This window comes from Vitis riparia, chromosome 3 (assembly GCF_004353265.1).
Source record: "Vitis riparia cultivar Riparia Gloire de Montpellier isolate 1030 chromosome 3, EGFV_Vit.rip_1.0, whole genome shotgun sequence".
NCBI classification, from domain to species: domain Eukaryota; kingdom Viridiplantae; phylum Streptophyta; class Magnoliopsida; order Vitales; family Vitaceae; genus Vitis; species Vitis riparia.
This window is the reverse complement of record NC_048433.1, coordinates 19,852,552-19,908,719: the sequence shown is the minus strand read 5'-3', so window position 1 is coordinate 19,908,719 and position 56,168 is coordinate 19,852,552. Positions and strand designations below refer to the sequence as shown.

Genomic DNA, 56,168 nt, shown 5'->3' with positions numbered 1-56,168 from the left:
TCCATTTTTTCAAGTGGTTATAATTATTATATACACTTTGTTAATGCCTTTTCAAATTTTACTTGGATTGATATTCTTAGAAATAAATTTGAGGCACTTCAAACTTTCATCAACTTCAAAAATCAAATAGAACTACTACTTGGTCATAAAATAAGGTTCATTCAAATAGACTGGGATGGAAAGTATAGTGCATTCACTAATTTTCTTCTTTCTCATGTCATCATTAATCACAATAACTCTTACTCTTATACTCATAAAACATAATGGTGTAGCTAAAAGAAAACATCATCACATAACAGAAAATGGTCTTACTCTTCTTGCACATGCATCAATGCCTTTAAAATATTAGGATGAGGCTTTTCAAACATTTATCCTTCTTATAAATAAATTACCTATACATGTTATTTATAATTAGTTTCCACTTGTAGTTCTATTTCACATCTCACCAGATTATTCACAACTCAAAGTTTTTGGTTGTGCTTGCTTTCCAAATATGAGAACTTATAATCAACATAAGTTGTAGTTTAATTTCACTCTTGTACATTCCTTGCCTATAGCTTGAATCATAAAGGTTACAAGTGTCTTGACACCAATGGTTTAATTTTCATATCCCAAGATGTTATTTTTAATGAGCATTTTCCCATTTTGTACAACAATGTTTGCCTGAGTTAAACCTTTAGAAATCCAATATGACAGTAATTTTCTCCCTCACAACCTTGTACCTCCACTAATACTCCTACCCCTAGTTAAATACTAATAGTAATCCGGTTTCAAATAGTGATTCAATTCCAATCTTCCCACATTATGCCTATATTAATTTAGACTCTAAATAGGTTTCATGGACTATCTATTTTTTTTTTTAAGAAAACACCATTGACCAACATGCTAAATTATTAAACTCTAAAATTGTCTCAATGTCGACAACCAAGTCACATATTGCAAATAGACATCTAATGACAACTAGATCAAAGAAGGAAAATTTTAAGCCTAAAGTGTTTGTTACTACTAAAGAACCTAATTCTGTTGAAGAAGTTTGCAACTTGATCATTGGAAGTGATTAGAGCCAAAATATGTGCTCTAATGGTACATATTCAATATGATTTGTGCACCAAAGGACATGCAAGTTGAATCACTTTAGATTTTGAAAGATCAAGAAAGGGTTAAATGAGGAAATAAGTGAGTCAGGACTCATGGACCATGAGGAAAGGCAAAACGAGGATATCATGAGTTTGGAACATGAGAAATGACCATTATGGAGTAAGAAAGAAGACAATAAAACATGAGAAATGAGGCATGAAGCAAGATTCAACTGCATGGAAATTTAGAACTCAAAAATCTAATGGTAATATATGCTCTGAATTTGGGGACAAATTTGGAGCACTTTCTTAAGTTTATTTTATACATACTATATTTCATTTTGAAGCTTGGAAAGTCAGGAGTCCAACGCTTCAAACGACATGCAAATCAGAGCTGAAATGAAGAAGTTGTGACCATTTGAAAACAACTGCACAAAGTTGAAGGGTAATTTCGAAATAATTTCGAAATTCAACTTATGAATTTGAAATCCACTTCAAAATGACACCAATTTCGAATTCACCCACTACCACTTCAATGTTTTGCCTCCTCTACATCGAGAATTGTATCTAGGGCACTCCATTTGCCTTAAGTGGACACCACACAACTAGAAATCACCATTTTATTAATTTTTAATCATTTTTAGGTAATTATTTTTGTAATAAGTGGCCAATGAGAGTGTGCCACATGTTAGGTAATTGATGATATTATATAAACTCTCTTAGTTCTAGGTTTTAGGAATCTTGGATCTTTTTCCGGAGAGTTTGACATTGAAGGTGGAAGAAGACGAGAACTTTGGTTTGTTTTCTTTTTCTTCTTTATTAAATATATTGTTTTAGGTTATTTTGATTCAAATAATGGATTTTTACCCTAATATGGATTGTGATTGTGACATCACCCCCATGAGAGGCTAAGAGCCAATTTGGGGCTTCATGAAAACCTAAGAGCTAGGAAACCTATAGGGACAATGGGTAAATTATTATAACAATGAGATTAATTATTGGTTGGGTGACAATTTATCATTTTTTTTATCCTATCATTGTGAGTTAGTTTAGGGAATGATACGGTAGGTTATTACCCAATACTAGTGATTCTTGGTAATTCTTGATCACTAGTTATCCTTGTCTTCTCTATCGTTATTTGCCCCAAAACAAAACTATAAAGAGTAGGAAGGGTTAAAAATCAAATCTTAAATTAGTAATCAATCTCATTCATTTGATGGTTTTAGGAATCTGTTTTAAAAAGAAAAAATTAGGTTTGGGATGAAATTTTGAGTTATAGAACTCAACTTGATCGTGAGCAGCCAAGGATCCCAAAACCCTAAGATCTTACTACTTAAAAGACCCTTGTTTTCTTTTATTCCTATACCCTAGGTTGGATTGTGGAAAGCCCCAAACTTGAATCAATTAAATTTAAAATCAATATTCATTTTGTTATCAATATAATTTCTTCTACTTAGTTTCACATTATTCACATATTGTTTTTCACTTTAGAATTTAAACAAAAGCAATTCATTTATTTTAGTATTGACAATTTCCATAAGCCAGTCCTTGAGGATGATACCCGGAGTACTACAAAAGCCGTAGTGACTCTTTCTCTAGTTTTTTTTTTACCAGAATTGCTACGCAAAGACTAAGTATCTTGGTACAACAGAGAATTTTGGTCAGGAAGCAAGCTATGACAGATGAATTTCTAGCATTATTAAGAAACAACACCTAATCTCTTGTATCTTTATAAGAAGAAAGGAAGGAAGGAAGGAAGGAAGGAAGGAAGGACATAGGTTGCAAATGAGTTTTCTAAGTTAAGGAAAAACCCTAATGGAATGATGAACAAGTATAAAGCAAGACTCGTTGCCAAGGGATTTCATCAAGTAGTTGGTTTTGATTTTAATGAGACTTTCAACCCTATTGCGAAACCTATAACCATTTGAGTGGTTCTCATAACGACATTGATTAGAGGGTGGACAATTCGGAAACTAAACATCAATAATGCCTTCCTTGATGGTGACTTGTAAGAGGAGGTTTATGTGGAACAACTAACTAGTTTTAAAGATCAAAAAACACCTTAATTAGTAGGTAAGTTTCGTAGATCTCTTTATGGTCTTAAACAAGCCTCAAAGGCTAGGTTTGAGAAATTGCACAATGCTCTTATTATTTTTGGTTTCCAATCAACCAAGTCAAATCAATCACTCTTCATTAGGATAACTTCTCAACATTCTACATTCATTTCGGTGTATGTAGATGATATTCTCATTTTTAGAAGCAATTCTAAAGTAGTGCAAGAATTGATAACTAGCCTAAATCATAAGTTTGCCTTAAAGGATCTTGGTATCATGGATTACTTCTTGGGAGTGGGATGGATTTAATTTGAATGATCGAACTCTCACCATGTTTATAAAGGTAGCTTTCTTGATCCAAACAATTAATCATGTAAATTATGCAACTTTTGATTAGATTCATAAAGATCTTATCTCATTTAACTACATGTCAGTTCTAGACTCTAAAGTGCTTAAAGTAGAAATTCATTCAACTACAAATTATCTTTCCTCATCAAGTATAGGGCTACAAAATGAGCTGAATCTAATTTCATATGGTTTGTAAATATCCCACACCGTTAAATAGATGGATGCAGGGAAGGTAAACTATGAAGAATGTCAAGTTCAAAGTTTATGACTTGCATCTAAATTCAAGGGTTTTTGCAAGAGTAATTTTAAAATAAAATGTGTGTTGTGATACCTAGCCAAAAAAAAAAAAACAATATGCATCCAAATTCAAGGGATTGTTTAAAAAAAACATGCTTCGTCCAACCATGAAGGACTACTATCATGTTGTATTAATATGTCTAAAACACAAGGGAAGAAATGTAACTTTAAAATGAAATATGCAATACCTAGAAAAAAAAACAAAAAAAAAAAAAAAAACAATATCCATAATTTTGGAGTACATATGTGGCAGTGTTTTCACTTACTACATATGGAAGTGGCACTGTAGAAAGTTCATAGATATACAGAAGTGTAATTGAGGCCTTGCAGTATGTTATGCTTTCAAGACTTGAAATTGCTTTCAGTGTTAATAACGTATGTCAATTCATTCAAAACCCTTTAGAAGCTCATTGGAAAATAGTTAAAAGAATCTTAAGATATCTAAGTAGAACATTGAAATTTGGCTTGATACTAAGAAAGGCATCTACTGCTGCTACTCTAGACCTAGTTAGCTTTTGTGATGTAGATTCGGCATCAAATCAAGATGATAGAAAGCCTATCTTTGGCTATTGTGTCTATTTGAGATCAAACTTAATAACTTGGTAGTGTAAGAAACAACATACAATTTCTAGATCCTCCATTAAAGCTAAGTATAGAAGCTTAGCAAACATAGTTGTAGAAATGTCTTAGCTACAATCATTGCTTGGTGAATTACAAGTCAAATGTACCAAAGTACCAATTATATAGTGTGATAATTTAAGCACAATGATGCTTGTTGCAAATCATATTCTTCATGCAATGACTAATCATATATAGTTTGATTTATAATTTGTGCAAGAACAAACAGATAAATATGAGTCATGCGCCTTCTATGGATCAAATTGTTGATATCTTAACCAAGGCAATTTCAAGTTCTAAGTTTCCAACTTTGAGATACAAACTCAGAGTAGACAACTTAACTACTCTAAGTTTGACCAAGCCTGTGAACACTAGTAGTTAACTTGTATTAAGTTGTTAAAATAGTTAGGGCACTTGTTGCTTCTATGTTGGAGATGTTATGAATTTATTAGAAGATTGATTAGTATTATGTTAGAAGATTAGTAATTAATTGGTCCTATTTAAGTCATCTAAAATACAACTATTGAAAATTACTTCTTTAGAGAAGAAGCTTCCTCATTTTCTTTAGATTCTTGAGAATGACCAAATTGATCCATATAAATAGCTTATGATACACCCAAGGGTGCCTTTGACATCAAAAGGCCACAGATGGACCTTAGAATCTTGTTAAATATATGAAATGTATCAGTTGTTTAGTTTTATATTTGGCAATAAGGGTTAAAGAAGGGTTATCACTTATTCTTAAGATCAAAGAGTTAAACAACAAAGGGAGTGGATACTTTCAAGCACATATTACTATAGTCTGATGAAACAATGAGTCTGGTAGGTGTTGCAAAATCCAGATTTATTTGCCAAAATGGTGTGTTGGACCTTTGAGTTGGGGGAATTAGATGCTTGATTTAAACATAAACGAGCTACTAAAAAACAAGTGTTGGTAGACTTCACATTAAAAATTAGAGAATCGCCCAATGTAGATTTGGAAGAATAGTTTTGGCAGCTCTCGTTTGAAAGATCGATCTTCTAGCTAAGAAAGGAGCTGGAGTAGGGATAGTGTTGACTAATCTAGAGGGAGTTAATTTAGAACAAGTCATCAAGATCAATTTTTGGCTTCTCATAATGAAGTCGAGTAAGCAACCTTTTACCTTTAGGATTAGAGATGGCAATTGGCTTACTTATAAAGAAGAAATTGATGAACACAAATAATCTAAACATGCTCATAACAATCCTTAAATATCAATTAGATCATAAGCGGAATTGTAAACAGATCGAAACCATACCTCCCGTCATTGCCATTCTTATAGGTTAAAACAGTGTTTTCAATTTTGCAGGTCTCAGGTGCTTCTAAACCTTTCTCAACCTTCACTTAGATAGTGTTTTTTTTTTTTTTAAGACTAAAAGAGATTGAAGGCTTAGGGAACCCTACCCTTTAGTTCTCTGCCCCTTTTTAAAGACTCTCTCCATCACCGAGCTTGCTTCAAGGGTGCACATAACATGGGGTAGTGATGCAAATGTGGTTCTGAGCATTAATCCTCATTCTTAAATTGATGGAATGATGTGGACCACATTCCGAATCACATCTTCGGTTTGTTACCCAAGATCCAGGAGAAACAAAATCCCAATATTCTCCTACTTGGTCCATATATTCCATCATTCACCATAGTAAGAAACAAAACACATGAATGATGGAGATAAGTCCTCTAAAACTGAGTATTATCTTCCATGTATCACAATGCATCATGTCTCTTAAACACTAGCCCATATAACTCAATGAATAAACCCTATGTTTATTCTAGGTCCAAACATTAGTGATATTTCTCAATAAATGAATAAAAATGTACACAAAGAAAATCAAATATGAGAAAACAACACAAGTAGAGTTTCATTGAAAATAACATTTGTTCTTACAACGAAAATCACACAAAGGAACCAAGTCCCAATCTATATACATAATCCTTAAATTTCAACGGTGGCATGTCTTTAGTCAAAGGATCAACAATTCAGTGCTAACGTGTTCAATAACCACTATTTTCTTTTTAACACATTCTCTTATGGTTAAATACTTGATGTCAATGTGCTTGTTTTGACTGCTGCTTTTGTTGTTCTTAGCCATAAAAACTATAGCTGAATTGTCACAATATATCTGCAATGGCCTAAAACTTGAATCCACAACTCTAAGCCCAGAAATGAAACTCTTTAACCATACACCATGCAACGTATCCTCAAAACAAAACACAAACTCAACCTCTATAGTGGAAGTTGCAGTCAAAGTTTGCTTTGCGTTTCTCCAAGAAACAACTCCATCGGCTAGCATAAAGACTGATCCTGAAGTTGATTTTCGTGAATCAATGCAACCAGCGTAATCTAAATAAGAGTAGCTAATCACTTCCAAATTATTAGTCTGTCTATACATAAGCATGTAGTCTTTGGTCCCCCGAAGGTACCTTATCACCTTCTTTGCAACTTTCTAGTGGTATATACATGGATTACTCTTATATCTTCCTAACATCCCAATAGCAAATGCAATGTCAGGTCTTGTACAGACCTGAGCATACATCAAACTTCCAACAGTAGAAGCATAAGGAATGTTCTTCATTTGTTCCCGCTCAAGATCATTCTTCAGGCACTGGTCCAAATTAAACCTATCGCCATTCACAATGGGAGCTATACTTGGTGAACAATCCTTCATCTGAAATCTCTTTAAAACCTTGTTGATATAGGTCTCTTGAGACAGACCCAAAAGGCCTCAAAATCTGTCTCTATGTATCTTAATGCCAATGACATAAGTCACATAACCCTTATCCTTCATGTCAAAGTTTTTAGATAGAAACTGTTTCACCTCATGTAGCAAACCTTTATCATTGGTTGCAAGTAAAATGTCATCCACATACAGAACAAGGAAACAAATCTTACTCCCACTAACTTTCTGATATATACATTGATCCATAATGTTCTTCACGAAACCAAATGAAGAGATAACATCATGAAACTTCAAATACCACTAGCGGGATGCTTGTTTCAACCATATATGGATTTCTTAAACTTGCATACCAAATGCTCACCACCACTAGAGGAAAATCCTTCTGGTTGTTTCATGTAAACCTCTTACTCTAGATTTCCATTGAGAAATGCCATTTTCACATCTATTTGTTGTAACTCTAAGTCAAAATGTGCAACTAATGTCATAATGATACGAAGAGAATCTTTCTTAGATACAGGAGAAAAATTCTCCTTGTAGTCAATTCCTTCATTTTGAGTGAATTCTTTAGCAACGAGTCTTGCTTTATATCTTTCAATGTTGCCCAATGAATCATTCTTTGTCTTGAAGACCCAATTACATCCATTGGCAATAAGATTCCAAACTCCATTATATGCCATAGAATTCATCTCATCTTTCATAGCATCATACCATAAATTTGATTCTTTGCAACTTATGGCTTGTGAAAACGTTTCAGGATCATTTCCGGTTCCAATGTCATAGTTTGATTCTTGAAGATACACAACATAATCACTAGGTATTGCTGTTTTTCTTGCTTTGGTAGATATTCTTAATGTTGTATCAACATTTTCCTGAGGATCACGTTGCTCAACATGTTGTTCAACAATTTCTTGTGAATCTTGAACAACTTGATCTATTGGATTGTCATCAACAATTTGTGGAACTTCAATGATTGGTTGTCTATCACCTGGTTGAACTTGAGGGACGTTGTGAATGACAATCAATCTATCACTTGAAATGGATGGTTGAGCATCAATATGATTTTTTTTTTCCAAAAACAATGTCCTGAAATTGATCGCTCCCACTAATCAAGTCATTCTCAAGAAACTTAGCATTTCTTGACTCCACAATTCTAGTGTTGTGAGATAGACAGTAGAATCTATACCCTTTAGACATTTCAATATATCCAATGAAATACGCGCTAATGGTCCTTGGGTCTAGTTTCTTCTCTTGTGGGTTGTAAACTCTTACTTCAGACGGGCATTCCCAAACGCGTATATGTCACAAACTCGGTTTCCAACATTTCCATAATTCAAATGGTGTCTTGGGGACAATCTTTGTTGGAAATCAGTTCAATATATACACTGTCGTTTTAAGAGCTTCAGTCTACAAGGATTCAAGAAGCTTGGAGTTGCTACACATACTCCTAACCATGTCCATTAATGTTCGGTTTCTTCTTTCAGCCACACCATTCTGGTATGAGGAACCAGACATGGTGTATTGAGCAACTATCCCATGCTCTTCAAGAAACTTCACAAAGGGACCGGGTGCTTGTCCATCATCGGTGTATCTACCATGATATTCTCCACCCCTATCTATTCTCACAATCTTTATTTATTTTCCTCATTGTTTCTCTACTTCAGCCTTAAAAACTTTAAAGGCACCCAATGCTTCATTCTTGTTATGAAGCAAATAGATATACATGTATCATGAGTAATCATCTATTAAGGAGATAAAGTATTTCAGACCATACGCGTCCATGTCTGGACAACAAATATATGAATGTATGATCTCTAATATGTCTGTGCTTCTCTTGACCTTAGACTTGTTGGCCTGCTTTCCCTTAATGCAGTCCACACAAGTGTGAAAGTCAGTAAAATCTAAAGTACTGAGTACTCCATCATTTACTAATCTCTTAATTCTCTGTATGGAGATATGTCCCAATCTCCGGTGCCACAACATAGAGGAATCTTCATTCATAATACATCATTTTGTACCAGTGTGAACATGCATAGTGTTATTAGTGGTATCATTTTTCAAATTGATAAAGAAAAGACCATTAGACAATGTACCATTTCCAACAAATTAGATTTATAAAACAAACTAAAAGATGTCTTCAATTGTGCCGTAGTATCCCTTATATGCATTATGTGCTCTCGCACACCACTCACATCGGTGAGCCTTAAGGATGAAAACTTCATTATTAGGGTGTTGGCAAGTGCCTTATCTGAAGTCACAAATTGTTCATCAATAGCCTTCAGCAATGCCTTGACATTGTCATGCTGATCGACAAAACCACGAATACCATAAGTGATTTTGGTCTTTATGAACATCAGACTAAGCCAATTTGATTGCTCACATTGTCCATAAAGAGCCTTTTCTGCTGTAGTGCTAGTGTTAGTAATGGTTGGCTTGTCTTTCTTGATAGCAAAATCAATGTTCATGCACCCCAAATGAAGGAGAATTCTCTCATTCCAAACCTTATAGTTATCACCTTTCAATTCGGGAGTGTCACATTTTATATTAGAGAAATTCGCAAGTTGCATGACTACACAAAAATTAAACATACATGCTTATAATTCAAAATTGAGACTAATAACCATATATCATGTTTTACCAATGTAACTTATGTTCCAAAATTATGAATCTAGTGACATAAAACTTGCATATGGGCTAAAGTTCTAATTCAATTAGATCCATGTAAAACCTTATGATAAAACTATCAAATTATGTTTCCTTTCCTAATTCTTGTGGGTAATTAAGAAATATAATTTGATATTCCATCCTAATTAATCATATAAATATAATAAAAAATTCATGTGGGCCGGGATAAAATTTCATTATATCAAATATAATTAATTACCCGTAATGTCATTTTCCTATATGTGATCCTAAAACACTTAATATATATAATTTTGCATAATTAAAGATGTTGTGGCTACTCCTTAATTAATTAAAATTATATGGATTACTTGATATTTAATTAATTCACAAGAAAAACTTATATAAATTGCATGAAAACATAAGCAATATATACACAAAACTCAGTATCAATTTACTAATATTGTTCAACTCAATATTGCATGTATAATAAAACAATATATCATACACACAAAATTATGAAATAAACATTATAAGCATATAAATATCTAAAATTAAATCCATAAAGAGCCTTTAAGAATAAATTTAACGTGCAGAATTATTTAATTTAATGTTGTATGCATAATAAACCATAAAAATATACATTCAACTAACAAAAATAAATAATATAGCACCTAAAATATCCATAAAGAAACCCATAAATTAACATATCTTAAAACACTAAATTTTATGAATTTTTAAAAAAAATTTAAAGATTGCTAAAATGAGTCAAATCTGGGCAATGGTTAAGTAAAAATCAAGGCTAAGACCAACTAGGCTATTGCCCTTTTCTTATTTCTTTTTTACTTATTTACAGTCAAAACGACAAGCCCATCTCATCATCTTCAACCTCCAACCGGGTCTATTTAACCCATTTGCGATTCGAAATGAAACCCGACGATTTCCATGTATTCCAAACAACAATTGGATGATTTAAAACACTAAAATGTTATAAATCTCATCTCATAATGATTTCTAACCATATTTTTCATCAAAAACTTCTAAAACCAAAAACTTCAAAATATCAAAACTCACAGTATTTTTGATTGATAAACGTAGATTGTTAAAATGAACAAGACAAAGACATACAAGGCTCTGATACCAACTGATGGACATAAATAATCTAAACATGCTCATAACAATCCTTAAATATCAATTAGATCATAAGCGGAATTGTAAACAGATCGAAAACATACCTTTCGCCATTGCCATTCTTATAGGTTAAAACAGTCTCTTCAAATTTTCAGGTTTCAAGTGCTTCCAAACATTTCTCAACCTCCACTTAGCTGGTGTTTTTTTTTAAGACTGAAAGAGATTGAAGGCTTAGGGAACCCTACCCTTTAGTGCTCTGCCCCTTTTTAAAGACTTTCTCCATCACCGAGTCTGCTTCGAGCGTGCACAAAGCATGGGGTAGTGATGTGAACGTGGTTCCGAGCGTTAATACTCGTTCCTAAATTGATGGAATGATGTGGACCACTAATTACTACTCAAAAAGTGCTATTTCATAGCTTGTAATAAACTCTTTTAAACACTTTTGAGTAGTAGTTATCACATTTTAACCCAATTAACATATTAAAGACCTTTACAATAAATTCTAATCAAATTGTGTTAAATTTTGGTGTTTTGATAGCTTTTTGATCACCAAAGCAATCCGAGATTGAGGAGAGTTCTTTGGAATCCATAGCAAAGGTGGACACACCATTGGAGAGCGGCGGAAAGTGGGCTGTAGTAAGGCTTGCTCACTGTAGTCAATGTTTTCCATCCGAACAACATATCCGGATAGGATATGCTATCGTCTGGATGGAGTTGCTCCGGATAGCATGGCGACGCATGTCTTCTTGGGGAATCCGGATGGAATTGATCCGGATAGCCTAGCGTGCTCCGTGTCATCAGGGAGAAGGGTCCTTACACCTTGCACACGGGGGGAAGAATTCTATCCAGCTGGCATTCCACCTCGTCTAGATATCTTACATCCGGATGTGAGCCGTGCGCCGACATTTTACATCCGGATATCTCACAGTCGGATGAGAGAGGAGGACGTTTCAACTTCTTCGGTCAGGCATATCCGGATCCTCAGACAGCGCTTACCTGGAGAGTTTTTCTCTCAGTATACAATGCCGCGGTGTTCTCCTGAAGCTTCCTAATATTTCCGACCGACATCTTGGGATATTTTGCTTTAGATATTTGCCACCGACTAAGTTAGATTTTTCTCTCAAGATATTTTGTGTAAATTTTTATTTTCTCCTTGTAATCAGTCAAAGATATTATTAGGATATTTCTTAGAAAATATCTTCTCTATATATATCTTTGAACCAATGTAAAATGGGAGGTCGATCATATATCCATCATATATGTAATCAACGAACAGAGCACTTGCTCTGTTCTTCCTTCATATTTTTGTTTTCTCGTTAGTTTTCTTTCTAGCCAATCAAACTCTGAGGATTTTTCCTCAGAGGATGAGAGGTTAGGCTCTTTGTCTCTTAGAGTGAAGAAAGCCGGGTAAGTTTCTTCATGCATAAATTGGAAGTTTTGTTGTTTTAGTTTTTAATGAAGAGAAAGTGTGACCCGTTAATGGTTTTTATCTTTTTAGTTAACTTAAAACGCCTTTAACTCACCTAGGCCAACACTTGGTAAGGCACGTGATCTCCGTCCATGGAGATGCACTTGTTTATCTCTTGCGAGCCTCTGTGAGGTGGTTTGAAGGTAGGATTTTCTAGAATAGCCAACACTTGGTAAGCTTTTGGACTCCAAGGAGACATCCATTAGTTATCTCTTGCGAGCTTGTGAAGGGAAATCCAAGGTTAAAGATCACCTTGAATGACAAATGCTAGGTGAGAGGCACGAGCCATTGCAAGGTGCATCAGTGAGAGAGATTTAGTGTTTGAACCCATTAAGGGGAAGCATCTGTACCACACCGGTTAGAGAATTCACTATATGTTAATTCTCTAACGTGAGGAAAAGAAACAAGTGACCGGAACTCTCTTTTTGTATGAGAAATCTGAGCCTAGTGATCTAAACTCCAAGAAACACTTTTCTTTGTAAGTAAAATCAGTTACTATTTTTGGTTAGTTTAAAACCGAACTTTTTTCATTTAAACATCTTTATGTTTTCTTTTAAAGTTAACCTTCAATGAAAAGACACCAATTCATCTTTGAATTAATATCAATTGTGAAGTGAAAACCCATCCCAGTGAACGATCCTAGAGCCACTATGCTATGCTAGCTAAGGCTATCCTAGTACATGGTGTAATAGGTTATAAATTTTGTTGATTGCTCCCGTCTAAGGACTGAAATCAAGACACCAGCTGGACACGAATCAAATGACACCATTGTCAGGGACAATTGAAAGGACACGAATTAGCTGAGACACCAATTGGGAACGAATCAACCACATTCCGACTCATGTCTTTGGTTTGTTACCAAAGATCCAGGAGAAAGAAAATCCCAACATAAACAGGGTTCAAAGTATCGGCCAAGTCCGGTACAACTCGGCCAAGTTGTATCCGCCTCGATACTTGCCGCGACGAGACCGATACCAGATACAGTATAATACATGAACTCGGCTGGGAATCAGTAAAACTCGGCTGACTCGTCTGAGTTTCCGAGTTAACTTGGTTAGGTTACAGAGAATTTTCAAATTTTATTTCCAATCACAATAAAACATCAGGACATTTTCATAAAAAAAAAAAAAAAAAAATCAAACATTGCCCTTTCAAAAGCAAGCACATATTCTGAAATTTTAAACCATCAATGAGAAGATCAAAGAAGACGAAGAAGAAATAATCCAACTCGTGACCCGTTCGGAAATAAGTGGAGAAACCACCGAAGGATGAGGGCATGATTTAGGATTTACTTACCTGATTTTCCTCAAAATCGAGCATTACCAGAGGGTGGAGCTTTGGTGTTGACGGTGGTGACTCCTCAAGTGGACTGGATCTTTCACCGGCGACGTCGACGAGACAACCCCTTCACAGTCAGATTGCTTCCCCTCCCATGTTGGGTCTTGCACGGTTGCAATTGCAGGTGGTGTTGTGGGTCTTGACGACAATTTCTGGGGACGAGATGATTGAATGCGTTTGTCCAGGAAAATATTAGGGCTACGCTCATTTGGCTAATTATGGGCTGAGCATGGGCCAACCCATTTTTTAACTATTAGCTGTAACTGGGCCGTTCTCTGATTTATGTCATAAATCTCTTCATCTTCATCAAATTTTATAACTCGGAGATTTTTATTTCACACTCCATTTAATAAAGTTTAAGTAAGTTTCAAGTTTCACAAATTTAATTTTTAAAAATTATATATATATATATATCTTCTTCCCTTTTCTTTTTTTTAAGTACAAATTATTTATCCTTTTTATTTTCATTTTCATTTTCATTTTTCATCATCTTTCTTTTTACAAATTAAGTAAAATGTGTCTCAATTATATATTAAAAATGTTAAACTTTATTTTTTAAAAATTTATTCTAAATAAAATATTATTAACAATTATTTTTGTAAAGTGTTATTATTTATTTTTAACAAAAGAATTAATTACACTTTCATAAAGATATCATTATCCATACAATGTATAATAATCAAATTAATCGTATGTCATTTAATAAAGTTTAAGTCGGTTTCAAGTTTCACAAATTTAATTTTAAAAAATTAAATTAGAAGTTATTGAAAATGACAGATAATTTTGAGCTAAATGTGAAAAAAAAATTGTTTTATTAATTTTTTCAACTTATTCAATTATGTCTATTTTTTTTTTAATTTATATAACATTTTTTTTTATAACTTTTTGAAATTTCTAATTATTTTATTTTGCGTATCGCCCGATATCGAACCGAGATGCCGAGACCGATATGCCTCGTGGCCCTCCGAGTCAATGACCGATACCGCGACTTTGAACCATGAACATAAGTGAGTTAAAAGTGATTCTCAACTACTTGTGTAGTAGGTTTTGGGCCATTATAAAGCTAAGGATGAAAGAATGCCTAGACATCAACTCATTACTCGGCAACTAAGTAGATTTTCCACCATGGAACTAGAACATGCTCAATTGGGATCTACTTGCAACCAGAATGTCGATTCTTTAGCCCAGTTTACTTCTTCCATGTAGCTCCATTTCAATCCACGTTTACTTGTGGATTAGAGGGGATGACAAATTTGGTGAAGTCCAATACTGCGGAGTTGGCTGAAATCCATGATGAGATCTAGATTAGAGGCAGTTCATTTTTGCAGTATTTTATGGAATGGTGCATCTCCTTCTAATAGTCAGGGCTACACGGTATTTGATTGTCAATGATAATCCCATCGATGATCATTCTTGGGCCTATCTCTGAAATTGTTTTCTCATAGTCAAAACCTCAAGAAATGATGCATAAAACCCACGGGAGAGTTTATGGCAGCTATGCTGGAGGAAGGAGTATAGCTCGTAAGGATATGTCACAAGGGAATTTTTGGTCATATGCAGAAAGATGCTCTCCAATATAGTCACAATTCTGATGCATTCCAAGGGAATGCACCCATAATTTACCCGCCTAAGGAAAACTTAAGAACTCTGACTAGCCCATGGCCATTTAGACATATAGTTGGGCCACTTCCTTTGGTGCTGGGGCAAAGGAGGTACTTAGTGGTTGGTATTGATTACTTCACAAAGTGGATTGAAGCGGAGCCTTTTGCTAGGATCCGACAAAAGGGACTCACAATTTTATTTTATTTTTTTCTTTTTAAAGAAAAATATGACATAATGATTTGGCAGCCTTAAAGTGATGGTGTCTGATAATGGCTCACAGTTCAACAACGAAGAATTCAAATCTTTTTTTAGCAAATTATACATGGTACCGAAAGTAGGTTTTCTTCCCCTCGAGATCCTCAAAATAACTGGCAGGCATAAATCCCAAATTGAAGGCTTTTGAATTGTTTGAAAAAATGGTTGACCCAATCTAAAGGAAGATAGTTACAAGACTTCCTTGGGAATTTCGGCTTTTAGTATTGAAGTGGTTATCCTAATTGAAGCCCATGTTCCCACTTTGAGAACAGATATGGCTAGTTCAACCAAAGCCCTCTAACCTAGTGACTTTTAAGTTTTGTTTGGTAAAGTTAACCATATATAGAGATCACGTTTCCATTATTATATAATTTCAAAACCTCAATCGAACTCAATAAATATATCAGGATTTATAGTTACAAAAATCGATAGTTTTAAATCTCTTCAAAAACTAATTATTGTAGGGGAGTTATTAAAATTATTGAATTTGGAATACGGTAAAATAGCTCTTGGATGGGGAACTACTGTAACGAGTGTCGCAGTGACTCTATTTACAGGTAATTATTTTTATAAATGATTTTTAAAAACAGTTTTTTAAAAAACAGCTACCAATCAATATAATACCGCATGAACAACTCTCTTATTTTCAGAATGACTTCTTTTGTTTTCCTTTTCAAACTTGACCAACATATCTACCCTCAATTTCTTGTAACATACATGTATTAATAGATTTCTCTTGCATGTCTTGATATTCCTTTTTCAAAATTCCCCATCTTGTCATAAAGCACCTTATCATGGTCAAATTAAACCTAAGCATAACAAGTCTTTTTTATGCACGCAGGCACCCAGTCTAAAAGAAAAAGGAAATAGAAAGGTAGAAACCATACCTTTTTTTATGTCTCTCCTACAATTGTGTTTGGATGATTTATTAAAATAAAATTATTTAAATTAAGATTTTGATTCCCCCTTTTCAGGTGATATTATGTTCACTTTTATTTCCACTTGGCATTCCTCTTCCTATTCGATCATTTATCAATTATGTGCTGCAGCAACTCCACTAATTTAAGATTAGTAAATTAATTTTGTACTACTTCGTCTCTCTTTAGTGATATGATACCAACAAGGGCTTCACATGGCAAATTGGGCCTTCACAGGCTTATTATCATTGGGCCCATTTTGTATTATATCTTCGTATCGTGGACCCTTCTTGGTCTTTCCGACCACGGTGTTTCATTTTTATATTCTAAGTTACCGAAACTTTTAATTTGAATCTTAAAACAAAAATACGAAGAAGTTGATAGAAAGCAAGATCAAGAAACCACCTGCTGTAATTAGGTAGTAACGGATTAGGACAGTTAGCTTATTGTTAGGGTTAGTTACACCAAGTGGTGAAGCTGATGTTCAAAATCACCTAATACTGTAAATGAAAGATTTGAACTTAGTGTGAATTAGTTCATTACATAACCATTTTTATTACTTAACATTTTCACATATAATGTTAAAAGACGACTGTTCTTTTCTACAAAAATAAATAAATAAAATAAAATTACTTGAAAGAAGAATTTTTGAGAAAAATACCAACAAATTATTTCTAAATTGTTATTTAAAGAAATAGTAAAGATATTAATTTCCTGTTCTTTCCCTTATTATTATTATTATATTATTCTGTCCAACACATGTCTACGTGGTTCAAATCAAACCTAAATTTAGTTATAAAAGTCTGAGAACCACTTGGTGTGGGACTTGGATTTCACAGCTGTACGTTTGTCTTCTTTAAAAACAATATTTATTTATTAATTTAATTTTAAAAAGCCCAATTAGAATATGTTGTCCCCCTTTGTCCTATTTGCACATCTAGTTTAGAATCCATGTGCATCCCAATAATTCACCACCCAATACTACTTTCCCTAAAATTATGTAATATGAAAACTATTAGACGAAAAATAAGTTAATAAATAAACCAAACTAATTTATCGTGGACAATGTAATACAAAGAGAGAATTTTAGTGGAAAAATTGCCAGTGAAATTAGAAAATGATTCTAAAATGAGTGGTTGAATAGAATATTTTTGCTTATTATTTTCATCTATATTTACTCTATGTTTGATTTACGATAATATCAATTAAGGATAATAATAGGATTGGTTTGAAACATATCATCACAATCTCAACTCAATCCTATTTATTTAAATTAATTCCCATCATTACTTATAAAAAGGTGAAGCGGGTTGGACTAGGGTAGGGATTCCCCTTTACCCACCCCATTTTAATTTTTTATTTTTATTTTTTACTTTTAAAATATTAAAAATAATCATAATTTATAATTAATTAAATATTATACATATTTATAATTTATTTTTATAAAAAATAATATTATATATATATTTATTTATTTAAAAATTTAAAAATGAAAAGAAATTAATTAAAATAATTTTTTATTTAATATTATGATGTTATGGTGGGATTAGGACAAAGTCATATTTGAACCTAATTTGAACCCATTCTAAGTTTTTGAATAAATTTCATACTCGTCCCAAACCCATTTATATTTATCTCAACCTCATAGCATTTCAAGATGGGGAAAAACTTATTTTATTGTCATTCTTAGTATTAATTCTATTTTTGATTTTAAAAAAATAGAAGGAAAATAAGAGAAAAAGCAAATATAGAAGAAAATTAGAAAAAAAAAATTTAAATTAATAAATTATTTTTACATTTTTTAAGCTTATTTTACATTTTTTTTTCTTATATATAAAGATTAAATATTTAAAAATTGCATAAATTTGTAATGAGTTGCTATAATATTTAATTTTCTTTCATATCTCCATAAGCTGAACATAAAAAATAAAAAAATAAACAAATAAATAAAATCATTTTTCATTCCTTAAACTTATGCATCTTCAAATTATGTAATTTTTATATACAAAAGAAGAAAAATAAGTAAAATAAAATTTAAAAACATATAAAATTAATTTAATAACTTTAAACCCTTTTTGTTTATATATAGTTTTATGTCTGTTAATTTTTAAAATATTTATTTATTTGTATTTTTCCAAAAACTTTAAGTAACTCAGGGTAATATTTTAATTTTTCAAAAAAGTAAAAATAAATATTTTTTAGAGCATACAAGAAGATGATACGGTGTTTTTTGTTTTTCAAAATATAAGAATCCGAGTGTACCATGTAACGAGAAGTACATATAGAGAAACTCATCATAAATGTATTAAGGTTTGAATCTTCTTCTCATCTATCCAAACAGTTATCCGTACACTTTGAACAGCTCGATTTTATCTTAGGCAGTTACCAAATAGTTACCCTGTACCTGGAGGCTGGGGCCTGGGAACTGGGAATGAGACCTGAAAAAGCAATGGAGGTAGACTTAAATTCTCACGGAGAAACACGCATCCCTGTCTATCATCTGTCATGTGTGAGGGCCGAGGAGTACATCAACGCAATACCCAACTCCATTCACCCCTGCTTCTGCTTGTGACCTCCATCAATATCACTCTCTCTCTCTACCCCCACTTCTATTTTGTATTTTCTCACCAAAATTGACATATATGAAAATCCATCAATCTGCGTACGTACTGAAATATATAGATATGATCCATTGATCCATCCATCCATCATCCAAACTTTATTTTAATTTCTCATCATTGTACGTATCTCTATAACTCGCTTTGTAAGTAATTAAATTACAAACGTACACAAAATAATATTACAAATTCAACCACAATGTCACCCTCTTTTTTTAATTTCATTCATCAATTCCGTAATATAATATAATCAACCTATAAACCAAAACCTCTTCTATGGGGCCGTGCCATTGTTGTACACCGAGCACTGGTACGCCGGCCGTGAGAGCTGCCCGCCCGCGCTGGCCGGACACGCCGCAAGCCCTACCGGAGGGACCATGCAGTTATAGGAGAGGCACAAGGACACTGAGTCCGGCAAGGCCAGTCCCGATTGCATCGGAAAATCCGAAATGTAATTGTGCTGTAAATACAGTGTCTTGGTGTCACCTCTGGAAATGCTGTTGACATACTCGTCTGGGACTCTTCCAATCAGACGGTTGTTGTTCAGGAAGAGGGTCTCGACGCCTGCCAGAATCGGAGACAGTTCTCCCGTGAGGAGATTATGGCTGAGATCGACGATGGAGCCCTGGGCGTAGGATGTGGAGGAGGCATCAGTGGGGACCCCACCGGAGAAATTGTTCCGTTGCAACAGCATTGAATTAAGCCTTGAATGGAACAGTGACTTGGGGATGGGCCCACTAAATTGGTTCATGCTTAAGTCGAGGTACACTAACTCAGAGAGTGATTCCAAGCCGTTGATGGGGCCCCACATCCTGTTCTCGGAAACCGACAAGTAACGGACCGACACCGGCATTGACGACGGCAGCCGCCCCCATATCTTGTTTCTCTTCACATCAATGTGGAACAGTTCCTGACTCGCCGGGAACTTGGGCAACTCACCGGACAACATGTTGGAGGCCAAGATGAGCACCTTCAGCTGATCCAGATGAGCAATGCCGGGAGGGATAGAGCCGCTGAGTTGGTTGAAACTCAGATCCAGAGTATGTAAATTATGCAGGGATGACAAGGAGGCGGGGATTGGACCGGTGAGACGGTTGTTGGTGAGGGAGAGGACTCGGAGGTTGACGAGGTTTCCGAGCTGGGGAGGGATGGGGCCGGTGACGAGGCCGGCGTAGAGGACGAGCTGAGTGAGTTGGGTGAGGTTGGAGAGGGACGCGGAGAGTGAGCCGGCGAGTCCGGGGGAGTCGGAGAGGCCGGTGCCAAGTATAAGAGAGGTGACCCGGAGGGTGGGATTTGGAGAGGAGTCGTCGAGAGAGCAGATGACACCGGCGAAGGCGGAGCAGGGGCGGGGAGAGGCGAAATCCCATGTGGAGAAGAAGTGAGTGCCGGGAACGTCGGTGAGGGTGTTCTTGATTGCGAGCAATGCAGCGATATCCAGGGTGTTGAGCTGTAGTTGGAACGAAGGAGTAGCATGGAATAATACAAAAAATATGGAGAAAATGAGAAAGAAAGAGGGAGAGGGAGCCATAGAGTTTAGAGAGAATTGAGGCGGCGACAGAGGAGAGAAGAGAGTAGTAGAAAGGCTCAGAGTAGGGGGTTGGTAGGGTGGTGGGGAGGGAGCATTAGATCAAGCATAAATGGATATGGGGACATAATATTATCAACATTATTGTCTTTATGTCGAGAGCCTCCCTGTTAGATCTCAAGATGTGATGAATTTGGCCTTCTCTGCTCTCTTTTGAGAGAAAGGCGTGAAAATAATAGAACCACTTTTTGAGTATATATATATATATATATATATATATATATATATATATATAGAGAGAGAGAGAGAGAGAGAGAGAGAGAGAGAGAGAATCCACTTCCGCTTGCAATTTCAAAATAAATCAAGATTCCTAGAGTTTTTATGCTTGTTTTATGGGTAGGCAGAGAGTTGCTACGTTTAAATCTGGTTAATGGTAGCACCAACCCACGTTCCCAACCAACCCATTTGTACAATGGGGATACCCAATGTCAGAATCTTAAACAAGGGTTGGAGGAACTCTCAAATCTCAATTTATGGCACAATATATATATATATATTATAAATAGGAGACAAAAAATAATATTAAAAGTTTTTTTTCTCCTTCTCAAAGTATATTCTCTAATAATTTAACTTACTCATTATCGATCAAATATAGAAAAGTTTACTTAAAGATTTTTTTTTTTTTAATTTCTTTTCTTCAAAATTTTCAGGAATCAAACCCTTTGTAGTGAACTAATTACTTTTATTCACTGTATTTTTTAAATAATGAAGAAAGTGCATCACGTTTGGCCAAAATCCCAAAGGAAAACCAGCGGTCACATTGCATGTCATGACACACGACATAATCAAAAGTTTCCAAAGTAATGTCCCTGAAATTCACAACTCTGTCTTTCAATAACAGAATAGAGTCGGGTCAAAATTAAAGCAGAGTGTGTGGCGCACATTTTGATGGGGTTAAAAAAAGGGAAATCAAAGGGAGGGAAGGATTAGGGGGAGCACATGGATGAGTGTGGGCAGTGGGCATAGAAATAGAGGAGAGGAAGAAGAGGAATATGGAGCACTAGATGTGATATAAAAAGTACAGGCAGAGGACAAAAGGGGATTCATATTATAAGAGCTGCCCACTGCCCACCGCGCATGCAGATGGATTGAAGCTTGGTGAGAGAGTATGATGGGCAAAAACTATAAAGAAAGAAGAAAGAAAATATGCCACTTTCTTCATAATTCTGGTAGGGCTGGTGCAGGCTGCAGAAAAGAAAGTCTCTCTCTCTCTCTCTCTCTCAAGCTCTCCTTATTCCTTGCATCATCATTCATTCAGTTTCAGGCTTTCAGGCTTTCAGGCTTTTAGGCTTTTAGGCTTGCCTGCCTCAGTAAGAGAGTGTTACAAGGTAAAAAGCATATGCCAAATGGGAGAGGCCTACTCTCTCTCTCTCTCTCTCTCTATCATTGCAGGGAAACTGCTCCCCCAACCAAACAGCCTTGTCCATTTGCTTACCAACATACTCTATTATTCTCCACAAAACGTGGGCCTAACCGTATTCACTACTCACTGTGACCACAATGCTTATAATTTTCCACCAAACATGGCCCTTTTTGTACCTTGATGCTCTCCCTTCGATCATGGAAAAAAAAAAAAAAAAAGTTCACAATAAAGATTTCTTTTAATTTGCCATAAAAAAAAGTGAAAATAAAAATGATTTATTTTTATATGTTTGCAAATTATTCATTTATTTGGAATGATTAAGGCTCTAAGGTTCTATTCGTGCTGTCACTGTACAAATGTTTTTGGCTTAAGGCTATAGCCTATATATTTCTAAAGTGAATCAGTTAATATTTGGATACAAATAAAAGAAAATTTTTTGACAAGTACAATATGTGAATCCTGCCCGTTACTATTCCTAACTCTTGCTCATGTTTCATACTTCATATTTAACTTTGTTGAGAAATCATCATTTTTCCATTTTATACCCTTTGATTTATTTGTTATTATCTTTTCACTTATTTTATTCATTCTATTTATTTCTTTCATTATTTCCCTTGAACACATTTATCTCTTTAATTCACTGTTTTTTTCTAACTATTTCATTTATCAAACAATTCATTCTCATTTGATATATTTATTTGAATTAAATTTATTTATTACGAATTTAATGAAGACTTTTTTTTTTATTAAGAATATTCACTTAAATTATGTTAGAATTAAGTTTGATTTTATAAAAATCTTAGTTAGAATTGAGTTTTTAATTGTAATAATATCTTAAACTATATCATAGTTAAGTTTTATTTATAAATAATTTACTTTGGGTTTAAATTATAGTGACTTGAACGGTTGACTTTTATTTAAATCAAGGTTAAGTTTCTATTTTACTTATAAAAAAACTTGATTAAGATTAAGTTTTTAATTTGAATATTCATTCCACCTGCATAATCCCAATAGATAATAACAACAAAACTTTAACCAAAAAAGCCATTGTAAAAACAAATTACTAAAACTCTAATGAAAACTAAAGAGAAAGATAAAGAATCTTAAAGAAGAATGAGAGATGAGAGAGTTGTGATAGATCTTAATCATTGATTTGTTGTTATAGGTTTGAACTTCATTGAAAAATCCATGAAGAAGAGAGAGCATAGAGAGAACTATGAAACATAAATGGAGAGAGAAATGATTTGAGAATAAGAAGAAAATGTCATTTTTTTTAGGAAATAAAGGAGGGTGATAATTCAAAATTTGTTATTTTAAAAAAAATAAGGAAGTTTAATCTCAAAAGTATGTGAAAATTTCTAACCAAATATATCTAAATGAAATTGCATCAGTTATCACAGTGCTTGATGAATTACCTCATTAAATAACCACAGTTGCCTTTCAAAGGAAAAGGAGAAAAAAGGCCCATCATGACAAGGAATCAGGAAAGCAGGTTTCAATTGCAAGCACTTTTGACACTAGAAAATGGACTCCAAAAGGCAAACCATATCAAGCATCATCAACAGCCAATTGATGAGAGACTGATCATCTCATATAGTTTTGCTCTTCCATTCCCAATTAAGAATTTGAAGAGGGCAGAGATGATCTCAAATGCCGGATCAAGTCACTCCAAACGTCACCGACTCCATACGTCAATGGGTCCCCTTGTTGGCTTGATCGATAGATGTAGCAAATTGCTTTTCAATCAGTCAAGGGGAAGCTTCACTGGTCTGAGAGTGAAAATTGCCCTTCAATTGATTGAGCCTTTCCCTTGTCAATAAGCTTGTGTCATCCACCTAAATCATGAGCTATAACATTTTCCTTGATGTTATGTTTGTTTTTTTGGAAAGTTTGAGAGGAATTATGAGGAAAAAACAATTGAAAAAAAGGTGAAGGAAAATAAAAAAGTAAATTTAATATTAATAAATTATTTTTATATCTTACTTTAAACTTATTTAATTTATTTAAATATTTTATATAAAGATTAAATAATTTAAAAATATATAATTTTTTTTTTACTAATTTCAATTATATTTAACTTTTATATATATATATATATATATATATATATCCAAAACCAAGCATAACATTAAAGTTTTAGTTTGGACAACCCTGACTAATTGAACTTCCTAGAATAAATACTTTGCAAAAACACTATGGAGAAGTTGTACGTCTTTCTAAATCAAACATTTTCCACGAAACTAATTTCCATCCATCTTCCAAACCACAGAAACCCCCATACCATCTGTCCTCTGTATGATTGGTGTGGCTCATGAGATACCATGCTTCTGAAGGATTTCATGAAATCGACTTGTTTGTGGCATGACATGAATTCACAAGCGTGAAGAATTTGGAAAATCGAGAGCCATGGACCATGAACGGAAGCTTTATCGATCATTATTCCTTGACTTCGACTCCACTGTCTCTTGCTTCCCATTCCCATCCCAACCCCCTCCCACCCAGCCCAGCTGGAAAGTAATCTGTTATCGATTATTAATGGTAATTAATGGGTCAATAAACACTTCTTCTCCTTAGCTCTTTTCAACCATTTAAAGCCAATAAACATCCTAATTTTGCAGCAACCCTGAAAGTGTTCTCTAGCCATATCTACTGGATCTAGCACAGGGCTTCCTCATCTTCCTTGCTGTACTTTGAAAACCCCCTTCAATTCTAATTTTGTTAGAAATTCTGGGAATCCAACCTGAGACATGACAGTATATCATGAAAAGCTTAAAGTCCAAATCCGAAAATGGGTCAAAAGAGTATTGTCAGAGTGGTGTAAATCACGGTTGGGCTCATTTGGGAAATCTCCAGTAGAAAATGGTTAAGCAAAAGGTGAAGTTGTTTGAACTTCTGCGCATCCTTGAAACCAAATTAATCCAAATGAATGAGAATGCCAAAAATTTCAAGTTCAATTTTCCATTTTGTGAATGTAAATGGATTAGACTGAGAACTTTGCTCAAATTTTGAACTAGCTAGTGACTTCTATTTCTATCTAAATGATCTACCAGGAATAATTCTGTCAGTCTATCTGATTCCCAAAACCTTCCATACCCATCAAGTATGTTAGGCACATGGTCACAATCATTGAAAGCGAGCAACCATATTGAGGCACATGTGTTTTCATAAAGTAAAAGTACTATGAATGAATAAGAGAATTATTCAGAGAAGAAAAGATAACATTCAAAGCATATGCAGTTAAACCTTCTGTAAAGTTTCCCAACAATTTCCAACTAGAAAAGCATAATGTGGCAGCAAGAGCTGACCTTTAGGAAGAAGACATATCCATATGCTCTAGCTGTGCTGGCATGTTCCTGCTCATATGTACAGGGAAGGTGAGAACCATTCAGGACAGATACCCTGATTCTAATCCTATATCACAACTTTCACTATATTGATCAGAAATTGTAAGCAATCATGTACACATACATCTTAGTATTGTTAAAGCATTATGTAAACATCGGCATTACCCCATGAGGTAGACATGAGAACCACTCAAGGAACAGAAAACTAGGAGTGGGCATCAAGCAGGAAGAGGTAGATGTTGAAAGAACATACAATTATGTCCCCATGAAGATGATCGATTTCATTTCTTTAACAGTCGAGATCAGCTTCTGTTACTTTCACTGAAACATTTCCCACCACGCAAACTAAATTAAACTGCTCAAGACACGGAACAGAGCGAATGCAAATAACAGACTCTACAAGAGAATTAAACTTTGCTCCGAGTATTTGATATATAACTGCTCTTTTAAGGTTTGATATAGCCAAACCAAGCACATACTCCATTTCCATTCCCTCCATGCACTAAAAAGAGAACAAATGGAAAAGAAAAAAGACAACGATCCAAATAGAATTGGTTTAAATATCATATCCCACAATCAAAATGGAAACCACAAGACCATATTGTAAGCAAAAGAGAAAGTAAAGGAACTTTAAATGAAAGGGAAGGAACCTGAAAATGGTCCAGGCTGAGTACCTTTTGCTTGCCATTTCAGAGCTTTGTCAATAAATCTGAGGCCAAATGCACATGTTCGGGCCCTTTAGTCATCAAAGCCACATAGGTGTATGCTGCAGCATTATCCGGATGAGATGGACCACAGCTGAGATGCAAAAGATACAATGGATGCTTTACATACCTAATGGATGATAAATCTAAATTTGATCAGGAGGAAATCAAACAAGAAGCTAAAAGAAATTCATGGATAAACAGGCTATAACAAGAGGAACTGTCTTCATCCCCACAGACGCCTTACAACTAAACTTAAAAATACAGTGGCAAAGCATGATTGAACTTGACATTAGAAACACACCCCTTCGAATTTAGCCTTGAGACAATATGAAGTTCAAGCATTTTTCTGAAATCCAGTGGAACTGCCAAAGACAAGGCAATCTCCATGGTTTGAAGCCGCGTATTAAAATGTAACGATTTGAAAGAGTAAATATGAGGACATTTTGCCCCATTCAATTCCAAGAATTCTCAGCTCTGTGGCAATCTCTCTCCCACCTACAATGTAATGATCCACCCCCAACCGTTTAGATATTTTACAACTTTAAAAATTGTCTACACAAACAAACACCTTTTATGAGACCAAACTAATAAAATCCTATATCGGGTTATAGCTCCCAACCATGTAAATATTATCCGATCTCAACACAGTTCTCACAACTTTAAAACACATAGACGTAATTAAAACCTAGATACCCAAACTCGACAATCCCATCTTTTGCAGCCTCAGTACCCCACAAAAATTTCATTCTCGTTTGCCTTTTTCTCTCATTCATCATTAGCATCCTAGGGAGCTCCTCTGAAACTAATTAATATTAATAAAATTTTGCATATATTTTTAATCTTATATTCTATGGTGACTTAGATGAGTACGGGTAAGCAAGTAAATTTAAAGTTAACTCCTAATGCTTAAATTGATGAATCATATACTCGTATTTAATCCAAATTCATTACAAAAACCTTTTCAAATTATTAAGAGACATGCCAAGGAATAAAATGATTGTCATCTCGAATATACTTTAAATAGAGGAAGAAACACTAGTTACTATGTGTGGAATAGATATCACTATGGGTCTGCTTAGCCCAAGTCCACACTCAATTTACTTGGGCCCCATATGTAACTGCAAGACCAAGCCTATGTTTTGTTTTTTAAGCTTGCAAAATTCTTTTGAAGTCCACTTCCAGCGACTAATCTTCACATATGAAATTACTTTCTTCCACCATATTTTTCTTGATGACAATAAGGTGGATTTAAGATCTTTTTTTAAAACCTAGGACGAGTTTGAGATCGATTTGAATAATACTTGTCTAATCGCATCCTGCCCACTCTCAATTATATATATATAATTAATTTTAAAAAATAATTTAATTAAATGTTTTCATGTTTCCATTTTTAACATATATAAAATAATTTAAAAATTATTTTTCAATAAAATAAGTTAGAAAAAACTATAATATTATATTTATTTATAAGATATATTGGGGTGGGATAGGATGTGATAGAAATGAGAAATTCTCATTACAATCCTATCTCATCCCGTTTAAATTTGTTATTAGGTTGAGGTTGGGAACTACTTTAATAAATGGGATTGAATCGAGATTAGGAGGATCCACCTTGAACCCACCCTTTTATCATCCCTAATACGTATCTTACTTTTAAATATAATTTCTCATTCATTTGTAAATAGCTTCAATCATATTAATATATTATGTTCATTTATCTTAAAATTTTAATGGGGCTTACTCAAATTTTGTTAGAGTGAATTCACAATATTCTAACAAACATCAGAATTTTTCTACCATTTCTTTATGCAATACTAAATAGGTAATATCAACTAGCAGCAATAAATAAATAAACTCATGCAATAGAAAAATAAATCAGACACTAGAATTTTTTTTTATGTGGAAAATCCCTAGTACGAAGAGAAAAACCATGGGACCTAGTGCAGTTCAAACTTCCACTATCAACAATAATGTGTTACACCTATCTTTTCTAGAATAATCTCTAGAGACTGCCAAATACATCGAGAGCACATATAGCATTGGATTATAAAATCTCTCTTGGCAAAAACAAAGAAAATTGGAGAAAGTAAACCAAAAACATCATTATTGTTCACAGGTAGTAACATTAGTTCCCGAGCTCAAAATCTAATTTCCACTATTCAGATTGTAGCTACTTGAGTTTCAAACATCTTCTCCAAATTTCAACTCAATCTGACCACAAATGAAGTGAGATCGACTCATTGATGAAATCTAGGCAGTGAGATACGTTTTTCCTCTCTCTCCTCTTCTCTCTGTTTTTTTTCCCAATCTTTTTATTTTTTATTTTTTTATTAATGCAACTGACTTGGTTCCCAAGCATATGGGGCCCACTCTCTCACATACGAGGAAGGCCAACAAATCTACCCCTCCCAACTATGTGAGGGGCCTTACCAAGTCTGCTTGCTTTCTACAGAATTGTAGCTTTTCTGTAGGTATTGGTTTTGTCATCATATCTTATCCATTCTCATCAGTATGAATTTTCTCAAGGCAAAACAATTTCATCTCTAGTGCATCATGAATCCAATGATATCTCACATCAATATGCTTGGATCTAGAGTGAAAAGTTGGATTCTTACTGAAATGAATAACACTCTAACTATCACAGTAGAGTATATATCTTTCTTACTATAAACCCAATTCTTGTAGGAACTTCTTCATCCATAGTAACTCCTTGCTAGCTTTGGTGATAGTAATGTACTCAGCCTCTATGGTCGACAAAGCAACACATTTCTACAACTTTGATTTCCATGACACTACTTCCCCTGAAAAAATGATCAAATAACCAGAAGTAGACTTTCTACAATCAACATCCTTAGCCATATCTACATCTGTGCATCCTACAAGCACAGGTTTATCAATCCCAAAACATAAACATGTCTTAGAAATACCCCTCAGATACTTGAGAATCCATTTCACTGTAGCCTAGTGTTCTTTGCCAAGATTAGAAAGGAACCTGCTGACAACTCCAACATAACATGAGCAATATTCGGCCTCGTGCACACCATGGCATACATCAAGCTACCCACGACTGATGCATAGGGCACCTTTCGCATTTTTTTTTTCTTTCTCACTTGAAGGACTTTGTTTGGAACTTAGCTTTAGATAACTCCCAAGTGAAGAACTCATTGATTTTGCCTTGCCCATGTTGAATTTGTCTAAAAGCTTCTCAATATAACTTTTTTGAGATAACCACAATTTTCCATTCATCTTACCTTGAGAAATCTTTATACCAAGAATCCGACTTGTAGTCCCCAAGTCCTTCATTTCAAAGGATTTGCTCAACTTCTTTTTTAGTTTATCAATTTTACCAGTATCACGACCAACAATCAACATGTCATCCACATATAGCAAGAGAATAATAAATTCTCTATCGAAGAATTTCTTCACAAACACACAATGGTCAGAAGCAGTTCTATCATACCTATGCTCAACTATGAAGGAATCAAACTTCTTGTACCACTGTCTCGGTGTCTCATTGAGATCATACAAGTTCTTCTTCAGTTGACACACTAAGTGTTCCTTGCCTTTGATTGTAAACCCTTCTAGTTGCTCCATATATATTTCCTCATCTAAGTCATCATGGAGGAAAGTAGTATTCACATCAAGCTGTTGAATCTCTAGATTCATACTGGCAGCCAAGCCTAACACAACTCAGATTCATACTAGCAACCAAGCCTCTCAACCTTCACATGAAAATCTTTGAATACATCAAGTACCTGGTATTTGTATTTCAAAGCATATGCCCACACCTTTCTTGAATGATCATCAATAAAAGTTAGAAAATAAAGTGCACCACCAAGAGTATTACTTTGCATAGTACAAACATCAATGTGAACTAAATCAAGAATATCTAGTTTTGTATGTGAATGAAATCTACAAAATGCAACTCTACTTTGCCTTCCAGATAGACAATGTGTATAAGGTAATAGTGATGTACCTTTAACTAGTAGAAGCTTCTTTTTGGCAAGAACTTGAAGTCCTTTTTCACTTATGTGACCAAGCTGCTTATGTCATAGCTCAGTAGAGGCTTCATTCTCAACAATGTTCACATCTCCTTTGACTAGTCTCGCTTTTGTCTTGTAGAGAGTATTGCTTTTCTTCCCCATAGCTAAAACAAGAGAACCCTTAGTAAGCTTCCACTTACCCTCTCCAAGGTAACTATGGTAGCCCTCATCATCAAGCTTCCCAATAGAAATCAAACTAAAGCGTTTTTCAGGAACATGTTTAACATATTTCAGAACCAATTTGCACCTAATGCTAGTTTCTAGCTCTACATATCCCATGCCAACCATTTCACATTTTGCTTCATTTCCCATTCTAACCCAACCAAAACTGTCACTGGTGTAGGAAAAGAAGAAATATTTATGTGTAGTGATATGAAACGACGTTGCTGTATCAACCACCCAAGTGGAATCCTAGCATGCAAGGTTTACACATGCATCATCACAAACAATGATCGTATCACCATCAGATGCAACTGCTGCAATGTCTTTGTCATCTTTCTGTTTTTCACATTTTCCTTTAAATTGTTCTCTTCTGAATTTTCTGCACTCTCTCTTAATGTGCCCTGACTTGCCACAATAAAAACACTTTATCTCTTTTCTGGACTTTGACTTTCCTCTTGACTTGTCACGATTATAATCATTTGAAGGTTTTCTGTTTTTACTTCTCTCTGGCCTCTTTGTAACAAGTGCTTCTGTATTAAAAGAAATACCTAACTCTTTTCTTCTTCCTTCTTCATTAAACATGTTGTCTTTTACCATTTTGACAGTTATCACACCACTTGGGGTGGAATTACTCAAGGATACCACCATAGTTTCCCAACTGTCTGGTAAGGAACTCAACAAAAGTAATGTTTGTACCTCATCATCTAACTCAAGCTTCATAGTAGACAACTCATTCAACAATCCTTGAAATTTATTGAGATGCTCTATAACACTATTATTATCCTTGTACTTTAAATTCACAAGTCGTTTTATCATAAAGACTTTGTTCTGTGTAGTCTTTCTCTCATAAAGACTCTCTAATTTTTGCCAAAGGTTATATGCATCAACTTCCTTGGCTACATGATGGAAGACACTATGATCAATACTCTGCCTAATTTGTCAAATGGTTTTCCTATTTAATTTCTTCCACTCATCCTTAGTTGTAGTAACTGGTGTATAACTCTTGCATTCAGTGGGCTCAAACAACTCTTTGCAATATAGAATATCTTCCATCATAGTCTTCCAAATTGAATAATTGGAAGCTATGAGTTTAATCATTCCACTGCCAACCTCTTCCGTCCAATTCACACAAGAGATCCCATTTATAATCAACTTGGCTTTGATACCACTTGTTATGGTGAATTCACAATATTCCAACAAATACCATAATTTTTCTACCATTTCTTTATGCAAAACTAAATAGGTAATATCAACTAGCAACAATAAATAAATAAATTCATGCAATAGAAAAATAAATCAGACACCGGAATATTTTTTACATGGAAAACCCCTAATGCGAAGGGAAAAACCACGGGACTTAATCTAGTTCAAACTTCCACTATCAACAATAATGAGTTATACCTATCTTTTCTAGAATAATCTCTAGAGGCTGCCAAATACATTAAGAGTACATATAGCCTTGGATTATACAATCTCTCTTGGTAAAAACAATGAAAATTGGAGAAAGTATACCAAAAATACCGTTACTGTTCACGGGCAGTAACACCAGTTCTCGAGTTCAAAATCTAATCTTCACTGTTCAGATTGTAGTTACTTGAGTTTCAAACCTCTTCTCCAAATTTCAATTCGATCGAACCACAGCTGAAGAGGGATCGGCTCGTTGATGAAATCTGGGGAATGAGATACATTTTCCCTCTCTCTCTCTCTTTTCTCTTTTCTCTATTTTTTTTTTTTTCTGATCTCTTTTTTATTTTTATTTTATTTTATTAATGTACCTGACTTGATCCCCAAGTAGATGGGCCCACTCCCTCACATTAGAGGGAGTCCAACAAATTTTAATTTAAAATTATTTATTTATCATTGTTTAAAAACCATTTTTTGTACAGGATGTTCTTGAATCACATATAAGACCAAATCATAAAAAAGAATCAGATAAATATCTCGAGTCGATGATATTGGATGAAATTTTCCGTACCTAAAAACAAAACACATTAGAGGAAAAACTGCATGTATACGTACACAAGTACTAGCATGGATATTCCTCAACTTTCTTTTATTTGACAACCATCAAGACAAAAAGTCACCCACTTATTTTCTTGATGGACGTTGCCTCCTTTTAACTCTTGTGGGCTGATTGATTGGATAATTCAATTGCAACAAAGTTGATTGAGGTTTTATAATCCAATAATTAATTAATTAAATTTTCATAATTACCCTATTGGTAAAATTATATTTATAAAATAAATTTTACAAATTTTTAACATTATTATTATTCATTACTCTCTCTAAAGAAAAGGCTGCTTATTCTCATATTTACGTGTGAAAAATGATAATTTATTTTATCTTATTTTATTTTTACTTTCCATCATAAATAATTCTTCCCTTGTCTTTAATTTCTCTCTTTTTCTTAATCTTTTAAATATCTTGTGACAGCACATAACAACATATTCTTGCGCCCTTATCTCTTTTTATCTGTCAATCAGTGCAGCTTGTCGTGTTTCTGCTGTATAGAAGTCATTTGTTTGGCTGTCCAGAAACTTGAGGAAACGGAAAGAAAGAAAAAATGGAACATTCATAATTTTCTCTGGATTTAGCTCCCGGGAAAGTAAGGAAAAATTGAAATCCTCTATTTTTTTAATAGCTGTCCAACTCAATTTTTTTTCCGTGTCTTTGATTAGTTTTGGTTTTGATAACCAAATGACTTTTTTCGCACATTTTCTCGACTACCAGACAGAGCCTTCTCTTTCTGTCTCTTTCCGTCGGTGGGTCGCATATTGTTAGAATCCGTATCACGAATGTCTTGATGCACCGATAGTCTGATGCGTTAGTAAATCAGACAAACGTTATGCTTTGCTTGGTGGATGGGGAAGTGTACAAAAGATCACGGAGCTTTAGTGGATACGGTAACATCAGTCACTCTTTTATCAAATGCAGAATAAGTAGTCTTTATCAGAATATTATAAGGAAAGTTTTACGTTACATTTATCATCACTCCGTTTGCTTTTGACCTTAAATGAATACTTTTCTCTACCAAATAAAAAATATTTTTTAATTACCTAAAATTTGGATTAAAGTAATTTTTTGAAAATTCATCCAGTATTTGAAAAATGTTTTTAAAAACAATTTTAAAATATAATTTTTCTATATAGTTTTAAGTTATATTTGACTCTCGAAAAATATCAGGAAAAAAAAATGTTAAAGAAAATGGTTTTTTCATATTTGATTTACCTCTGTTGAGATATTATGATATATTCTAGGAAAGTAGTTGCTATTGTTTAGGATTGTTTCCTAAACTCATGACATTGTTTAGGATTGTTTCCTAAACTCACGGTTTTCCCTTAATTAGGTTTAGGAAAGTAGTTGCTATTGTTTAGGATTGTTTCCTAAACTCACGGTTTTCCCTTAATTAGGTTTGCTTGATGTACTATATATTGACATGGATGAATATCAATTAGGGTGAAGCTTTGACCCTTTAATCACACTTTACATGGTATCAGAGCACTAACATGCACACACAATAAAACAATGGCCGGCGACGATGAACAACCACCATTGCCGCCACCTAAAAGAGAGATGAATTCACCTTTTTTTCTCGGCACAGAGACCGACCAGGCGACTTCATCACTCCCACTCGCTTACGACAATGGAAAGCTCTTGCGGGCTTAATTGGTAATGCTCAAGTTCCGGATGACAGGTTGAATGGTAAGTTTGACACGAAGTCATGGATCATTGACACCGGGGCAACTCATCACGTGACCGGTGATTTATCTTGGTTATTTGATACTATAGCGTTGTTTGAGTGTCCGGTTGGCCTTCCTAATGGTGAATCTGTTGTTGCGACCCAATCCGGTTCCGTTCGTTTGTCGCATAACATCACTCTTAAAAACGTTCTTTATGTGCCGAAACTCAATTGCAATTTACTTTCGGTTTCACAATTGACTGATGACTTACATTGTATTGTCCAATTTAACTCTTATATGTGTGCTATACAGGGCCACACCAGGGAGCTGATTGGAACGGGAGTTAGGCGAGATGGACTTTACTACTTCGGTGGAGCTGAGGGTGATTCGGTACAACATGTTTCTGTCCACAACGCAGCATCCACTTTGGAGTTGTGGCACAAAAGGATGGGACATCCTTCAGAGAAAGTAGTGAAGTTACTTCCTCCAGTTAGCAATCTTAAGGGTAGTTTAAACAAAGCTTGTGAAATATGTTTTCGTGCTAAGCATCCTAGAGACAAATTTCCTTTAAGTGACAATAAGGCAACTAGAATTTTTGAGAAAATACATTGTGATTTGTGGGGCTCTTATAAACATGTCTCTTCTTGTGGAGCTCGTTATTTTTTAACTATTGTTGATGATTTCTCAAGAGCTGTGTGGATTTATTTGTTGGTCAATAAAACAGAAGTTTTTCGGATGTTTATGTCTTTTATTGCAATGGTAGATCGACAATTTTCTCAAACAGTGAAAGTTGTTCAAAGTGATAATGGTACGGAATTTAAATGCCTATTTGACTATTTTTCTGCAACTGGCATTTTATTCCAAACTTCTTGTGTGGGAACTCCGCAAAAAAATGGGAGGGTTGAGAGAAAACACAAGCATATTTTAAATGTGGGGAGGGCATTACGCTTTCAAGCAAATTTGCCTATTTATTTTTGGGGCGAAAGTGTTCTTGCCGCTGCTCATTTAATAAACCGCACTCCCTCTCCTTTGTTACACAATAAAACACCATTTGAAATCCTATTTGGCACCCCTCCTTCATATGCGGCAATTCACACCTTTGGTTGTCTTAGTTTTGCTCATGATAAAAATCCAAAGGTGACAAATTTGCAAGTCGAAGTAGAAAATGTGTGTTTTTGGGTTACCCATTTGGAAAGAAGGGGTGGAAGTTGTTTGATTTGGACACCAAGGAATTATTTGTTTCTCGTGATGTCAAGTTTTTTGAGGATGTTTTTCCGTTTGGTAACCCGGGTGCTGTGAATATTATTCCGGAAAACATTGTGCCTACGGTAAATGTTGAAATTGATAGTGATTTTGCTGATTTTGTCAATGATGATGCTGATTTGCCTAACCCACAAGCCCAAACACAAAATCCCAACCTCATCCAACCTAAACCCCAAGCCCACCAAGATCAGGTGCCCCATTTTGATGCCGATCTAGATCTGGGCTTGAGAGAGGGTGGGCCGACCCACACCGAGGCTTCTTCAGCGCCTCTTTCACCTGGGCTGGAAGTTGTTCCCACTGTTGGGCTTGATTCACTTGGGCTTGACAATACAAGCAATGGGTAGTCTGCTCCTATGGGAAAGGGAATGAGGGATAAATTTCCTTCGGTTCTATTACGAGATTTTGTTACTCATACGGTGGTTGCTGAAAGTCCATCTCCCGCCACTTCGTCTCCACAGCATCCCTCAGGTACTCCTTATCCCATAGCACATTATATAAATTGTGACAATTTTTCTGTACATTATCGAAAGTTTATTGCAGCTATTATTTCGAGCAATGATCCTAAGTCATTTAAAGAGGCTATGAAAGATGTCGGTTGGCAAAAGTCAATGCATGAGGAGATTCGGGCTTTAGAGGACAATGGTACGTGGATTCTTGAACCTCTTCCAAAGGGTAAGCGTGCTTTGGGAAGTCAGTGGGTTTACAGAACCAAGTACTTCTCAAACGGTGATATTGAAAGGCTCAAATCCAGATTAGTAGTTTTGGGGAATCATTAAGAAGCCGGTATTGATTATCATGAGACATTTTCTCCAGTTGCCAAATGACTACGGTGCGTGCTTTCTTGGCTATTGCGGCTTCGAAAAATTAGGAACTTCATCAGATGGATGTTCACAATGCCTTTTTGCATGGAGATCTTGAGGAGGAAGTGTATATGAAGCTACCCCCAGGATTTGAGCGTTCCGATCCGAACTTGGTTTGCAGGTTACGGAAATCACTTTATGGGTTGAAACAGGCTCCGAGATGTTGGTTTGCCAAGTTGGTCACGGCTCTTAAAGGATATGGTTTCTTACAATCCTACTCTGATTATTCTCTTTTTACTTACACTAAGGGCAATGTTCAAATAAATGAGCTAGTGTATGTCGACGATCTTATTATCTCTGGGAATGATTCCGCTGCACTTTAGACCTTTAAAGCCTATCTCAGTGATTGTTTTAAGATGAAAGATCTTGGTGTTTTGAAGTATTTCCTCGGAATTGAGGTGGCCAGGAGTTCGGCTGGTTTGTTCTTGTGTCAACGCAAGTACACACTTGACATTGTATCGGAGGCCGGATTACTGGGAGCCAAGCCGTGTGGCTTCCCGATCGAGCAAAATCACAGATTAGGACTCGCTAATGGGGAGCTCTTGTCGAATCCTGAGTCCTATCGCAGATTAGTAGGTCGACTCATTTATCTGGCAGTGACCCGTCCAGATTTGGCCTACTCGGTTCATATATTATCTCAATTTATGCAGGAGCCTAGAATTGAGCATTGGGAGGCGGCTTTGAGAGTCGTTCGTTATTTGAAAGGTACTCCGGGTCAGGGTATCTTGTTACGTGCAGATAGTGATCTGTCCCTGCAGGGTTGGTGTGATTCTGATTGGGCAGCATGTCCAGTCACTAGACGCTCTTTGTCCGGATGGCTTGTGTTTCTGGGGCAATCTCCTATTTCTTGGAAGACAAAGAAGCAACACACAGTTTCCCGCTCGTCCGTAGAAGCGGAATACCGAGCTATAGCAGCAGTTACTTGTGAGCTCAAATGGTTGAAGGGGTTGCTTCTGAGCTTGGGTGTGCACCACCCAAAGGCAATCAAGCTCTTTTGTGATAGCTAGTCAGCCCTTCATATGGCAAAAAATCCAGTATTTCATGAACGCACAAAACACATTGAGGTTGATTGTCACTTTGTTCGGGATGCGATAACAGATGGTTTGATTGCTCCGTCATATGTTCCTACTGTTACACAATTGGCGGATATTTTTACAAAGGCTCTTGGAAAGAAACAATTTGATTATCTTCTTGCCAAGTTGGGCATTTTTGAACCTCATGCTCCAACTTGAGGAGGGTGTTGAGATATTATGATGTATTCTAGGAAAGTAGTTGCTATTGTTTAGGATTGTTTCCTAAACTCACGGCATTGTTTAGGATTGTTTCCTAAACTCACGGTTTTCCCTTAATTAGGTTTAGGAAAGTAGTTGCTATTGTTTAGGATTGTTTCCTAAACTCACGGTTTTCCCTTAATTAGGTTTGCTTGATGTACTATATATTGACATGGATGAATATCAATTAGGGTGAAGCTTTGACCCTTTAATTACACTTTACAACCTCTAAAAAATTATAAAATATAATTAAAAGTAATTTAAAATTTATATATTTTAAAATTATTCAATTTTACTATAATATAGAGAAATAAGTAAAATGAGTTTGAATAAATATATATAAATAATTTATTAAATTTAAACTTATTTTTATTTTCCTTTACTTTTTCTTTTATTCTACTTTTCCTCTTCTTCTTCTTCTTCTTTTTTTTTTTTTCTCATATTTTCCCTTAAATTTTTTGGGAACTAAACACAACCTTAGGATATATATAATTTACTTATTGTTGGATGCCATGAAAACAAAAGCTAAAAGATTTTCATTTTCATAATCCTTGGGTAGAGACAAGAAAAGTTCGTTAAAATACATTACCTGATATTGGTTTAGATGCACTTCATGTTAGTTTTTTATTTTTGAAATCATAAAAATTTAATAATAGTTATGTTGAAAAAGTAAGTCTTTAGAGCTTGTTATTACTGAATTTTAAAGATATAAAATAAATTTATATCTAGTTTTATATAAAAATTTATAATTTTAAAAAAAATAGATAATATATTTGACTATCTAATTTTCTTTCCTTTTCACTTTTTTATGGTCATTTGAAAAAAAAAATTATAAATTTTACGTATTTTTGTTTCCTTACATATTTTTTCTTTTTTATTTTATTTTCCTTAACCTTTTCTTAAAACAAGCATAACCCCTTAATCTTTTGTTTTTTTCTTTTTTCTCTCAAATTTTCTATGTACGGAACAAAACATTGGGAATGCTTCCAGAGCTATGGTTAACTAATTGTTTGTTTCCTGATTTTTTTTTTTTTTTGTTAAAAATAACTTATTTTCATATTTTAGATAATTTGTTTTTTTTTTACTCTTTAATTTATTGATTTATTACTTATTTCTTTTTTTTACTAAATAAAAAAAATTAAGTTTTTATTTTTATTTTTTATGTTAAAAATAAATCACCATGTTTAAAGACTTAAAGTAAATTTTTTTAACACTTAATAAAAATAAAATATTAAAAAAAAAAACAAATAGCTTAATGATTAACCCATCAAACATTATTTAGTCTTTAAGTTCTATTTAAAAGAAACTCAAATAAAAAAAAGAAAATAAATAAAAAACTGATCCACCAAATAGGAATGATGAGAGCATAATTAGTTGGGTAAATGGGATTAGGCTGAGCTGATGATTGAAGCTGTGGCGCAATTGAAAATTCGGATGACTTGTTGAGATTAATGAACGTGGAAAACAAGACAAATTGAGAAAGAACCATCCACTTCAAAGGTATGAAGTATGTTTAAGTTTTAACTGATAACATCTGCAGAACGGAAAAACATGCATGAGATGATGCATTTATGCATATATATGATAAACCCTTTGATATGCGTACAACAGAGATTACAAAAACACATAAAGACACATTTTCTACTATAATGGCTTTCTTCAACCTCTCACTCGTCACGTGTTATTCTCTTCCACTTTCCAAACTACGTCATCCACTGCAATCATTAACGAGGAAAAGTACTTGTCAACTTCTTCGTATATGGGAAGACATGGGCGAATTATGTGAAATTAATGACAAAGTTGAAGGATGGATTACCTTAGGCAGGGCATTGGAATCCTGAAGGTGGAGTCTTGCCACAGCCAACAAGGACTTGAAGAGCAATGGGTATGATGATATTGACGTTAAGAAGCTTGACTTTGATGGCGGTGCAAAGACAGACGGCAGCGTCCAAGTCCACAAGCCCTTGCAGCACTGGACAGCATGTGTCCTTAGCACTACTTCCTATCCCAACGTGCACAAGCCCTCCCAACAAATCCACACATGCACCCAGCTTCAGAGTGTCAATGGGGCATGTCTTTTGTGGTGGGGGCCTCCCCTTGGGTGGTGGTGGTGGGCACGGTGATGGTGGCGGTGGGGGAGGCGGGCATGGCGTCTCAACTGGGGGTGGCTTAGCAACCGGAGGAGGCTTTGGCACCACAGTTGGTGGCGGTGGGGGATGAACTACTGGTGGCGGTGGGGGCTGAACCACTGGTGGCTTGGGCACATAAGGTGGTTTTACAACAGGAGGCCTTACAATAGGAGGTTTGGGCACATGAGGCGGATTTAGAACAGGAGGCTTGGGCACATAAGGCGGCTCCACAACAGGAGGTTTAGGTACATATGGTGGTTTTACAACAGGAGGCTTGGGCACATAAGGCGGCTCCACAACTGGAGGTTTAGGTACATATGGTGGTTTTACAGCAGGAGGCTTGGGCACGTAAGGTGGTTTGACATGTGGAGGATGTTTAGGTGGAAGAGGCGGAAGGGGGTGCTTTACCTTGGGTGGTTTAGGAGGAGTTGGAGATGGGCAGTAGGAACAAGCAAGAGAAGTGAGAAGTGTAGCGAAGTTGAGAAGGATGACCAACCAGGTAGCCAGACCATGCTTCCCCATAACGCAAAACCCAGCAAGTGTCTGTGGATGAAAATCCATGTTAGTCACTAGCCTTCTTTATAGTGTATCCAACTGTGTGGGGAAGAGACATGACCCCACAAATCGCCCTATTTTCTCCGTAGTTGATCGGATCATTTGTCATGACCCAATTGACTTAAGGAGCACCACAAATCACTCTGAATATGTAGCATCGAACTTCAATGCCTCTAGCTTCAAGTTGGGCTGCGGATAAGTACTTTTGCTTCGAATTTCAACTTTTCCGGACAAGAGAAACAGGGAGACGCGGTTTCTGAATGAGGATGTTTTAACTTGTAGCGACTGTTGAGCCCGTGATTGAGCTAAAGGACCAAAAAACCACATGTGACTCTCTTACTAACTTCATTTTCCTACGTTTAAAACTGCATGAGACGACAAACCTCACATAGATTTTTTGTAGGGGAGGTCCATCCCTTGAATAGACTAGTAATCCGCATCTAGTTCACAGGACATCCACGATGTCGGCCACGTATAAATCTGCAGAGACTTGGTACCACATTTCTCGCATAAGTTTATGCACAGATGCCAGTATAGATTTCCCTGGTTACACATGTATTTCTAGAATTGAATTATTTTATGTGGTTGTGTTAACATGATTCCTTCAAGGACCACATGCAATGGCATGTAGCTCAAACCATGTACCATGCACCCTCCACCCCCCGACACATGCATATCTCATATGAAAGTTTTGCTTTCTCTTTCCTCTTCCTCTTCATTTATGTATGGTCTTGGTCTTGGATTTAAGGGTATGGAAACAAAAGACTACTCCAAAAGACACAAACAAAGAACAAAAATGAATAAAAAGAAAAACTTATCGACTAAGACGTGACAAACACTGTCCTTGAAATAGATCCACCCTCCTTGAAGAATAACTCGGTGCATTAGGGTACCAGTGGTCTACCTCTAGGATTCAACAGACAGATCTCGCATTGGGTGCACTCTATAAACGAGATGTGTACAACTTGGGTTTTGAAAAAATTTCTCCAGATAGATGTATGAAAATACTCTCTGAAAAACTCTTTTTAAAAATTCTCTAAAAAATTGGTATTCATATATAGAGAGTGAGGGGTGACCTACTTTTATAGGCCACTAACACAGTCCCAACGGGAATCTACTTGTAATCAGAACAAGACTCAAAGTGGAAGGGGATTCTACTTATAAAAGGAATAAGACTCCACTAATACAATCTCAATAGGACTCTTCCCAAAAATATAAGACTAATATAATAAAATACCCCACAAAGTGTAAACGTAATTTTTTTTTTTTTTTTTGGAGGAAAAAAGAATCCAATGCATCAGTACTGGTGCCCAAAGGCTATGAACCAGTCTTAGGACAAATAAGTATTGAATCACAAAACACGATGAAAATAAATTTCTATGAATCGGTGTTTCTTGATGTAACTCAAGGAACTTTTATTCACATGGTTTTTTAAACTACACTACGAGCCGTACAAAATGGGTTGGCATAAATAGGCCATGCACCCTACTTGGATATTCATGAGAGCTCTAGAGAACCTGCCTAAGTTCTCATAGGAAGCGGCTCCACCTCCACTCTCATATAGGTGAATCCATCAAGTATGTTCTGCATTTAAACATACCACCCATAAGGAATATGGTATTCATTAAGAGTGAATACTCAACCTTAGTCAATGCAGCATATGCTCTATCTACACCAAAAGGATGAACTCTCATACAATTAGAGTTGATAAAGCACCTCAAGTCAACAAGTGACTTGTTATTACCCATATGAACCTACTTTATGGAATTTCCATTATAATAGGTCGGGTTACCACCACTCTTGACTTCTGTAATAGGCATAAGCCCCATCCCCCTCGATGTTTCTTCCACTAGTTTCTTATTTAGTGGTTTGGTCAAAGGATTGGCCAAATTCAACTCTGATCTCACAAATTTTAAGGATATATCCCATGTTTCAAGCAGTTGCCGCACAATATTATGCCTTAAGCGTATATGCTTATTCTTCCCATTAAATATTTTACTCTTAGCCTTAGCAATTACAATTTGGCTATCACAGCGCATAGACATAGACAGGACTGGTCTCGTTCATAAAGGGATATCTGCTAAGAGGTTTCTAAGCCACTCAGCCTCAGAACTTACCTTTTCTAAGGTAATAAACTCAGCCTCCATAGTAGATCGAGTAATGCAAGTTTGCTCGGCAGACTTCCAAGAAACTGCACTTCCACCAAGGATGAAAACATATTCACTAGTGGATTTCATCTCATTTGAATCCGAGATCTAATTTGCATCACTAAATCCTTCAAGGACACTTAGAAATCCACTAAAACACAAACCATAGTTAATGTTGCCTTTCAAATACTTAAGGACTCTACGAACAATAGTCCAATGGTCCTAATTAGGACTTTGGGTGTATCGAATCAATCTACCTACTGCATAAGCAATGTCAGGTTTGATATAGTTCATTAAGTACATTAGGCTCCCTATGATATGAGCATACTCTATTTAGGCAACACTATGTTCTCTATTTTTCTTCAGCTGTGAGCTGGGATCATAAGGAGTTGACACTGGTTTACAATCAAAGTGTTCAAACTTCCTTAGGATCTTTTCAACATAGTGCTCTTGAGAAAGTTTAAGCCCATTAGGTGTTCCAGTTATTTTAATTCTTAGAATCACCTCTGCCTCTCCTAGGTCTTTCATATCAAACTTAGAACCTAAGAATTTCTTGGTCTTACACACAACCTCTAGGCTAGTTCCAAAGATCAACATGCCATCAACATAAAGACAGATGACTACACGTGTTATCCTCATACTTGCTATAGATACGCTTATCAGCATCATTAATGGAATATCCATTAGTTATTAACACATGATTAAACTTGTTGTACCACTGTTTGGGAGCTTGTTTTAACCCATATAGTGATTTAACCAACTTACACACCTTTTTCTCCTTTCCTGGAACTACACAACCCTTAGGTTGTTCCATATAAATTTCTTCTTCCAAATCTCCATTCAAGAATGCAGTCTTGACATCCATTTGGTGTATCACTAAATTATGAATGGAAGCTAGAGCAATCAATACTCTAATTGATGTTATTCTAGTCACAGGGGCAAAGGTGTCAAAGTAATCTACATCCTTCCTTTGTTTAAAGTCTTTGGCAACTAAATGAGCTTTATACTTCTATGTGGACCCATTTTGTTTTAACTTTCTTTTAAAGATCCACTTACAACTAATGCTCTTTGCACCATGAGGTAAATCTACTAACTCCCATGTATGGTTATACATAATTGATTCGATTTCACTATTAATGGTCTCCTTCCAAAATGGTGCATCAGGAGAGCTTTTTTTGTAGGATCTAGGATCATCATCTATTAGGAAGGTTTCTTTCCTATCTCTTTTACTCCTTCTAGGTTCAAATTTAGAAGGTTCAATAGACTCATCTCTACTTGTTTTCTGAACTTGTTGTTCCCCTATCAGTTCTAAGCCTTTTAATTTTATTACTTAGTTGATTTTCCACTTCATTGTTGTACTTGATGAAAACATCTCTTGCTTCATTTTTATTTCTTGAAAGATATACCCTTGTATACCTTGAGTAGTCATCTATGAAAGTTATGTAGAATCATTTACCACCTCTAGTCATTCTATTTTGTAAGTCTCCTAAGTCACTGTGTATTAAACTTAGTAGATCTGATTCTCTTTCAACTGATTTGCAAGATTTCTTTGTGATTTTAGATTCTACACAAGATTCACATTTTCTATGGTTTTCTAAGGACAGTTTAGGGATTAAACTCAATTAAACCATTTTCTTCATATATGAAAAGTTCACATGTCCTAGTCTACCATGCCAAATATCACAAGAATCAACTATTTAAGCAGAAGAAGAAGATGTATTATTATTGATAATATCATAAACATTCAACATAAATAAACCCTAATTACAATAGCCCTTTCCCACAAATGCATCATTCTTGGTTAAAACTATTTTATAGAGTCAAACAAGATCTCCACTCCTGGTTTTCCAAGTAAAGATATTGACACCAAGTTCCAACGGATATCTGGCACATGAAGAACATCACTGAGGGCAAGCACTTTTCCAGAGGTTAGCTTGAGGAGAACTTTCCCTTTGCCAATCACTGGAGTAGATCTAGAATCACCCATGAATACTTGTTCCTCTCCTTCATTTACAGTGGTAGAGAAAGTAAATTCACTTCTATTCCCACAGATGTGCTTGGTAGCCCCACAGTCTACCACCCAGTCCTTTATATTGGTGACCATGCTCACCTCAGAGAAGATTACTATTGTGATCACCTCTGCCTCTGCAAGATTTGCCTTTGAATTGAACTTCTTAGTTCTCTTCCTGTGGTGACATTGAGTTGCATGGTGTCTGGACTTGCCACAGACAAAGCAATTACCCCGTTTTTTAATAGTTGAGTTCTGGACCTTGTTTGATGCAATGGGCTTGGTCCTAGAGTTTTGTTTCCTGGACTTATTGTTTTTGGGTTTAGATTTTTCTTCTACTACATTAGCCTTAGAAGACATTTCCTTAGCTTTCTCAATATTGTCCCTATTTCGATTTTGTTCCTCAATCCTAATATGGATTATTACATCCTCTAAGGACATTTGTTTCCTTTTATGTTTCATGTTATTTTTATAGTATTTCCAAGACTCTGGAAGAGTCTCTACTAAATAGCCAACCACAAAAGGTTCGAGCAATTTAATGTCTTCAATAGCTGAGTCATTAATCAACAAGTGGTAGTCATGAATTTGAGATGATACATCTCTATCCTCGATCATTTGGAAATTTCTAAAATTCCCTATGGCATATTTTTGAGTTCTTGCATCTTCCAAAATATATTTTTTATTCATTGCATCCCAAATTTATTTTGCAACTTTAAATTAACAATAAATATAAAAAAGTTCATTAGAAAGGGTACTTAGAATAGCATGCCTAACTTGTTTATTTCCTATTTCCCAGGTTGGTAACAGATGAGAACTATCTTCTGGTTTTGGATCAATCAAAATGTGTCCCAAGTTCACTACATCAATTGCAGAGAAAACTTTTTTCTGCCATCTCTTAAAGAATGTCTCGTTGAAGGGATCAATTTTAGAGGTGTCAGGACGGGTGTGAACTAGGGAGGCTTCCATTTGGATTTATTTCATGGAAACAAAATACTAGTCCAAAAGACACAAACAAAGAACAAAATGAATAAGAAGAAAAACTTATCGGTTGATACGTGATAAACACTGTCCTTGAAATAGATTCACCCTCCTTGAAGACGAACTTGGTGCACTAGGGTACCAGTGGTCTATCTCCAAGATTCAACAGCCATATCTCGCCTTGGGTGTACTCTGTAAGCGAGATGTGTACAACTTGGGTTTTGAAAAAATTCCTTCAGATAGATGTATGAAAATACTCTCTGAAAAACTTTTTTTAAAAATTCTCTGAAAAATTGGTATTCATATATAAAGAGTGAAGGGTGACATGCTTTTAGAGGTCACTAACACAGTCCTAACGAGAATTTACTTGTAATCAAAACAAGACTCAAAATGAAAGATGATTCTACTTATAAAAAGAATGAGACTCCCTAATATAATTCCAATAGGACTCTTTCCAAAAATATAAGACTAACAAAATAAAATAAAAATAATTTTCAATAGGACTCTTCCCACAAATAAAAAAAATAAAAATAAATTATTTATACTCTTCCTAGAACCATCCTCCTTCAACAATGGAACTTAATTAATTTATATAAGTCCTGTTCAACCAAAGGGCTAAATGTACTCTTCCTTGCAAATTAAACTTACTTTGTGTTTATTAGTTTCCAGCATCATCTTCCATTAATTAAGGATAGACTTCACATTTTATATTTTTAAAATAAAAATAAATTTAAAGTAATAATTTTTTTTTAATATCTCAATTTTATAAACCGTTTTTAAAAAAACTAGTATCTTTTTTAGCATAAGTTTCAAAAAGCTTTTACATTAATATAAAAATTAATTATATCCAAACATTAAAAAAAGAAAATTTAAAAGAAGTATAAACCTACATAAATAGGCTAATCAATTACGTTCGTCCTTTCTTGTATAGGGCTTAGTGCCAAAGTGTCTCTATTATTTTGTGTACTATATTCCGCGTTATCGGTTGCCTTTTGTTGACAACTTGACACCGCGATATTAAAGCCAATTTTGAGGGAAAAAGTTAGGACCACATGAATTGGGTAGAAGTAGAACTAGAAGCACACCAGCCTACCAGAAAAATACATAAAGAAAGCAACACTCACATTTTAAGAAAGTTAAATCAGATAAATATGACCACCATCCAATCAAGTTGATGATTAATAATGCATGACAGCACAACACCACCCATTGTCTACTCTAAACTCTAAACTCACTCGCCCTTACCATTTAAGAACACGTTTATTAATACTAGAACAATCCTTAATAAGAAATATTTCTTTACGTGAAGTTGAATACAACGTAAATATGGGCTTTGGATGCCAAATTTGACAGACCAGCTTGCACCTTGGAATGGTGCGATTTAACTTTTAGCATAACTTTAAAACCCACTTGTCTTCCTTCTGAGGATCAACAGGGAAGATGAAAAATGAACAGATTTATTAGGTCGATCCATCTCCGGCGATCAGGTTAATTACAAAACGAAATGGAAGGAAGAGTTGTTTTTGATATCTTATTTGATCATTATATAATTGATGGGTGGATCATCTGTTATACAAAGTCATATTATGATAATGGTGATCAATCCTTGCATGGTTGTGGCATGTGACCTATGTAGGCAGGACACCATTCTTTTGATTTTATTACATGATGTGTCTCTACACTAACCATCCTCTCTCTTTATTCATTTTTAATTGTTTAACTACTCATTTTTCTCTTCTTTTCTTTTTATTCACTTTTAATTGCTTTATTATTAATTTTTTTAAATTTTTCAAAAACTTAAATTTTTTTAAAAATTGATACTTCAATATTAATTTAACAAAAATTCTTGGATTTGTATTATCGTAATTTACATATTTATTTTTTTAATTTATTTCTGTCTTCCCCTTTACAATGCTTTGGTTTCTTTCTCCCCTAGTCTTAAATTTTGACCTTTGATGATTTTTTTTATAAAAAAATAAAATAAAAGTAAGAGTAAACGAAAAAGGATTTAGACAAATGTGCTTAAAATTTGTCTCCCTTTCAACCACCTCCTATTTACATTTTCTTGCACATTTGACATATTTTAGGCCCAGTCACGCTTCATCAAATTCTCCTTTTCCTCGGTTCGTACCCTAGTAGGAAGGAAAGCCTGAATCTCGAGGCAAAGAGGACAAGAAAGAAAGAAATATATTGATCTTTTTGCACCATCGGCTGAGTACCACTGCGACAAACTAGGTCTGAATCGGTCAAAGACCCTCTAGTTTTCAAACTCAAACCAGATCTCGCAGCACTCAGATTTGGAAATTTGGAACAATTGACTAAAATAAAAGATTGTAGGATACAGCCAAGCTCGAGACACAAGTAAAATGGTCATGTCTCCCTCTGCAAGACTCCAATCAATTGTCTTTAGAAAAAAATGGTAACATCGATCCCATCTCCACCTGCCGAGCATTTTTGTTTGGTTCGGCTTGATTCTCTGCACCTCTACTAAAAACCAATATCATTAGCTGTAGTAGAAGGACTAAGTTCAATGGGCTCATGATGCACCTATTTGACTAAATTATCAACTTAGCAAATGGGCGTATTTTCTTAAAAAGTTCATGGAAAGAAAAGATTTCTATTAAATTTGTGGGACAAGAAATATTGTATTGTGGCTTTTTATATCATATTCAACGTCTTTAATTCAATTTCTTAACATGCATAACTAATTAATCTAAATTATTAAATAACAATATAAAAAATATAGAATTTAGATGCCACAAAATGGGATCATGATATGAAGAATCTAATTTCTTGTATAGAGATAGAGTGCATATACAATCACATGATTATTTCCCAAAATAATAATAATTATGACAAACGGTTAATTTGATTAAGTAAATCACCCCACGGGTAAATTGGGTGTTAATTTTTTTTTTCTCAAAACAATTAATAAATATATATTAAAAAAAAAAAATGAGAAGTGTAATCATAAATTAAAAATATTAAGAGAAGGAATATGCAAACTCATTTATAATTCAAGGCTTTGAATTAAAACAAAGATTTATTCATTTTCTTAATAAAATCAACTTTTTAAGGTGAAGTACATGAAAAAATAATTTAAGCCTAAGTGTACAAACAAATACTATATTACAAATTGTTATAAAAAACTTAATTTGATTTAAATCATTAGCACATTAATCTTATTTTATAATAACTAAAATTTGATTAAAAGAACCCTTTGACTATTAATAATAATAATTATAATTATAAATCTAATAATAAAAGGAAATTGTCAAACTTACCTGTATGTAAAAAAATTATTTTTATATATTATCTCAAATTCATTTAATTTATTTTATCTTTTTCATGTGAAAATTAAATAATAATGCATAAATTTATAATTAATTTTAAATATATTTATTTTATTTATTTTTATTTTTATTATTTTTCATAATCAAATTGAACCGTTTCTTTAATATATATTTTTTCCTTTTTTAACAAACAAGCAGGTAAGCAAAAATGGGTGAAAGAGAGCATTATTTATTATTTTAGGTCATTTCATGGAGTTTAGAAAGGTTAATTGAGGAGAATTTGTTTTTAATTTTCTAATATTAAAAGTTATGTGAAATGACCTTTTTGACCTCTTCCCAACCCTTCTGGAAAATGAACTGATGGGGGGAAAGAAACTTGAAGTGAAAGTAAGGTTAGAATTTTGGGTAGTTGTAGGCACGTTGAACAAACTGGTAAGAGGGTAATTTCACCAATATATTCTTTTATATATATATTTTTAAAATTGATAACATAAGGTGATGGGATATAACATAGGTCCAAATAAATTCTCAAAAAAATAAAAATAAAAATAAATTATTGTATTAAGATCCAGCTTAACCATCAACATCATGTATTATGTAATAATTTAGATTACAAAATTAAGGCAAGAGAATAAGAAGTAGATGTTGCGTAGGGATACTATATTCCAAAATCCAAACTGAATCCATCTATCAAAATACTTTTACATGTTTGGCTGCAAAAACCATGACAACCACCCACGTACACCTATTTTATTGCATTATTCATATACCCTCTGGAATCAGGCATTGTCTTCACCACTACTCATCAATTGTAGACAAAATGGCATTCATCAAAACCTGCAACAAGGCATTATATATCAAAGATCAGACTCAAATCAAACTACCTACTTAAAATTGTATGAGCTGGGCTTGTGCTTCGAAAAAAAAAGTCACCCCGATTTAACTCTTAATTTTTATCATTAAAAGTAAGTAAAATAATTTAAATTATTAAATGAAGGTACAAATAATAAGATTAAGACATAAATAATGTGATTAAATATGATTAAATGAGATCGAGATACATAACAATAAGACTTAAATGCGCGTATGATATGATATGTTGTTGATTGGCTATGCTTTTGGATGGGTACCTCTTTGATGTTACAGTTGGACCCTCAAGTTTAACTTGCTAATCCAAAAAAGTCCAAAAAAAAAAAAAAATGTTGTTGATTCATTATCATTCTAACTTTTTATTCGGGTCGTTTAAAGTGTATAGTGAAATTTGATCCATTAAATAATGATACAAAATATAGACCAAATTAAGTTAATTAGAAACAAATAAGATTAAAGTAAATAATAATAATAATAATAATAATAATAATAATAATTAAGGCACATATATATAGGACTGCTCGATTGATCTTGTGTTTTTGGTGTGACACAGAGGAGACGCCTTTTGGTTCCATAGCTGACCCAACTAAGAATCATGTCTACCCAAGAAAATCATGAGTATTGAATGGAATAAGGCAGTTGTTGAACTTACTTGGATTAACTGTAACAAGCATTGCAGTTCCTCCAAAGTCGCAGGTGCCACCAGCCACCTTAGTCCTCTGCCAGTAACTATTGAAAGCATATGAAGCATGCGCAAACAATGTATTGGGTTGGAAGCATAACCCGTCGGGCTTAATTGCTTCACAGTCTGCACCTTTTCCGCAGGCATAGTCCATGGCCTCCTGAATTATGGGATCAGGCACCGTCGGCTTTGCGACACACCAAACAGCATACTGGGGTGCCTTATGTAGTGGAGGCGGTGTAGATGGTGGTGGTAGAATCACCGGAGGCTTAAAGATTGGCGGGCTCGGAGCACGCTTCGGTGAGCTTGGCGCATGCTTGGGGGGACTAGGCAGCTCATATTCAGGAGGATTTGGAACTGGGGAATGTGTAGGAGGGCCTTGGAATATGGGTGGAGTAGTGGGTGTGGAAGGTGGATGTGGGGAAAATGGTGGGCAAACACAAAAGGGAGGGGCTGTCTCTGGTGAGGGAAGTGGTGACAATGAATCAAAAGGTGGTAGAGAAAATGGAGAGCTTATGTATGAGTCAGTATTCTCCAAGTTTACTGCTACTTCTTGTATCTTCCTCCCCCCAGTGACTGAACTTTCACCAAACTCACCTTCAACCTCCAACATTTGTGCTGAACTTCTTGCATCTGCACCAGAAGAAACAAAACTTATAACATACTCATCAACATTAATTAGTAAATTAAACATGCACTAAAATTGAAAGGAAAATATGTTTAATTACCACATGGGGTACTTATAATCAGGGTGGTGACTGAAATGAAGATGAACACAACTATATTGAACATTCTAGTAGAGTGTTTTCTTGGGTCCATAGCAACAAAGCAGCACCAACTTCAACTGAGAATGTTGTCTGCTTCAGCGACCCTCCATAAATACACTTGGGAGATAGCCATAAAAGCAGCTGCTTGAGACAGTAGAGGCCATAATAGGGAAAAGGAAAACGGGGCAAAAGTGGGGTGGCCATAAAGTGGGTACTGCAAACAGTTTGATACGAGTTAAAGATGATTCCTTGGCCTCTAGTTTACAATAAATTGTTGCATTTCAACTGACGAATGAAGATATTTTAGAGAGGTGTGTAGGGGTTGTTTTTGTTGGGAATATATGCTTGCTTGGCAGAAGAGAAAAATGAAGAAATGGATTTTCCTGTACTTTGTTTAATTTGCTTGCTTTCTACTCAAAGAAGGCTATCCTTGTGCATGAATCTCTGCTGAAAGTCAGGTCCCACGTATCTTTATACATCCACATCCTACCATATCTATAGAACTTCCTCAGAAGAATGATAGTGCAAAAATATTCCTTACCCTAGCCTGGTGTAAAGGCCATTATTCTAAAACAGCATCAGACAAAAAATAAAATAAAATTGAACTAATATTTTAGCTACTCCCTTTAAGTTACTTGTGGGAAAGGGTTCCAAGAAATTAATAAAACATTTCTCTCCATATTGAAGAAGACCCGTACGTGGCTTACTTCACTACTTGCTCATGTTTCCATACATGCCAATCCTATCGGAATTAGGAACTCAGTGTGGCTGCAAGTTGAAGGATTTTGTTTACTCTTAAGAATCATTGTCCCAAGAAAATTTAATTAAAGCAAACTGTGCTTCCCTATATAAAATGGGACAATGGTGTTTTGAACCTAATTGGACTCAAAAATTAAACTTTGGTGTGAAGAAGTATGGTACCAAAGAGGAAGGGGGACTTATAGAGGCTTATTTGATTGAATTATCTATGGAAAAGCTAATGAAAGAAAAAGTTAAAGATAATTTTTCAAAATTTGGTGAAGCAATTTCTAATGAACAGATCGAAGTGTGGAGGATCAATGAAGAAATTCAACCTTTGAAGTTAATGAAATGGTCTTTCAGCTTGAAGAAAGTGAAAACCATGAAGCATGGTGTGCACAATAATTCAAAGGCCATGAAAAAAAAGCTCAAGGAATGGCATGACCAACTTATTCAAAAGAACAAGTTCAAAGAAGGCTATTTCAAGCCACATGTTTTTCTGAGAAAGCTTAAGTACCAAGGAGTTGGTCCATTCATTGTTTGCAAGTCATATCCAAATTGAGTATTGACGCAAAGGTTAATGGGCTTAGTCATGTCAATGGCTAGCTAGCCCAATGGTTTCTCATTTTTCTACTTTTCTTTGAATTTTGAATTTTTATTATTTTTCTTTTAGTTTCCATTAAATAAATCCATCTCAACTCTTTGATTTGTGTTTTGAAGGACTGTTCAGATGGATAGAATGCATGAAGCAAAGGAAAAAGGAGTTTTAATGGTTCATCACCATTTTGCACGTTCACGCAAAAACAGGGGAATTCATGCTAGAAATAGGGGAGTTTTTCATAGCTTTGAAAATGCAAAAAAATGAGTTTCTGTCTCATTTCGCATGATCATGTGAAATTTTTGTATGATTGTGCGAAACTGATGTGGATGACTGTAGCAGTTTTAAGCCTCTGGACCAATTCGCATAATCATGCGAATTTTCACATGACCATGCAAAAATTTTGCTGAAGGCTGTAATAAGATAGAACTCTCTTTTCCAATTCGTATGTATATGCGAATTTTCATATGATTGTGCCAAATTCTTTTAAAAGAAGAGAGTAGTTGCAACACATTTCACCTTCTTGTCTAGTTTGCACACTTGTGAGAAATTTTAAAAAACTCCATGTGGATCATTGACTTATCATTGAAATCATGTTTTCTTTGGACATTGTCATCATCTATACCTTAATTTTACTCCACACATTGTGTCTCTAACATAGTTTTTTGGTTTTTAATAGATTTGTTTTCATATTTTCTTCTCTTATGTCATTCATATTCAACAATTCTCATGTGTGATCTTATTTTTGTTTTAGCTATTGAAGCTGAAATTCATGAGAGAGTGAGGACAATGAACAAGTTTGGTTGGGAGAAGGGTTAGAAAGGAATAGAAGGAAATATGTTGTTAGTTTTTCTAGATTTTTTTTTTTTTTTCATAAATCACATTTGTGACTTATTTGGTGAATTTTTTTTTTTTAGATGACTATAACATTTATGATTGAATGAATGAACAAACCTAACTTGAAAAAAGTTGATTTAGAATACTAGCTTATTTGCTTGATCTTAGAAGATTTGTTATGTGAATTAAAGTTGATTTGACTTTGAAGTCTTCATTTTCCAAAGGGTCATTTCAATTTGAGTCTTGACACATGCTGTGCACTCTAGACCCCAGATATAAGATGAAAAACTAGTCTAACCTTAAGACTTGGACTTAATTGTCTTGCAACATTGATTACTCTTTAATTGAGTTGAGACACCTTAAAAAGAGGCCAATGTGCCCAATTTGAAAAAAAAAAAAGAAAAAAAAGTTGATGAATAAAAAGGTTGAGTTATGCTTGCCTTGATACCTGAGCAAGGTTTGGGGGGTATATGGCCCAAAGGTTTTTGAAGCCTAGTGCCCTAAGCCATTTTGGTTGGGAGCCACCAACCTCAATGCTCGTTACGTGGGTGGATAGGTGGAGTATGAGCTCAATTGTAGGTGCTAAGGTATTGGATCCTAATTTGAGGAGTCTGAGGTGAAGTCCGAGGAGTTAGTGGCTGGTTAAATAGTCCTATAAACTTGGTGCCCTATGCCTTATGGTCGGGAGTCATTGATGAATCCCCGCTACATGGACCATATACTTAGAGATACCTTTAGCATTGTACTCCTACAATAAGTCCTTTGAAAATAATAATAATAATAATAATAAAATAAAGATAGGTGTGTTCTTGACCTATGAGAGAGTGATTTTTGTTGTTTGAAATAAATTGAGCTTGGTTGGGGGGAAAATTAGTTTTGAGTACTATATTCGAGGGCTAGCTTAATTATACTCAAGACTTGTTTGGAAAGATTGTTTTGGGAATGGAGATGGATATGTTTTTGATACATTGATTTGCATGATATTCTTTCTATAAGAGATAGTAAATAAGTTGGGATTTTTTTATACCTATGGATAGTAGGGTATGCTTGTTAATCAACCATTTATGCTATGGAAATTTCAAAGATTTTTTTTTCAAATGGTTTGCTTATGTGGCTTATGATTTCTTTTGTTTGGTATTATTTTTCTTCCTTTTTGTCATACCATTACTAAGGGACTAGTAAAGTGTTGGTTGGGGAGAATGATTATTACTCAAAAAGAGCATATCTTAGATCATAATATTCATGAGTTTCATATCTTTAGAGTAGTAATTATACCTAAAACACTCAATTAACATGTTATTGCCCTTGCAAGAGTTACTAACAAGTTTTATGAAATTTTGGAGTAATTTCAAGGTATGATTTTGATAAATTGGTGATAAAAGAGATGAATCAAATTGAAGAAAACAAATAAAGTTGATGAAGATCCAAATGCATAATGAAAAAAGTATTGCAATTAGTTTGGACCGAGATTTGGAGTTGATTTTGGAGGTGATTGAAGTGGATTCAAAAGTGAAGAAATGACAAAAAAGAGTTGAAAAATTATGTATTTCCATTTTGCATGACCATGTGAAAATTTCGCACAGTCATGTGAAATGGACCAGAAGACATTTTTTTTTTGACATAAATCAAAGGGAAATCTCAAAGTTGAATTTGCACAGTCATGCGAAATGCTCCAAGAAGGTGAAAATTGGTGCCAATGCATTTTTGACTTCGCACAATCATGCAAAATTGGTGGATCTTGTGCGAAATTGCTAGATCTCGTGCGAAATGGCCATTTTATTACTAAACGTCAGATTTCTTAGTGAAAAAGCCTCCAAAAGACCTCATAAATGATGCCAAGTGTCCACTTGACCTTGACCTATAAATAGAAACTTGATTTTCTCATTTGATGAGTTTTTTTTGGATATTTCTAATTTGTAGAAATTTTCATATTTTTTCTCTTTAGAGAATTCTCTATTTTCCTTCATTTTCTCTCATTTTCTCACTAGCCAAACATATCTTGTGAGACCAAATCTCCAAGCATGAGTGGCTAAATCTCGTTTTTCTCAAAGAAAAGAGGATCTAAAGCCAAGATCTATGGCGAATTAGAGAAATGAGCTTGAACTGCAAATGTAATTTGATCCAATTGATTGATTAATTGAATTTTGAGGATTTTTCTCTTCAAATTGTCTTGGATGACTTCTACAATGCAAACTAGGCAGATTCATTAAATTCTTAAAGCTAGATTTGATGAGATTGAATAGTTGCATTGTGTGAATCATTGGAAGATAATTTAAGATCATTTGAATATATTATTTTGAGGAAATAAAGGCTATGCTTGATTAAGAAAAACTCCAAAAGGGGGGATGAATTGGGTTTTTTAAAAACTTTTCCAACACAACAATTTCAAGCACAATATAAACAAAAATAAAGAGATAGAGTTAAAGAATTCAAACTCGGGTTTTATAGTGGTTCGACATTTCCTTACCAATGTCCATTCTCTTCAATCTCCTAATCAAGTGAGGGTTTCACTAACTTGAAGCTTCAACCAAGCTTCCAATCTTCTTACACTTGGATTCCAGTTTGAATGGGCTCTTACACAATCTCTTCAAGATTCAAATCTTGAAGGCTTTAACACTCACGTTTTACAAGAAAGAAACCCTCAACCTAGGTCAAAGATAACTCAAATACAAAGAAAAGCTAGGATGACTCACAAGGGTACACTAAAGGATATGCAAGTGATGATTTAATGCACTAAGAAAGAAATGAGAGCTTTTAGGCCAAGAACAGGTAGGTAGACAATTGATTGCAAGTGTTCTCTATCTCATAAATGAAGTGGAGCTCTCAATTTATAGGTTTCTAAGCTCGGGAGCCAAAAACAGCAAAAGGTAGCCTTGACCGGTCGAGCTAGGGGTCGATCGGTTTACTAGCTGTTAGAGCATTTAATGCTTTGACAGGTTACCGTTACCTCGACTGGAGGTCAACCGGACCTCGACTGGAGGTCAACCGGACCTCGACTGGAGGTCAACCGGACCTCGACCGGGAAGGGGTGAACCTCAACCGAGAAGAGGAAGCTACTGGATGAGAAAAAGTGTTTTTGGCACTCCTCGACTTGACCTCAACCAGACAAGGGCACCTGGTCGACCGGTTTCCCAATCGGTTGAGTCGGTTGGTTAGAGTCTCGATCGGTTCAGCCTTTTGGCCTCGAAAACCTATTTTTTTTTCAATTCCTTTCTTTTCTAACACTTAGGCAAAGTCTTTAGGTGAATT

The 56,168-nt window shown here is 34.8% G+C and overlaps 4 protein-coding genes across 4 annotated transcripts; 1 reads left to right on the top strand and 3 right to left on the bottom strand.

Moving 5' to 3' along the window:
- Positions 1-19,084: 19,084 nt before the first annotated feature.
- LOC117910535 (probable LRR receptor-like serine/threonine-protein kinase At1g34110) lies at positions 19,085-20,763 on the bottom strand. The gene has a single exon (XM_034824641.1). It carries the CDS (start codon positions 20,565-20,567, stop codon positions 19,314-19,316), a length of 1,254 nt encoding a protein of 417 aa, XP_034680532.1. The 5' UTR covers positions 20,568-20,763; the 3' UTR covers positions 19,085-19,313.
- A 15,639-nt stretch (positions 20,764-36,402) lies between these two features.
- LOC117911044 (uncharacterized mitochondrial protein AtMg00810-like) lies at positions 36,403-37,053 on the top strand. The gene has a single exon (XM_034825204.1). It carries the CDS (start codon positions 36,403-36,405, stop codon positions 37,051-37,053), a length of 651 nt encoding a protein of 216 aa, XP_034681095.1.
- A 1,738-nt stretch (positions 37,054-38,791) lies between these two features.
- Positions 38,792-40,022, bottom strand: LOC117911465 (36.4 kDa proline-rich protein). The gene is made up of 2 exons (XM_034825858.1): positions 39,134-40,022; positions 38,792-39,032 (listed from the first exon to the last, which is right to left on the bottom strand). The coding sequence occupies exon 1, from the start codon at positions 40,005-40,007 to the stop codon at positions 39,135-39,137; it is 873 nt and encodes a 290-aa protein (XP_034681749.1). The 5' UTR covers positions 40,008-40,022; the 3' UTR covers positions 38,792-39,032; position 39,134.
- An 8,930-nt stretch (positions 40,023-48,952) lies between these two features.
- LOC117911435 (glucan endo-1,3-beta-glucosidase 4-like) lies at positions 48,953-50,890 on the bottom strand. Its single transcript, XM_034825808.1, has 3 exons — positions 50,708-50,890; positions 49,950-50,612; positions 48,953-49,264 (listed from the first exon to the last, which is right to left on the bottom strand). Exons 1-3 carry the CDS (start codon positions 50,796-50,798, stop codon positions 49,233-49,235), a joined length of 786 nt encoding a protein of 261 aa, XP_034681699.1. The 5' UTR covers positions 50,799-50,890; the 3' UTR covers positions 48,953-49,232.
- Between the last annotated feature and the right edge of the window lie 5,278 nt (positions 50,891-56,168).

Bases quoted from the DNA above. Each gene is read 5' to 3' on its own strand.
- LOC117910535 (XM_034824641.1), bottom strand. From the start codon at position 20,567: ATGGCTCCCTCTCCCTCTTTCTTTCTCATTTTCTCCATATTTTTTGTA.
- LOC117911465 (XM_034825858.1), bottom strand. From the start codon at position 40,007: ATGGATTTTCATCCACAGACACTTGCTGGGTTTTGCGTTATGGGGAAG.
- LOC117911044 (XM_034825204.1), top strand. From the start codon at position 36,403: ATGAAAGATCTTGGTGTTTTGAAGTATTTCCTCGGAATTGAGGTGGCC.
- LOC117911435 (XM_034825808.1), bottom strand. From the start codon at position 50,798: ATGGACCCAAGAAAACACTCTACTAGAATGTTCAATATAGTTGTGTTC. The intron at 50,613-50,707 runs GTAATTAAACAT...CTTCTGGTGCAG, and splicing joins GATTATAAGTACCCCATGTG to ATGCAAGAAGTTCAGCACAA. The intron at 49,265-49,949 runs GTAAGTTCAACA...GCCTTGTTGCAG, and splicing joins GCTTGTTACAGTTAATCCAA to GTTTTGATGAATGCCATTTT.